The sequence below is a fragment of the Aquarana catesbeiana genome, linkage group LG01 (genome assembly GCF_042186555.1).
Source record: "Aquarana catesbeiana isolate 2022-GZ linkage group LG01, ASM4218655v1, whole genome shotgun sequence".
Taxonomy (NCBI): domain Eukaryota; kingdom Metazoa; phylum Chordata; class Amphibia; order Anura; family Ranidae; genus Aquarana; species Aquarana catesbeiana.
The window spans coordinates 143,810,180-143,882,268 of NC_133324.1; the positions used below are offsets into that span (position 1 = coordinate 143,810,180).

General features: G+C 44.3%; 1 protein-coding gene across 2 annotated transcripts; it reads right to left on the reverse strand.

Annotated features, from left to right (window-relative positions):
• Positions 1-2,201: 2,201 nt before the first annotated feature.
• MARVELD2 (MARVEL domain containing 2) lies at positions 2,202-60,217 on the reverse strand. Of its 2 annotated transcripts, none has more exons than XM_073624425.1 (7): positions 60,066-60,217; positions 47,228-48,419; positions 41,175-41,216; positions 12,392-12,543; positions 9,347-9,518; positions 5,597-5,647; positions 2,202-2,965 (listed from the first exon to the last, which is right to left on the reverse strand). In XM_073624425.1, exons 2-7 carry the CDS (start codon positions 48,404-48,406, stop codon positions 2,846-2,848), a joined length of 1,716 nt encoding a protein of 571 aa, XP_073480526.1. In that variant the 5' UTR covers positions 48,407-48,419; positions 60,066-60,217; the 3' UTR covers positions 2,202-2,845. The 2 variants fall into 2 exon arrangements, with proteins under 2 accessions (XP_073480526.1, XP_073480525.1); XM_073624424.1 differs by having other exon boundaries at positions 59,905-60,147.
• Between the last annotated feature and the right edge of the window lie 11,872 nt (positions 60,218-72,089).

Below are 72,089 nucleotides of genomic sequence, written 5' to 3' on the forward strand. Positions count from 1 at the left end.
AGTCGTGCCAATATGAATGGTAGTCATTGAAAATCATGGAGAATGACTTGTCATGCGATTTTGCAGTACAAAATCGTGGGACAAGTCGTATAAGTGTGAAAGAGGCCTTAAACAGATAATGTTTTATGACTTTAACACCTCTTTAGCTCACAGAATTTACCATTTTGTTGTAATTATATGCCGCATATATTTTTTCCTCCCTGACATTTGTCCTTGGGGCCAGTTCACACCATAGAAACGCAGTCCGGATGCGTTCCAGGTGCTTTTCTGCATGCACATTTTTGATGCAGTCCAGTGCTTCCCCCCCCCTTCTTTTTTTTTAACCTTAAATAAGGACAAGTGTGTTGCAGTGTGTTTTTGGTGCATTTAGGTGCGTTCCGGTGCATTCCAGTGTATTTTTTGATGCGTTTTACATCGTTCCAGTACAGTCCAGTGCAGAAAAAATGCAGCATGTTCTACTTTTTCTTCTGGAACTTGAATGCACTGGAACTGCAAGCACTGGTGTGAACTATGCCATTGAAAACCATATAACCTACTTTCCATGCGTTTTTGATGCAGAAAAAAAACGCACTTGACTGCATGTGGTGTGAACTGGCCCTTAAAGCACCTTATAAAAAAAAATAATAAATTCCAGCGGAGATGCCTGCACATAGCTGCAGCAGTTTCTAATTTTTTTCTCACATTGGCCAAATGCTGCCCCATTCTAATTTTTGCTTAAGTGCTAGTTCACACCAGACACAGTTCTCAGTTCCGTGTGCTTTTTTTATGCACTAAAAATGCATGCACAGTGTTTTCCATGTATTCCAATAGCTCTAGTTCACACCATGCAGTCAGTTTCCGGTGCAGAAACTGACCGGAAACTGACTGCATGGTGTGAACTAGAGCCATTGGAATACATGGAAAACACCGTGCATGCATTTTGCGCAGAAAAAAAGCACACAGAACTGCGTCTGGTGTGAACTAGCACTTAAAGTAGTAATAGAGCTACCCGCTTGCGCGTGTCTACACATTCCTACTAGCCAACATGATAGGAATGTGGGCACTGCTTTGCCTGATGAAAACGGCCTGGAGTCTGGGTACAGCAGAGAGGAAGAACAGCTACTGAGGTTACCTGATAGCTTGCAGTCTTTTTTGCATAATAGAGCTCCAGGTTTCATAGCTCCTAGGGCACAATAACCACTTGCCGACCAGCCGCAGCAGTTTTACTGCGGCAGAATGGCACGGCTGGGCAAAACGACGTTATGTAACGTCGCTTTGCCTCGTGGCCACTAGAGGCTCCCGCGATCGCTCGTGACACACCGAGAAAAAGTAAAAAGTATTGTGTTTTTTTTTAAATTTGGTTTATAGCGCAAAAAATAAAAACCGCAGAGATGATCAAATACCACCAAAAGAAAGCTCTATTTGTGGGGAAAAAAAAAGGACGTCAATTTTGTTTGGGTGCGACCGCACACATGTCAGTTAAAGCGACGCAGTGCCGAATCGCAAAAAAATGGCCTGGTCATTCAGCAGCCAAATCTTTCGGGGTTCAAGCGGGTTAAAAGAGAAAGAACTGTGCAGTGCTAATTTTTACTTTTAAAGGAGTAACTCCACTTTCGTGGGAAACAAATAAATAGCAAATAAAAAGAATAATATAGCATATACAATTGCAACACAAGTCATATTCGAATTGAATGTCATTAAAAATTACCTTTCCTTTTCAATCTGAAACGCTGTAATTTTCTGTGAAATGCAGTGCAATATGGCTACTTGGAGGTGTCCTGTACTCAGAATGTGTACAGAATGCCCCCCAGATGTTATTTCCTGCTTGTGTGATTGGCTCATCGATTTTCCCAAAAGTCTGCACAAGTCAGATTTTAGGCATCCCCTGTAACAAAATGTTATTTTTGGGGAGATACTTCCAATAGGAAATCACATCTAAAAAGGGATGCAGGCCCAGCAGCTTTCCTCTTTGGAACCCTGCAGGTGCAGCAGCTGGTTGATAATTATGAAACCACTTCCATTAGACTCACTTATGCACATGGGCACAGAAACACACAGAGATTTCTTTTACAATAACAAAAGGTAGGAATCTCTAAAAAAAAGTGTGTCAAAATCCTTGCAATGTACATAGATCACCCAGGGAGGGGAATGTTTTTTCTCAACAAAAGTGAAGTTACTCTTTAAATAGGGGACAAGATTAAATAAATTGCAAAAACAAAATGTACTAAGAAACAAATAGATTTATTATTTTTTGGTAATGCAACTCTAAAACAATATATACAATCAGTCTGGTACCAGAAAAATATTATTTTCTAAGAGTATCAGGGCCAATTTATTATAACAGTGAGGTTGATTTACTAAAACTGGAGAGTGCAAAATCTGGTGCAGCACAGAAACCAATCAGCTTCCAGTTTTTTTCTGTCAAAGCTTAATTGAACAAGCTAAAGCTAAAAGATAGTTGGCTACCTTGCAGAGCTGCACCAGATTTTACACTCTTCCAGTTAAATCAACTCCTGTGTATTTCCCATAGCAAGTGCTGGAAGGAAAGTAAAAATTCAGAAATGTTATTGGCTGCTGTGCGCAAGAGATGCAATGCTTTCTTTTATTTTATTTTTTTTTAAATCCGCCCTGTAACGGGCAGCACATCCTAAATGTGACAGCATCTCCTTCAAGTATAACTAGCAAACCATTTAGAATCAACAATCATATTGTTACACACAGGATATCCAGTATTTACCTTAGAAGAGTATAGTATTTACAATGAAAAACACTCAATATAAAAACAGGCTGCAATATTTAAAAGTTATGGAGGGAATCAGGGTTTAAAGCGTATTAAGGCATTCACAAAAAAAGCTATAGGTACAAGTTAATTAAATCCATCATTCCAATTCATAACTTTATCATATTCCTGAATCCTCTGCTTGATGTGTGACAGCTTGTTCTTCAAGTACTCACATCGTTCCTTCTTCTCCAGAAATGTTGGATCCTGTCATAAAAAAACACGATGTCTTTTATACTTGTGAAAACATCGCTCATTCTCCACAACAAAACAAGTCCATTAAGATTTAAAGAGAAGAAAACAGTATTTTCTAATGATGGGTAAAAGCTACAGCTACTTCAGAGAGGACATGGAGCATGTAAAATCCTTTGGAATTGCTGCAGACAAGAACTTCTAATGCAAGAGACAGAGAATGTACTGTTACATCAACCTTCAATCAAAAGCTTTCTACCTCTTTTATTCTGTGCTAGATTTAAATAGTAACTATAATGGAAAACTTTCAGCGGAGGAGATGGTTGCATGTAAATATTTGTGGAACATTTAGGGCTGTATCTCTAAGTGCGAGAAATGAAAAAAGACAAGGTTCTTTGTCCTGCTGTGCCATTCTGAAAAAAAATAGAGTAGGTGAGCACCAAGACATCTATAGGTCAAAATTAACAACAGGCCAAGCAGCCGTATGTGCCCACATACACACCTACGTTGAATGCTTGTAGTGGCAGACGACTGCTGTAAGTAATCACGGGGCCCCAGCCTACCTAACAGGGCCACCAGTTGAGGCTTCGTGGAAGCTGGGTGATGCAGTAGGACACTGGCCCTAAGCATCAAAGTAAATCCTCCATAAAAACAAAAAGCAGCGCCAATCTAAGTGTAGCAATTAAGAAAAAAAGGTTTATTCACAAATAGTTGCACTCACTAGACAGAAGTGGTTTGTAGGCAAATCACTATAAGCAACCAATGGGTTCCAGGAGTCCAGGGCTGCTTCAGTGCAGCGCGGTCTCATCACACTCGGTGGCGCCGGTGGTTTCCGGTGTGGTCTGGATGTGGAACATCCATGCATGATTCTCTAGCCGCCCACAAGTAACCACCTGACACCAGAGACGTCCTGCTGACGACTTCCTCCATCACCCTCCACATCCAGCCCATGACACTGGAAACCACCGGTGCCACCAAGTGTGACGAGATCGCTCTGCACTGAAGCCGCCCTGGACTCCTGGAACCCTTTAGTTGCTTATAGTGATGTGCCTACAAACCACTTATGTCTAAGGAGTGCAACTATGTGTGAATAAACTTTGTTTTCTCAATTGTTACACTTAGATTGGCACTGCTCTTTGTTTTTTTGTTTCTAATCCCAGAGTCACTTCTGCTCTTCAGCATGCTGCCTTCCAAGTGTTAATCTCCTGATCGTCACATATTCCTGAGGTTACCACCTAGGACACATGGACTGTCTTTTGCACTACCTCCATTAATTATATTTCATTTAAATTTTAATTTTACTTAACCAGTAATATCATCCCCCATTTATTTCTCCCATTCCTTACCCATACCCTATACTGGTTTAATGCTAATATTTTCAATAATTTATTGTTGTGTATGGCTATATGTTGCCTTCCCTATAGTATTGTCCCTGCTCATACCTGAGAGTGCCTAGTGCGACAAATATTGTTGTTTTAAAGTAAATTATCCACAGACTGGCTTCAGAAAAAGAAAATGCACCTTCTGGAGTGGCTTGGTCACAGCCCAAACCTAAAAGTGGGAGTAAATTCCCATGTATCGTTTTTTACCTATAGGTACTGTAAACATTTCCTAAACGTGCACCGTTTAGGAGATATTTACTGTAGATGCAGCTGGTAACATCATCAGTACATGCGCTCTGAAGGAATGGCTCCCGTGCACATGTGCGGGAGTGACGTCGTCATGGTTGTGGCCACTCAAACAGCCAGAGTCTGCAAACCCGGAAGGAAGACCAGGTGAAGATGGAAGCGCCTTCATTGGTGACAGAGCATCGCTGGAGGGGCTTCGTTCTAAGGTAAGTTTCAAATAATACGCTAGTATGTGATGCATACTAGCACATTATGACATTGTCTCGCAGGTTGCAATAAAAAAACTAACAAACAGCAGTTTACTACTGCTTTAACCCCACAGAGATGCTTTGAAATGACCTCGAGAGCCACACCAGACATCCTATAAATGTGTCTGAGCTTAAGCAGGTTTGTAAAGAGGAATGGGCAAAAATTCCTCCTGAACATTGTGCAGGTCTAATCCAGAGTTACCAAAAGCACTTGCTTGAAGTCATTGCTGCCACAGGAGGTTTGATCCGCTATTAAATGCCAAGGGTTCACTTACTATTTCCTCCAGCACTGTGAATATTAAATGGGTGTGTTCCATAAAGACATGGGAAATTACAATTGTTTGTGTGGTATAAGTTTAAGCACGTTGTGTTTGTCTACTGTTGTAAGCGAGATGAGGATCAGATCACATTTTATGGCAAAATTATTGCAGTTAACGCCAAGGGGTTCACATAGTTCTTCTTCCTATTCTAGCTACATCCTTACTCAAGGTTTACTTGTTCAACCCATGGTTTGTAATGGATTGTTCCCTTATCGGTGAAATTATTGTATTGTCCTCTCACGGTTTTTATGGATTTGACGTATGCTCTGTACAAATAAAAAGCCATTAAAGAAAGAAAAAAAAAAGAAGGACATAGGTGTGCTTTTAATTGTTCACCTGTGCAGGAAGCAGTTTGTTCCCAATTTGTGTTACTGCAAAACATGTACTATATTTAAACTATACTAAATAAAACCTCTATAATATTTGTGAAATACAAAATAATATACTCACATTCTTTTTCTTTTGATATTCTTGCAAAACCTTTGCAATCCGCTGGTATTCCTGAAAAATACAGCAACATTTTTAAAAGGAGTGTCATATTTTACTTACTAGTAAGCAGCAGATGCAATATAAAGGAGTATTTATTAACACTGCAGTACAGGCTAATCAAGCTTCATGTATCCTGTATTTATATGTATTAAAAACAAAACAAAACAAAACAAAAAAAAAAAAAAACACCTGAACAAAATTCAATCAATGGGTGGCCATGTTGGCACCACTCTGCCCGACATCCTTCTATTGAAAAATCGAAGGAGCCAGACAGAAAATTGATCCAATTAGATGCAGGCACTATTTGGGTATTTTGAAAGCTGGTGGTGCTGGCTGTCAGAATGCAATAGCCACACTGGGAGATTTATCCATCTGTGCTGTTTAGTGTAGATGGAGAAATATATATCAGTGTATGGCCAGTTTAAAGGTCCCCATAGATTACTCAAATTCAAGCCAATTTCTGCTGAATCAGGCAAAATTTGAGCCATAGGTGGTCCTACAAGCACCACTTTAAACCAACTGAGCCAGGTGGAAAATTATTAGGGAATTGTGGAAAATTATTGGGGAATGGCATGACTTTCACTGTCTCTCACCAGCTGAACAGCCAAAATTCTAGCAGTCTATGACCAATTTAAAGGATAAGTTCACCTTTAAAAAATAGGGGGAAGAGCAGGCAGATGCTGAGCTTATTACAACCTAAGGCCCCTTTCAAATGGGCTATCCGGTCAGGTCTGCCTGTCAGTTTTTAGGGGGACCTGATCAGACCTGCATTGTCCTCCATGGAGCGGCGGATGTCAGCAGACCAATGTCCGCTGACACCCGCTGCCATCCGATCTGATCCTGTTCGCCAAAAAAAGACAGATGGTGGTCCCATTTTCCATCCGTCTCGCAGATTGGAAAGAATGGCATTGGATGGAAACGGACAGGCGGTTCGCTTCCATCCAAATGTCCCATAGTGGAGAGCAGGATTGTGTCCTTTTCCACTCTGCATGGCGGAGTGGACACAGACCTTTCATGCACCTGCTCAGCGGGGATCAACGGAGAGATCCCCCGCTGAGCAAGCGGACTCAACATAGCGGAGGTGCCCATGTGAAAGGGGCCTAAATATGGATGGAACATGTTCAGAAAGGTGAAATTATCCTTTAACTGTTACTGTCCTCTGGCAATCTACAGATTACTGATCAGTGGTATAATCACTAGGGTTGATTTACTAAAACTGGATGGAAAGTGCAAAATCTAGTGCAGCTGTGCATGGTAGCCAATCAGCTTCTAACTTCAGCTTGTTCAGTAAGGCTTTGGTAATAAAACCTGGAAACTGATTGGTTTCTATGCAGAGCTGCACCAGGATTTTGCACTCTCCAGTTTTAGTAAATCAACCCCAGTGTGCTTAGGTGGGTGTGCTTCCTATTTTGGTTTCAACATAAAATGTGAGATGAAACTTTAAATGTTAAAATTAAAAACAAAACACATGCACATTTCAAGTCATATACTGTACACTTAAAATATGTTGAAGGCCGAAAAAAGCACAACTTGGCAGCAAAGTTTCTAAGTGGCTAGTATTCTTCCAATGCAGGGTTTGGGAGTTTTGGGTTTCCCACCATATACTACGGTCTATCTACATAGGAGTCTGTATGTTCTACCCATGTTAATTGAAGTTTACTCAAATGGTACTTTCACACGGCGTTCCGTATGTCCGTTTTTCCTCCATTTCTTGGCAGATGAAAAACGGACATACATGTATATCTATGGGCTAGAGGACGTTAGCGGATGATCATCCGCTGACATATGGCTCCATTAAGCTGCGTTTTTTGAAACGGAAGAAAACCCTATTCTTCTTCCATTTAAAAAATGAAAACGGACAAAAAATGGATGTTAGCAGATGACATCAGTTTATATCCGATCCGCTGACATCCGTTTTTAAACCCTTTTTTTCTCCCTCTTTAAACACACTGTCAAGAGCTGGGTTCTAAGGAGGGGGCCGGGAAGCTAGCTGCAGCGTCCTTAACAACTGATGAGTCAAATATAGGAATCACTTTGTGAATGAAGTCTCTTGGGGAAAAAAAAAAGCACTATTTGACCCACTTTACCAACAAGGGGTTCTAATATCTGTTTAGTCCCTTGATGCCACTTATACATCTGCTTGAAATCCTACAGAACCTACTGCACTGTATGTGCCAGTCCATTGAAATACATGGATTATGCTCTATAACAATAACCTATATGGACAGGAAATTGCAGACAACTTCATAAGATTGGCCACTATTAAACACACCAGGAAATATCCAGCCCTCAGATTGCTGCACAGTGGCAGATACTGTGAATTCTCCATACCCCAAGGGGGGGGGGGGGGGGGTAGGTGTACCGATACCCATTCACATTGGGGGGGGGGGGGGGGGGCAGGATCTGGATGCGACCATGTTAAAGGCAAGTTCCAGATTCCGATAAGCCCCCCGCCCGCAGACCCCCAACAACCACCGGTCGGTGAAGAGGCCCTTGTCCCCATCAACATGGGCGCAAGGTGCTTTGGGTAGGGGGGGCAGAGCCTAGTACGATTCGGGGGGGGGGGGGGGGGTGTTGGCACTCGCTCGTCCCCTCCCTTTCCTAACTTGCCGGGTTACATGCTCGGATAAGGGTCTGGTATGGATTTTAGGGGGGACCCTACGCCATTTATAAAAAAAAAAAAAAAAAAAAAAAAAAATGCCGTAGGGGAGTCCCCTTCGAATTCGAAGCCCACACTGGTTTTTGTTTTTTGCGCTTTTTTTTTTTTTTTACATTCAGCTGTCAGCGGGGAACCCCACTGACAGCTGATGACTCATCGGCTGTTAAGGATGCAGCGGCCGATTTCCCGGCCCCCTCCTTAGCAACCAGCTATATACAGTGTTTGAAGTTCAGTTCAGTCACTTTTTTGGGTGAAAAACGGATGTCAGCGGACAGTACTGCCTTATTGCTTATTGACACTTGTGACCCTTGTGCAGGGCTGCCGGCCTTTTTTTTTTTTTCTTCCTCCGGCTGTACTGCAGGGGGATCGGTTCTAGTATATACGCCACCTTCCCCCTGCTGTCTGGGACCCCTGTATGCCCCTCTCCCCCACAGTGCTGCCGTTTTCCCTTCTCTCCTGCCGGCAGCTGCTGAGGGCACACAGGCAGGTTATTTGAGGGATGGTGAGTGGGGGGGGGGGGGGGGGGGGATGATCACTCACTGTCGGGGTGCACATATTGCCTTTGTTCCACTATTCACTTAAATGGGTCTTGTTCAACGGGGGTATGATTTCTACCATGGCTGCAAAGCATAGCATCACGGGCGTTGTATTTTAGCAAAGATGTAATCTGATATTTTCAGAGGCGAGGGGGGCCCTGTCAGGTAAGCTGTATGGGGCCCTGTGATTTCTATCAGCAGCCCTGTCCTTGCTTATACTTTATCATAATATCCGTCTGCATACAAGATGAAATATGAAGTCAGGTTCACAACTGGAAGTGCCTGCAATGGCCGATTAAAGGAGAAGTTCACATGTAGTAACACGTTACATGTTAAGCCCATATTTAGGGTGTAACATGTAATATGTTACTAAATCACCTGCAGCCACCCCCATCCTCCCATTGTGACAGCGGGTAAGGGATCTTCTCCCCGCACCCGCTGTAACATTTCAAATAAAGCTTGGTAGTGAGGGCTCCGTGATAGAAACAGGAGGTATAGAGTCAGTATGATACTCACATGCTCATTCTCTGGGTTCCTAGGCAATTTGCTCATAACAGCATCCAGTTCACTAAATTTCTTTAAGACAGCCTGGACTTCAGCTGACAGTTCTTTGTACTCAGAGTACTGGTCATTAAAAACCGCCTTATAGCGATCTCGCTCATCATCCGAGTTTATTGCCTGGTATTTTCTGTAATGAAAAGATGAAAAGATACTTTTTTCTATAAAGATATGTTGTAGGATATTTTAATTTTTATATATATATATATATATATATATATATATATATATATATATACACACACACACATATACACATATATATATACACATACACACACATACATATATACACATATACACACCAATGCAGGCACAAGGTGTGAAAGGATCCATACTTTACATCAATATCAGAAAACTTATTCTGTTGAATGCCCCAAATCCTGTCCATATCTAATATAATATACAGTGAAACATATCGACATTATAAAGAAACTGAGGCCATGGTAACAGGGTGAAACACAATTTGCGCACTCTGCATCACTACACAGAGAACAAATACTGGAAAAAGGTCCTATAGCACCAAGGCAATGATGCCAAAGTGTGCCTCTTCCCCCCAGAGGTATTGCTATGGGAGACTCCAATAATGCTAACATGTAAATAAAATGCTTAATAAATATGAATTTGACAATTCTGGTACTTAACCCAGAATATGGGGGTGTAAAACAGATATTTTCCATTTAATAATGCAACCCAAAAATAATCAATTTGTAAAATGATGTACTTTTTTAAAAGTCACTTACACTGGAATAAGCAGGCAGCAAGAAAAGTCAGAGTAAAACAAGAACGTATGAAAATATTTGTGACAGGTTAGTGACACAAAGTACTGAAACACTGGATCTGCATCACAGCCAGACAACTAACATTTTCCAGAGAAAAGGTTAAATAATGGCAGCTTCCAATCCCCTCACATGCCAGGAAATAAGATGTGTTCTATTACTGATTGGGAGACAGTAATAGTTCTTGAATAGAGAAGTATGTACATGATTGTGTGAGAAGGTATCATACTGCAGATAAAGGTCATGAATAGGCAAGTCCCAACACAGAACGGAGGTATGCTGCAGGTAAAATCTACAGTATACTATACATTTAACTTTGTAGCATGTGAACAAAACATTGATTAATCAGTACTAAAAAAACATTAAATATAGATTCAAAACTCCTAAATATAAACCCTGATGGGAAGTAGGGACTCACTAAAGCCTGGTACACACTAATGTTTTTTGTGGACCCCCTAAGAAAGCACTCATACAGTATGCACAGCATAAGGGAGGTCTGGGTTTTACAAATAGCATGTTAGTCCACAAGGCTATATTGGGTTTTGCAGATTACCCAGTTGAAGCAGACAAGTAGAGGCTAAGGCAGGCCATAGATTATACAAGTTTCCTTCCTGCAACCAGGAAAAAAAAAAATACAGGAATCCTTCCCACGGAGCTATTGTCTTCTCCCGGTGGGTGAGCGTGGGAAGCCGTCTCTGCCGGGAGCACACAATGATTGGCCACAACTGCATGGTAGAAATCAGACATGCTGGTTGTACCCAAGCCGATCGATGGATCGACTTGGGTACAATCAGCCTGCCCAGAGATGGATCGAATCCTGGCCGGTTCAGCAGATCTTTGGTTGACTTAAATTAGATCTTTTTCAAGCAAGAGAGTCCTTATCTGAAAGAACACATTTTCAACATATTATGTGAAGCTGTTTTTTTTTTTTCAGTTGTTCCACTGGATAAATAACCTTGATATGCCTGTGCTTACAAGAATAGTCTCTTATCTTATCTCACTGATATTCTCTCCTTTTCCCCCCAGCAGCCTGTGAACTTCAGCACTGTAAAAGTTTCTGTCAGCCTTTCTAGCTGAGCCAAGACATACAATCAAGGCTGGAAATGCACATATTTTAATCACAGAAAATGACAGTTTTTGAGACCAAGGAGAGGCGGGGAGTTTCCAATAAGGAAGTGACTGCTTTGGGCTTCAACAAAATGGCAGTCTCCAGCAAGAAGAAACAGGAGCAATTTACAGCACACACTAATTTTGGTAGCATAAATAATAATGTGGAATGTATGCTCTCGTGTTAACCACTTCAATACCGGGCACTTTCACCCCCTTCCTACCCAGGGCAATTTTCGTCTTTCAGTGCTGTCGCATCTTTGAATGACAATTGAAAGTCATGCAACGCTGTACCCATATGAAATTTTTATCATTTTTTTGAGGCAGATAGGTTTTTTTTTTTTGGTGGTATTTAATCACAACTGGGTTTTTCATTTTTTCTAAACAAACTAATATGTTGGGAAAAAAAAGAAAAAGGTTTTCTTCATTTCTGTTTAAAACATTTTGGAAATACGTAATTTTTCTCCATCACTGATGTTCGCTGATGAGGCTGCACTGAGACAAGCACTAATAGTCTGCACTAATGAGGAGGCACTAATATGCAGCACTGACAGGCATCACTGGTGGGCACTGACATGCAGCACTGATTAGAAGTGCAGATCACACCACACCACTGATCACCACGTGTCCCTGGGGCGTGCACGAGTGGCCTGTTTTGAAGGATGTCCAGTCAGAACGTTGAAGATGCTAAAGAACAATTGAACTGGTCCTGCATGGACTTATTTATCTATACAGGTAAACTACCTGGGTTTACTTTAAGGTCACAGGGTACGCTTACACCCCGTCCACATTTGTACATTTTATGTGTGTCCTGCATGCCGTATCTTTGAAACTCTTTCATCAAAATACACATACTATGGAGTCCAATGGCAGTAAACTTAAAAGGGAATGTAAACATGCCCAAAATGCAACGCAAAAAAGCACTGCACAGATATGAACTGGCCCTTAAACACCTAACTGGGGTTCCTGGCGATATTGCTGAGGTGAAATAACATGGTTTTCCCCTCTAAAGGTACACTTACACATTTCACAGTTAGAGGACAGCACATACAAACAAATCAAAGATGTCAGGCACATACAAACTGGTTATGCAAAAATGGCTTTCATCAATACTTACGCCACATAATCTGGCATGACAATGGGCTTTGGTATATGTCCTGCTGGAATATATCCACTAATCAGCTCAGGCCGCATGTCACCAATTTTATTAGCTCGTTGATGCATTGGGCCATCCAGTACCATATGGTCATTACCCGAAGACACATTGTGCTAAAATAAAGGGGAAAAAAAAAAAAAAAAAAAAGAAAACACCATTAGATGCTAAAACACACACTGATGTAGGTGATCAATGGGCCTTTAAATCACAATTGAATTTTGCGATTAGCAAATGGAATTCAAGCTCCTTTCACTTCTTGGAAACTCCAGTAACAAGATCTGATTTAGCTGGCTACAATAGATTCTGTCTATGTAACCACAAAGGCTAGCTACACATGAGAACCTAGTGATATATATAATAATGCAAACATATAAGTGACAGTGCACAATTAAACATACATTAATGACATTGTGTGCAAAGCAAGACTAGTATGCAAAATGGTGAGACAACATATACATCAACATATTGAGAACCTAAATGTCCATTAAACTGCGTCAAGAGACACTTCGATGAGTCCAAAGTGAAACAAAGTAATTTTTCAAACGGCGCAAAATAGGTGGGTATTTAGACTTCCAGTCAAGTGCTACCCCAGATGATGTCTTGGTAGATGAAACGTTGGGACGTACCGCACTGGCTCCACAACACTGCGTTCTTCTCCTTGTGATCACATTATACAAAGGCCTGTTTTTATCTACAGTCCCTGACAAAAGTCTTGTCGCTTCTCTATTTTGTAGAAACTCCCGCTATTAACCTGGCTTTTAATTAATCAATTGGTGTTAGAAATAGCTCATATGAAAAGCTAAAGCCCTCCCAAATTATGTTTAATGCACTGAAATAAATTAGTTTCACTGAAAAAAAGATTTATCATTTAATCAAGACAGACAGGTCAAATTTTGGCAAGACAAAAGTTTTGTCGCCTATACAGAAATTGAACAACTTTACTGAAAATCCAAAAATATGTCAGCAAATTAAGTAGTGGTGCTGTGAGATCCAAATTTAATATCTTGTATGACTTCCATGAGCTTGAAGGACAGCATCCATGCGGTTTGGCAAGGATTCATACAATTTATTGATGAAGTCATCAGGAATAGCAAAGAAAACAGTCTTGCATGCCTCCCAGAGTTCATCAATATTCTTTGGTTTCGTCTTCCATGCTTCATCTTTCATCCTACACCACATATGCTCAATGATGTTCATGTCTAGTGACTGGGCTGGCCAATCCTGGAGCATCTTGATCTTCTTTGCCTTAAGGAACTTTGATGTGGAGATGGAAGTATGCGATGGAGCACCATCCTGCTGCAAAATTTGCCCTTTTTTATGGTTGGGAATATAAGCGGTAGCTAAGATTTCTTGTTATTTTAGACCATTGATGTTGCCTTCCACCCTGCAGATCCCTCGCACACCCCCATACTGGATGTAACCCCAGACCATGATTTTGCCTCCACCAAACTTCACTGTTTTCTGGGTAAATCTCATCTCCATGCGGGTTCCAGTAGGTCTCCTGCAATATTTGCGAGGACTGTGGTGTAATTCAACAGAAGATTCATCTGAAAAATCCACCTTCTGCCACTTTTCCAGTCCATCCTTTTAGCAGGCTGTGGCCCTTGGCAAATGCCACATGGTTTTTCAATTGTCTTTTGTTTAGTGCTGGCTTATGGGCACTGATTTGACCATGGAGGCCATTCTGAGACAGAATCCGACAAACTGTTCTGGTTGACACAGGGACTTCAGGTGACCAGGTCTCGTGGAGCTCTGCTGCAGTGGAAAATGGGCTGGCCTTGGATTTTGGAGCCAACAAACGGTCCTCTCGAGCAGTTGTCTTGCGGAGTCGGCCTGACCTGGCCTTGTCCAAAACGTCTCCAGTCTCTTCAAATCTTTTTTTTATCCTCTGAACTTGACGCTGAGACACATTGAAGGTGTCTGCCACATCAGCAGTGGACCTGGTCTTCAGCCTCTTGATAATCAACACTTTAGTCTCTGGGTGAATGTTAGGCATGTTTGCAGAGGTCTAGTTGCAGTTGAGAAGATCTAGTGTACTGGTGTTCTTTTTATACACACTTGAGACCTAATTGATCCCTTATTAGCCACAGGTGAAGCTCAGAAAACAAGGCAACAACACTTATGTCTTGGCAAAAATTGACTCAATGGGCTTTACCAAGCTGTGAATATTAGAATACTTTTTGTCAGTTTCGTTTTGCACTGAAACATTATTACAAAGGCTGTTGGGATTAAAATGACCCATTTCTTGTAACAAAATCTTGATTAGAAATATATTTTAGCGGCACTTCAGGTCAATTTGTACACAAGCGACAAGACTTTTGTCAGGGATTGTACATTGATGAAAGTGCAATACTTTGTTTAATACATTTTAAGCCAAGGATTTTATGCTATGTGGCGATCTTTTCTTCCTGTACGACTCCTTCCTGTTGACTGGTGGAGCCGATGAGTCTCTATATGCTGAGCTTGGATTGTTTTGCTTTCTTGATGTTGGTCCCTGGAAACTTGGATTGTCGAATATGCATGGCTATACAATCCACATGCTGGTTCCTGTGATGTTAAAGACCCCATCAGTTTTGCTTGTTTGGCTCTCTGCTGCTAGCAGGTAGCCCACACCATTTGGTAAGAGTACCCTATTACCTTCACTGGTGGCGGTTGCACACTTGATGGTGAATATAATTTCCTTGCTGAATTGAGCACACACCTCTGTCGGTCCTCCTTGACTGGAAGTCCAAAAACCCACCTATTTGGTACCATTTGAAAAATTACTTTTTTTCACTTTAGACTCATCTAAGTGTCTCTTGACACAGTTTAATGGACATTTAGGTTCTCAATATGTTTATGTATATGTTGTCTCAGGATTTTGCATACTAGTCTTGCTTTGCAGGCAATGTCATTAATGTATGTAGCTCTATATGCTGATCAGACCCACCGAATCAGAAGTATAGACACTCCTGCAACAGGGATGTCAACCCAGAACAAGGGCAACAGGGTTCACATCAAAAACTTAGCCACATAAGCATTATCTAATATGGCATGGTTTACTCATAATGGAGATGTTAAAAAGGAAGATGGCAGAGACATACCCCATTTTTCCATGTCCATTATAAAAGACTGGTAGAGACTGACAATCCATTACAAAGACTGTTGGAGGATGACTATCAAAGTTCAGCAAAAGACTTTCTTTTTTCCTCCTAGTATGAAGAGCAAGCTGCCAGTCAAACTATAATTCCCACAAACAATGCTGCAGATGCGTGCTGTCAGTTTCCACTGTGCATAGCCAGCCACTAATAGGCAGTCTGGATGTGGATTGAGGGAAGGAGTATCTGAGAGATCATTGTTACCATTTACAAAGAACACTTAAAATGGCTTGATCGGCAGGATCAACAGGTATTTTAATTATATTCCTGGGAGCATTTTTTGCAAAACACTTAAACTGTGATAATACCCTCCATCATATAAACTATAGACATTGGCTAAAATAGTATAAGAGACAATTCCCACATGTTGAAGGACTAACACATCACTGACACGGTACAAAAGAGAACACCAACATTACATGAAAGACCACCAGGGGCCACCAATAGGTTGGACTTGACGAATGGAGACTGCAAAACATACTCCCACAAGGCTTGTGCCAAATTTCTAGAGTAAAATATTAGCACATTGCAGTCTTTCCACAAATCATCTAATAAACTTAGAATTTACTAATATACAGTTTTTGATTGTAGACCATAGAAATACAACTTTATAGCAAACAAAAAAGGTAAAATCTGAGGATTTAATGTAAGATTGACATACATTACTAAAGAACTTCAAAAGTTTGTCCCATAAAATAGAACTATAGAGAGTTCTCCTTATGAGGATTGATTTTGTTTGGTTTCTTCATGAAATTGTACTCATATTTACATACAGCAGCACTGGCGTCTATTCCCCTATCATTAACCACCCTTGGAACCCTTATCTCTGTCTGATGGTCATTATCTGACTCCACCTGACCAGGATATGATAAAGTCTGGATCGCTGAAGGAGACCCGCTGTGCTGAGCCATCCCACCCTTTCCTCTCTGGATTCGATGTGGAGCCAGCCCTACAGGACCTGCTGCGACCAGCAGTCCCACTTCATCTCTTCAGCCCAGCAAACAGACCTGAATGCAACTCTCCTTTCCTCCATGTGAGTGGATATTGTTGTTTAATAAATTGTTTTTATGATACATACTCAGAGGTGCCCCTTTCCTTGTTTTTATTCTAGCCTACTGGAACCTACTTTTGGCTTTCTTGGTGGCCCCCTGACTGACCCATTGTTATATTTATCCCAGTATGCATGTAGGAGTACATACATACATCCTACTTTCCTGTCGCATCATGGCAGCATACACCTATGGGTTGTGGCTCCGCCCCCGCAACCTGATAGGACCGCGTAGCTATTAAAGTCTGAGAATGCCCCTGCCCCAGCATTCTCCTTTTTTTCCTCACCTGTCAAGGACCGAAAACATGCATCCCTTACCTAAAACATTCGCCCCAGCCAGGTTCTAGCCTCTCCTGGGTGGAAGTCCTATCCTGTACAGCCTCTAAATGAGCTCAATGGAAGGAACCCCACTCTGATGGTCTCAGGGGTATGTTACAATACATTACAAACCTTAAACAGGTTTATGGATCGCAGCGGTCTCCAGCTCCTTTCTGTGCACCTGTGGGTAACTTCCCCTCCTGTCTGTCTCCATAGCTCCAGCTTGTCAGGACATCCCACTTTCCAGCTTCCAAAATGGCGTCGGAGGCCTCAGAGCGCATCTGAGCATGCTCGAGCGTGACGTCATCACCCCGGGACGGCGGCAAGTTTAAAAATGCTGTAATGTCAGCATTTTCTTGTCTCTTCTCTCCTGAGCCTGTAAGGAGGAATTTTGACCGGATTTCTTTTGCTAATCTACCCTGTCTCTCTCTTGCTATCTCCACGCCCAGGTAAGATCTATGATGGCTTTTTTCTTTGCTTGTTTACTATCTGCTATCCCATGCATGCTAAGCCACCTATATAATTATAGGTTGATTCATCACCTTTCATGGAGACCGTTGCCCAGGTAGACCATCGCCAGCCTACTAGGTAAGAGGGGATGATGGGTAAGTATGAAGAGAAGGAAAAAGAGAGCCCTCACTAATGCTGTTTAAATTGAACAGCCCCACCAGGTCTTCCAGATCGTCACATTCAAGACGAGGGGAGCCTTCAAGAAGGAGCCGCTCAAGCCACAGGCAGAGTCGCTCAGAGCGCGGCAGAAGTCGCTCAAATCGCAGAAGCCGCTGAAGTCGCAGGAGAAGCCGATCAAGATCAAGGCATAGTCGCTCCCACCACAAAAAATCCCCTGCACGCAGGAAATCTCCTGTCACCCAGCCTTCCCGTCCACCCGGGAACTCCTGCTGGATTTGCGGTGCTACAGCACTTCCAGACAAACTGGCCTGTCGCACATGCTTCATTGAGGCAACTAAAGACAGAGAAACAGAGGCAAGAGAACCAATTGATCCATCACCACAAGTCGCAGAGCCAGAAGCCAGCAGACCTATACAAAGTACCTCATCCACTGCCCCATCATCATCAAAGACGTCAGACCCTCTCTCTGACACTGATGATCTAGAGGCATCCACCGGCTTCGACTTCTCATTGATCGACCCATTCGTGAAGTCAGTAAAAGAGGCGATCGACTGGGTGGAAGAAAAAGAAACTCCTCAAAAAGTGAGGAAATACTTTCCAAATCTTAAAAAAGACCCAGAGAACTTCCCGTTCATTGAGGAACTTGAGGATCTAATTAAGGATGAGTGGCAAAAGCCAGAGAAAAAAACTGGCCTCAGCAACAGATTATCAAAACTCTATCCACTTAAAGAGCCTAACGTCAACCCACTAATATCTCCTCCAGTGGTCGACTCCTCCCTAATGCGCCTCGCCAGGCACGTAACACTTCCAATAGAGGATGCAGTCACATTCAAAGACGTCCTGGATAGAAAGATCGATCTGGATCTTAAGAGAACCTACCTCTCGGCAGGTGGCGCTTGCAGGCCAGCAATAGCATTGGCTGCCGTCGGTAAGGCTATCTCAAGCTGGTCCACGATGGCCGAGAAGCTGGTATCGGAAGGAATAGAGCAGGAGAAAGTTATCTCAGCACTCCAAGAACTTAGTCTTGCAGGCGACTTTGTCGCAGAAGCCTCTGTGGATATAATTAAAACCACTTCAAGAGCAATGTTAAGCTCAGTAATGGCCAGAAGGGCGCTCTGGTTAAAACCCTGGTCGGCAGATCCCTCCTCAAAATCCAAATTGGTGCAAAATACCCTTTGATGGCGTAAACCTTTTTGGAGAAAAACTGGACGTGGCTATTTCTAAAGTCACGGGGGGAAAATCGGGACTCATCCCTTCAGATAGGAGGCCCAGGCAGCAGAGACCACCGGTTTCTAGAAGAAATCTGCCAGATAAATACAGAGAGGCAAGATCCTACAGGCCCGGAAAAGAGTATAGGAGGAACTGGAAGAATCCCCAGTCATCATTCCTCAAGCTCCAAAAGTCTAAGACCCCTGCGTCAGGGGAACAAAAGTCTTTTTGAAGGTGCGTCCGCCCAACCAGCTTTAGTGGGGGCCAGACTCATGAGTTTCAAGCAGGTCTGGGCGGATACAATAAAGGACCCATGGACGATAGACACTGTCCAGTTCGGCCACAAATGGAAATTCAAGACACGGGCTCCAAGAGACCAATTCTCTGTAACCAGATTACCTGCATCTCGGGAAAAAAGGATGCTACTGACAAAGTACGTCCAAGACCTGTTACAAAAGGAAGCCATAGTGGAAGTTCCAATATCCCAAAGGTCAACGGGATTCTACTCCCCGTTGTTTCTGGTGAAGAAGAAATCGGGGGATCTACGCCCTGTCTTAGATCTAAAGAATCTCAATCGCTCAATCTTAGTCGAGACATTCAAAATGGAGAGCCTCCAGTCAATTCTTCGGGCCATGAATATCGGGGATTGGATGCTTTCCGTCGATTTACAAGACGCCTATCTGCACGTCCCCATTCACATCTCATTCCAAAAATTTCTCCGCTTTGCGGTAGGTCTACATCATTTTCAATTCCGAAGCCTCCCGTTCGGGATCTCCACCGCTCCAAGGACATTCACAAAAATCTTACTGCCAGTAATAGCCTTACTAAGAGAACAAGGATTGAGGGTCCATCATTACCTGGACGACATCCTTTTGCTAGCAGACAATCAGGATTCCCTTCTACTGCATCGATCCATTCTGATTACCACCCTACAAAACTTCGGCTGGATCATAAACTGGGGGAAAAGCAATCTGCAGCCCACTCAGAGAATGATATTCCTGGGGGCGGAACTAGACACCCGTCTCAATACGGTGGAACTTCCGCAGGAAAAAATTCCCAGCCTCATTCAGAAGGCAAGAAAGTTATTAGCCTCTACCACACTACCAGCCCGGGAGTACCTCAGCATACTGGGGTCATTCTCAGCAACCATCCCAATGGTACAATGGGCCCAATGGAACACCAGACCTCTGCAAGCATCATTGTTAAAACAATGGAACGGGGTATCATTGTCTCAGCCGATCGCAGTCCAGAAAGAAATAAAACAATCACTCTGGTGGTGGACCAGATTGAACAATCTGAAGAGATGCAGGCATATAGTCCCTCTTCCTCAGGAAATAATCACTTCAGACGCCAGCCTGAAGGGCTGGGGGGCACACTACCGCCATCACGCAGTCCAGGGCCTTTGGACATTCAGAACACAGAACGTGGTTTCAAATATATTGGAGATGAAAGCAGCTTTCCAAGCTCTGTTAGCCTTCAGCCCCCTCCTCAGGGGGAAAGAGGTCCTGCTAAAATTGGACAACAGAGTGGCAGTTGCCTATATCAACAGGCAGGGGGGCACCAGGAGTCGCTCCATGATGCGGGAAGTCCGTCCAGTCTTCGAGTGGGCACAGCTGAACCTGTCGGGATTAACGGCAGCGTATGTCCCAGGAGTCCAAAATCAACTAGCCGACTCCCTAAGTCGGACCTTTGTATCAAACAACGAGTGGGCCTTAAGTCACCAAGCCTTTACCCTCATAACCCAGACCTGGGGGATACCGGATATAGACCTGGCGGCAACACCGGTCAACACGAAATGCCAGAGATATCTAGCCAGAATTCCTTTCCCATCGGCAGAAGGCACGGATTGCCTACAACACGACTGGAACTTCCGTTTGGGGTACATATTTCCGCCAACACCACTCATTCCGAGATTCTTACTCAGACTCAAGAGGTCGAAAGCCACAGTGCTAGCAGTCCTCCCATTTTGGCCGAGACGACCATGGTTTACGACGCTCCTCCAATTGAGCACAGCAGAACCACTGACACTCCCAATGACAGCGGATATACTGTCGCAGGGGAAACTCCTTCACCCATTTCCAGAGAGGCTGCATCTAACAGCATGGAGATTGAAAGGACTAGGTTCTTAGTCCAAGGTTGCTCCCAGAAAGTGATAGACACTCTCCTCCAGGCCAGAAAATCCACGACCAATAAAACCTATAAAAGGGTCTGGGAGAGTTTTCTCTTAGTCGCACAACAGCAATCCTGGAACCCGGCATCTCCATCAGTTCCTCAGATCCTCGAGTTTCTCCAGTTAGGTCTAGATAAAGGTCTTAGGTCTAGTACCCTGAAGGTACATGTATCAGCCCTATCCGCTATGACAGGAGTGAAATGGGCTCAAGAACCTCTCATCATCCAATTTCAGAAGGCTTGCCTAAAGCTGAGACCACCTAGGAAACCTTCCTTCCCGACATGGGATCTTTCAGTAGTGTTGGAAGCCTTATCCCATGAGCCATTTTTTCCGTTAGAGAATGTTTCCCTGTGGGACCTAACTCTCAAAGTCACTTTCCTAATAGCAATTACATCAGCTAAAAGGGTATCGGAAATTCAGGCCTTACAGGCTAAGGAACCATACTTGATGTTCTATCCAGACAAAGTAGTCTTAAAACCATCGGATCGCTTCATCCCGAAAGTGTCATCATCTTTCCACTTTAACCAAGAACTATGTCTCCCCACCCTATCCACAGAACAGGGTGATCCACATCCGCTTGACATAAAGTCGAATATCCAGGCCTACCTCCTGGCAACCAGCAATTTAAGGAAGACAGAGGACCTACTGGTCATTCCTCATGGGTTTAGAAGAGGACAAGCAGCAACCTCTCGCACCATCGCAGCATGGTTGGTGAAGATCATTAAGAGAGCTTACGCATCTAACAATGCACGAGTACCTGAGGGCTTAAGGGCACACTCCACAAGGGCAATGGCGACCTCCTGGGCGGCCTACTGCAGGGTATCAGCCGAAACCATCTGCAAAGCAGCCACTTGGTCTTCGAAAACCACTTTTATCTCTCATTATAAAGTGGACTCCGCTAGATTGTCCACGGTAGAATTTGGGAGAGCAATTATTCAGGCTAACTCCTCAATACCTTCTAAATAAAAAACTTATCTTTTGCTCATACCCACCCAGTTTGCGAGTTATTCCTCATAGGTGTATGCTGCCATGATGCGACAGGAAAACGGAAAATTGTATACTCACCTTTCCGTAATTTTCCTTTCCTGTCGCATCTCATGGCAGCATACAAATGCCCACCCATCTGAGGTGAGGTATATATACACGGAGAATGCTGGGGCAGGGGCTCTCTCAGACTTTAATAGCTACGCGGTCCTATCAGGTTGCGGGGGCGGAGCCACAACCCATAGGTGTATGCTGCCATGAGATGCGACAGGAAAGGAAAATTACGGAAAGGTGAGTGTACAATTTTCCGTTTTTTTCTGCCTTTGGACTATTGGGTTCTACATTCTGAGGTATCTGTGCATTGCACCTTTTTACATGTTCATTTCACATATGCTCATGGTATGTCTATGCAATATATCATTTGACAACTTGATGTAAATTGATTCAATTGCCCAATTACTTTTTGTCCCTTGAAAAAGTGGGGATGGCTATTAAGAGCTGTAATTCCTAAACCCTTCCTCCCATTTGGATGTACATACCCACAAACTAAACCTGAGAGCGTGCACTTTCAGCCCATATCCATTATATAACTAAAGCTTGAATAGGTTTTGGTTAATACCTGAAAATATAAAAAAAATGTGCCTGTGTCCAAATATATATGGACCTAACTGCACATTGTATTTCAGTGGGGAGCTAAAAGTATACAGTGTGTCCACCAAAAACATACCCACACCCTGATAGCATGGGGTAGGGCTGGAACCCCTGTCTTGCCAATGTTTTAACAAAGAAAGTGAAGATGATCCTCCAACACAACACAGACAGAAAACCCGAACGTGGCTCATCTATAGTCGTTTCCTGAACCAGTCGTAAAACACATTATCTGCTCATGGCTTCCATCCCATACACTTGCACCAACATTTCATGCGTCTCCGGCGCCATGTTCCCCAATTTGTAGCAGAACTTGTTGATGTTGCACTGTGACCCTACCTCACGCGCTGACTACATTCAACTGTCCGCAGCAGGTTTACCCTGACGGTCACTTGTACTCCACACTAGGTGGCGCTTCTTAAAGTCACTCTGGATAGCCATGTGCATGTGCGTGCACAAGGCTGTTGTTAGAAATCAGGAGGCCTTGTACAACCTACTGGACAGACCCCCTCCCCCCCAAAAAAATCAAATAGTTTTTTTGTTAAAATGCCATGGCCGTGATGCTATGCTTTGCAGCCACGACAGAAATTTTACCCTCATTAAACAAAACGCATTCAAGTGAATAGAGCTGCTCTGCAAGTGCCCTGCAGTGCATTAGAGTGGGGTTAGAGCAGGCAATATGCCTCCTCGCCGCCTGTCAAATGTTCTCTGAAGAGCAATCTAAATGCTGAATGCTCTTTAGTGAGAAAAGCACATGTGAACAAGCACGTGGAAGGGGCAAATATTAGAACCAATCCCCCTGCAGCGCTGCAGAGGGATCCACAAGAGTCACAAGGCAGTACAGGCGGCTAGGCAGGTGCCCAGGCCGCCCTTTTGAAGTGATGGGACCCGAGCCCAGTACAGGAGGGCAGATTGTACTGCCTTATCAGCGGCCCTGCATGCGCACTGGGCAAATGTTGCTGTTGAGATATCGGCCCATTCACCAAAATTTTTAAACACACCTCGTATGCTACATACAGGAAGCAACGTCTCTTCAGGCAGGTGCTCCAGTGACTTCCGCTTGAGGCTAAATAAAGAGCATCGCTTTCTCCGGCACCCCAGCCACTCAGGAGAATAATTAATTTTTTTTTCAATGAACACAAGGCTCCCTCTAATTGGCAAAACTGGAGAGGTGGGTAAACATCACAATCTCCACCTCGGCCAATTAGTGACTTTTTTTTTTTTTTTTTTAAGTACATAGAGGGCAAGTCGCTGGAGCACCCACCAGAAGAGGATGCCACTTCCTGCATGTAGCATAGGCTACAAAAGTAAAAATTATAGATTCACCATTGGCCACAAGAAAGGAAGCATCTGCATAATTCATTTTAGCCAAGCTGGCCTAAAGTAATGGTATAAAGTAATCTCATTCCTGGAGTCCTTCTTTAAATCTCTCTAAAGATGCCCATAAAAAGGAGTAATTTTTATTATCCATTCAACGAAAAGACTGATTGAAAAAGGACCCAATTCCCCCATTCACACACTTGAGGTGGATAGGGGAATCCTTCCCACTGAGCCTTTGTATTTTGACAGTGGGGGGACTTCCCTGCGTCAGTATACAGTGACTTCTCTACAGTAGATCGACTTCTCTACAACCTCCCTACCCATACATGGATGGAAATTCAGCCGATCCCTGCTGAACCAGCTGAATTTTGACCTATGTATGGCTGGCTGAACAGGGATAGCAATAAAAACCCAACAGTACTTCTTACTTTTCCCCATTCTATCCAAAATTAAATAAAAAGTTCTAAGCTTGACGAGCATTTTAATTTTATCTTGTCATTTCAATATCATTTGGCCTTTTCAATTTTTTATCTTCCCAGACTGAAGCAAAAAAAAAAAAAATCAGATCTCTCTACATAAATCACAACCATTGAAAGACTTGCCTATCTTTTGTCTGCCAGGAACAACTGTAATTTCCCTGTGTCCTTACACATACACAATTGGTGCAGGTTGAGATGACGGAACCCTGCGCTTTTCCACAACCAATATGAAGCAAATGCTTAGGAACCCTAGAAGTACTTGTGCACTAGCGAAAAAAGTCATTATCACCTAGTTAGTTCATATATGCTAAATTGTCACAAGCAAGTCATCATATACATCATCTGTATATATACTGGCTTCAGCAGACACCTAACATAAAGACCCAACTAATCAGCAGGTGACTGCAGAATGAGCACTCTACAAGAAGGAACAAGTCTAGCACTGACTAGGTTACATTCCTACAAGCCTATCTCCCCCTGCGGATGTGCCGCACATTCCTGGGAGTAATTACCATTCTCACGTTCCAGGTATATACAGTCCAAACTAAAAGCTGCAAGATTGTTCACTGGTCATTATGTCTTTGTATAAAATCCCCCATGATACAGCTCAGTGCATATTCAGGTTCTGACACACTGTAAAAATCACCTACATGTGACACCAGCCAGCCACTTACATGACACATATAAAGGCTTGGAGATTTTATTTGAACATTAGATTTGCACATTAAAACGAAAAAAAGTAGCAGGATTATACTGTATATATGCATAACATTTATAAAATGTTATGATGAAATCAGTATCATTCAAGGACATCTATTTCAAATTGTTTTAGCACAGTACTGAACGTGAGTGGTTTGTTTGTTTATTAATAGGGTAATGCAAAAAGGGCAGAAAAAAACCCCCCCACAGATCTATAGAGTTTTTTTTTTCATGTTTTGTTTTTAAACAGAGCTGAACGCAGCACCATTGTAGCCAATAGGGGAGATTTACTGAATAGTAGTCAATCAACTTGGCTATGAAAATAAAACCTGGAAGCGGTTTGGTTTCTGTGCAGGACTGCACCAGATTTTGCACTCTCCAGTTTTAGTAAATCGACCCCTAGGTGTCCATACACATAGCAGTGTCTACTTTAGAGCAGTGTTCAGAGGTGTTAAAAAAAAAATGCCCAAAACCATTGGTCGAGATGAGGATGTTGGCATATTGAACTCCTGAGTGTATTGTAGTGAATGAAGAATTATACTGTATGTTTCTAGACACTGTATGGAGGTATACACATTTAAACGTGCCATTACATGGCCAGCTTCTGGCAGCAAGATCTAGCGTTAATATAGCTATTTTAACTACGCCCATGTGCAGGAGCCCCAAACAGAGCTCATTTCAGACATATGATGGTGACTGCGAAAGGGTTTGCTCGCCTATGCAATGACAGGCTATGCCCAAATGCCATCAGGCTGGTAGGTTTATTGTTATTACCTGCGCACATAAGGTCAAGAAATTAAGCTCATTATATTGTCAACTTGATACAGTTCAAGTCACCTATATACCCATTTTATCAGTGGTATAGATCACAGCCTGATGAATAACTTGTTTTGTGCTCTAAACTAAAGGGAAAGACTGTATGTTTGCCAGTATAAAACATTGCTGGTTAAAATATTGCAAAGGCGACGTATAAAAACAAAAAAAATAATAAAACACAAGTAAAAAGGCAGATAAAATATCTCTTGCTATTGATGGAAGAATAGATTTATATATGTACAATATGTTAATTGTTGCTTGCCATTGCTTTACAATACCTTTGGTTTGCCTGTTACACTCTCTAAGAATTCTTCAGATGGTTTTCGCACCCACCATGCACACCCACAGTCCACTGCACATACAGCGAACAGTCCATCATCTGGACCACTTAACTTTGGCTAATTAGTCTTTAGAACACACTGTGTGCACAATTTATTAGGCAAGTTGAATTTTTGAGGATTAGGTTAATTATTGAACAACTACTCTCGGTCAATCCAAAATTGTAATAGGCTTCAAACCTGAATATTTAAAAAAGCAAAAGTGAGGTTTTGGCTTTCTTAGGAGACTAATGCCGCGTACACACAGTCAGAATTTCCCACAACAAATGTTCGATGTGAGCTTCTTGTCAGAAATTCCGACTGTGTATAGGCTCCATCGGACATTTGTTGTTGCAGTTTCCGACAACAAAAATTTGAGAGCTGGTTCTCAAATTTTCCGACAACAAAATCCGTTGTTGTAAATTCCGAGCGCGTATAGACAATTCCGACGCACAAAATTCCATGCATGCTCAGAATCAAGTACAAGTGGCCCACTGGCTATTGAACTTCCCTTTTATAGTCCGGTCGTATGTCTTGTACGTCCCTGCGTTCTTAACGTTCGGAATTTCTGACAACATTTGTGTGACTATGTGTATGCAAGACAAGTTTGAGCCAACATCCATCGGAAATAAATCCAGGATTTTGTTGTCGGAATGTCCGATCGTGTGTACGCGGCATATCTGTGTGCACAATTATTTGGCAACTATTAGTCTCGGTTCACACTGAGGTGGGTTCAAAGTCGCCCCACACAGAGCGACTTCAGTGTGGCTTGCAAACGACTTCTTTAATAGAAGTCAATGCAAGCCACTCCGAAGTCATCCCCAAGTAGTACAGGAACCTTTTTCGAAGTCTACTTTTTCACTGGCGCAGTGGGGTCGGTAGCGGTAACGTTTTACAGTGGTTTTAGCTGTGCTTTTCGGCCGATAACGGGGCGCTTTTAACCCCCGCTAGCGGCAAAAAAGGGTTAAAAGCGACACTGCCGAAGCGCTGGCTACTGATTTTAATGGCAGGGGCGGTTTAGGAGTGGTGTATTCACTCACCACCGCACTGCCCCAAAGATGCTGCTTGCAGGACTTTTTCCTGTCCTGCAAGCACACCGTTTCAGTGTGAAAGCACTCAGGCTTCAACTCGGGCTTTCACACTGGGGCTGCAGAAGAGGCAGTTTACAGGTGTTTTTCAGGTGCTCTTTTTAGTGCAAAAATGCCTCAGTGTGAAAGTGGCCTACGTCGGAGCGACTTGAGTCGCTCCGATTAGAACGGTTTCATTGCACTGAATGGAGCGCGACTTGTCAGGCGGCTAAGTCACCTGACAGGTCGCCCCAGTGTGAACCGAGCTTTAGGGCTCTTTCACACAGGGCGGATCAGTGATGATCCGCCGGGTGAACACCCGCTTGCTCAGCGGGGATCGCTCCGCACTGTGCAGCGACGGACCTGTCAGAGCGCCGCTCTCCCCTATGGGGGATCGGATGATGATGACGGACCATAGAGTCCGTCGTCACCCGATCTGATAACGGAAAAGTAGGGTTTTCCTCCGTTACACTTTTCGGATCGGAGCGGGTCGGATGTCAGCGGACGTTCATCCGCTGACATCCCCTATTCCATAGGGATACATTATTATTATTATTATTATTCAGGATTTATATAGCGCCAACAGTTTACGCAGCGCTTTACAATATAAAAGGGAGACAATACAGTTATAATATAATACAATACAATACAATAGGATTAAGAGGGCCCTGCTCAGAAGAGCTTACAATCTAATAGGGTGGGGCAGGTGGTACAAAAGGTTGTAACTGTGGGGAATGAGCTGGTGGAAGTGGTAGGAGATTAGTTGGAGACGTGATAGGCTTTCCTGAAGAGATGAGTTTTCAGGGATTGCCTGAAGGTAGCAAGAGTAGGGGCTAGCCGGATAGATGGAGGTAGCGAGTTCCAGAGGATGGGAGAGGCTCTGGAGAAATCCTGGAGACGAGCATGGGAGGAGGAGATGAGAGAGCTTGAAAGCAGGAGGTCTTGAGAAGAGCGGAGAGGACGATTTGGGTGATATTTGGAGACAAGATTAGTGATGTAGCTTGGGGCAGAGTTGTGAATGGCTTTGTATGTTGTGGTTAGAATTTTGAATTTAATTCGCTGGGCGATTGGGAGCCAGTGTAGGGATTGAAGTAGAGGGTTGGCAGACACTGAGCGGTTGGTAAGGTGGATAAGTCTGGCAGCAGCATTCATGATAGACTGAAGAGGGGATAGCCTATGGAGCGGTAGGCCAATGAGAAGGGAGTTGCAATAGTCAAGGCGAGAGATAACAAGGGAGTGAATGAGGAGCTTGGTGGTTTCATTTGTTAAAAAAGGGCGAATTTTAGAGATGTTACGGAGGTGAATTCTACAAACTTTTGACAATGATTGGATTTGAGGCTGAAATGACAAGTCGGAGTCTAGGATTACACCTAGTACCCTGGCGTGAGGGGAGGGACTGATGGTTGCATTGTTGATTTTGATGGAAAAGTCATGGAGGGGGGCACGGGCGGGGGGGAATATTAATAGCTCAGTTTTAGAGAGATTTAGTTTAAGGAAGTGGTGCGACATCCATGCTGATATGTCAGTTAGTAAGTTAGTAATGCGAGAGGAGACTGAAGGAGTGAGGTGAGGAGTAGACAGATAGATTTGGGTGTCATCAGCGTATAAGTGGTATTGGAAGCCGTGGGCAGTTATTAGGTGACCAAGGGAGGTGGTGTAGATAGAGAAGAGAAGGGGTCCAAGAACCGAGCCTTGGGGGACCCCCACAGAAAGGGGCAATGGAGAGGAGGAGACAGAGTTGTAGGTGACACTGAAGGAGCGCTGTGATAAATAGCCAGAGAACCAGGATAGAGCAGAATCTCGGAGGCCAAGGGAATGTAGTTTATTGAGAAGGAGCGGGTGGTCAACAGTATCAAAGGCCGCAGAGAGGTCAAGTAGTAGGAGTATGGAGTACTGGCTGTTGGTTTTAGCAGTTAGTAAATCGTTAGTGAGTTTTAGTAAGGTAGTTTCCATGGAGTGCTGCGAGCGAAAGCCAGACTGTAAGGGGTCAAGAAGGTTATTTTCATTGAGGTAGGAGCTAAGACGGTTGTAGACTAAGCGTTCTAGAAGTTTAGAGGTGAATGGGAGTAATGAGATGGGTCTTAAGTTGTTCAGGTCGGTAGGGTCCAGTGAGGGCTTTTTAAGAATGGGAGTGATCTGTGCATGTTTTAGAGGGGAGGGGAAAATGCCACTAGAAAGGGAGAGATTGAAGATGTGGGTGAGGGAGCATAGGATGGAAGAAGAGGGTGACCGTAGTAGTTGTGAGGGAACAGGATCCAAGGGACAATTGGTTAGGTGGGCATTCGAGAAAATTTTTGTAACCTCTTCCGTAGTAGCCAATTCAAAAGAGGAGAGGGTTGAATGTGCTGCTGGGCAAGGTATGATGGGTGGGGAAGATGTACGCACAGTGGAGATGTCCTCACGAATTGCATTGATACATGTATGTCCGTTTTTCATCCGAAAACGGAAGGATGAAAAACGGACATACGGATCCTCTGTGTGAAAGAGCCCTTAGTGTGCAGAATTATTATGCGACTAAATAAAAAACAATATTCCCATCTCACTTGTTTATTTTCATCTGTGAAAGTGAGAATAATAAACAACTGAAAAATTTACAAAATAAACATTTCTGACGTTTCAATAAAAAAAAACGAAAAAAAAAAAAAAAACACAATTATCAGGGACCAATATAGCCACCCTTCTTTTCAATAAGTCATAAGCTTCCATACATGGAGCCTGTCAGTTTCTTGATCTGTTGACGGTAAACGTTTTGTGCAGCAGCAAACACAGCCTCCCAGACACTGTTCAGAGATGTGTATTGTTTTCCTTCACTGTAAATCTCCTGTTTAAGGAGGGCCCACAAGTTTTCAACAGTGTTTAGGTCAGGTGAGGAAGGGGGCCGTGTCATTATTCTTTCATCTTTAACCACTTAAGGAGCAAGCCTATTTCTGACACTTGTTAAAGTTAAAATCATTTTTTTTTCCTAGAAAATTGCTTAGAACCCACCCATAAACATTATATATATTTCTTTAGCAGAAACCCTAGAGAATAAAATGGAGATCGTTGCAATACTTTACGTCACACCGTATTTGCGCATCGGTCTTACAAACGCAATTTTGTTTGGAAAAATTACAATTTAATTAAGAAAAACTGTTACGTTAGCCCAATTTTTTTCTATAATGTGATAGATAATGTTACGCCGAGTAAATTAATATCTAACATGTCACGCTTTAAAATTGCACATGCTCCTGGAATGGCGGCAAACTTTGGTACTTAAAAATCTCCATAGGCGACGCGTTAAAAATTGCTACAGGTTACCAGTTTAGAGTTACAGAGGAGGTCTGGGGTAAATTTTGTAAATAAGTAATTTTTCGTGCTGATGAGGTGGCACCGATGGGCACTGATAGGCTGCACTAATATTCTGCAATTATGGGCACTGATAAGTGGCACTGATATGGGCTCCTGTCCTCCAAGGGCATAGAATCGAGTGGGGGCCATGTTGCCCATCAGGCAATCAGATTGGATCGTTTCCACCGCTATCGACGGCTCCGGTAAGTGGTGGGATGACCAGGAAGTGGCGGGAGGCGGGCACCTCTCTCACCGCCCATAAAAGTGATCCCGCTGCTGGGACAACTTGTGTTAAAGCAGAGCGCCCGCCATTTAAAAATTTACCGGAGTTATGGCAGCTATCTACTGCTATAACACCGGTGTTTGATGTCAAAGTAGTGGCGTATATCCACGGTGGGCGGTCCGGAAGTGGTTAAGGCCTTTACTGGCTAGCCATGCAGTGGAGTACTTCAATGCATGCGATGGAGCATTGTTCTGCATAAATATTATTCTCTTCTTGAAAGATGCAGACTTTTTCCTGTACCACTGCTTAAAGAAAGTGTCTTCTAACAACTGGCAGTTGGTTTGGGAGTCGATTTTGAGTCCATCCTCAACCCGAAAAGGTCCACTTAGCTCATGTTTAACCACTTCAATACAGGGCACTTAGACACCTTCCTGCCCAGACCAATTTTCAGCTTTCAATGCTGTCGCAGTTTGAATGACAATTGCGCGGTCATACTACACTGTACCCAAATTAAATTTTTATCATTTTGTTCCCACAAATTTAGCTTTCTTTTGGTGGTATTTGATCACCTCTGCGGTTTTTATTTTTTGCTAAACAAATAAAAAAAGACCGAAAATTTTGAAAAAAATACAAGTTTTGCTTTTGTTTCTGTTAAAAAAAAAAATTGTAAATAAGTATGTTTTCTCTTTCACTGATTGACACTGATAAGGCGGCACTGACAGGCACTGATACAGCGGAACAGATGAGGTGGCACCAATGAGCGGGCACTGACGATGGGCACTGATATGCGGCACTGGTAGGCGGCACTGATGGGTGGCACTGATATGCAGCACTGATGGGCATTGATAGGCGGCACTGATGGGTGGCACTGGTTGGCACTGATGGGTGACACTGATGGGCAATGAAAGGCGGCACTGCTGGGCACCGATAGGGTGGCGCTGATAGGCGGCACTGCTGGGCACTGATAGGCCACACTGATGGGCACTGATACGTGGCACTGATGCGCACTGATACGTGGCACTGATGCGCAGCACTGATATGAGGCACGGATAGGCATCCCTGGTGGCACTGGCAGTGGTAGGCATTAAAGTGGGCACTGACTGGCAGCTGCCTGGGCACAGATTGGCAGCTGCCTGGGCACAGATTGGCATTTCCCTGGTGGTCTAGGGGCATACCTGGTGGTCCAGTGTGGATCGCTTCCCTGGTGGTCCCAGGTAGGATCCGAGGGGGGCTGTGCTGATAAACAATCAGCACAGACCCCCCCGTCAGGAGAGCAGCCGATCGGCTCTCCTCTACTCGCGTCTGTCAGACGCGAGTGAGGAAAAGCCGATCACCGGCTCTTCCCATTTACATCGTGATCAGCCGTGATTGGACACGGCTGATCACGTGGTAAAGAGTCTCCGTCGGAGACTCTTTACCTAGATCGGTGTTGCAGGGTGTCAGACTGACACCCCGCAACAACGATCGCCGCAATGCGCGCCCCTGGGGGCGCGCAGCGGCTCGATATTCCTGATCACGTCATATGACGTCAGATCAGGAATATCAAACCACTTTGCCGCCGTCATTCTGTAATAGGGCGGGCTGCAAGTGGTTAATAATACCAGCCCATACCAAATACCCCACCTCCACCTTGCTGGAATCTGAGTCCAAGTGGAGTTCTGTGCTGGTTACTGATCTGGCCACAGGCCCATCAAGAGTCACTCTCAGCTCATAAGTGCATAAAATCTGTCTTCAGATATTTCTTGATCCAGTCTTGCCATTTCAACGTATGTGTCTTGTTCAGTGGTGGTTGGGTTTTTTTTTTTTTTAATAGAAGAGGGGTTTTAGCCTTACTTACCTTGGCCATGTCTCTGAGCACTGAACACCTTATACTTCTGGGCACTCCAGGTGGGTTGCAGTTCTGGAATAGGACAGCACTGGAGGATAATGGGTTCCTGGTAGTTAAACAATTGCTTCTTCTCAAATCTTTGGCAGTTAATTTGTATCTTTATTTCACAACATGTTTGTGACCCTGTTGACTATTTGCTGCAAAAAATTTGCTGGTTCTGCGATCACACCCCAATATCTTATCAATTTCAAGAGTGCTGAATCCCTGTGAAAGACTTTAAAAATGTGAACTTTTCAGAGTCAGTTATTTTTTTTTTTTAGCCCATTTTGCCTGAGGAAAAAAAGCTGCCTAATAATTTTGCACACCTTGATATAGGGTGTTGATCTCCTTAGGCCATACCCTCCCTCATTACACAAATGCACATCACCTGATATGCTTAAATCCATAAAGCATGGATTTATGTTTACACAGCTTAGAGTTGGACAATATGCATAAAAATGATGATTTGGTCAAAATACTAATTTGCCTAATAATTGTGCACACAGTGTAATTTGTACCATCATCACAGAACAACAAAGTTCTGAAACTTGAAATACATGATTTACCAATACTTTCAGTCTATGTACCAGCTATTTTACCCTAGATCTGTGGTTCCTAACCTCAATAACCCCAACAGGCCATGTTTTGAGAATTTCCCTTAGATACAATACCTGTCAAACACCAAGCCATTTAAAGCACTTGTGTAATGTGAAAGAAAATCCTGAAAACTATCACCTGTGGGAGTTTTTGGTGTTGGTAAAACACTGTCCTGGAGTAACCTATGAACTAATTTTCAGGTTTTGTGAACCTCTCTTAAAATGAATCGAAAGTCAGTGGTAAAAAATGCCGCCCCCCCTACAGAGGTGGCCAGAATGCCACACTTAGGCTGGCCATACATTATATAATTTTCCTTTAGATTTACCAAAATATGAGGTCACACCTAAACACTTACAGTTTGTATTCAAAGAGGCCCTTGTACTACATAGTTAAAGGTAAACCTAAAAAGGAAATTGAACAAGAAAATTGAACAATGCATGGCCAACTTAACAGATAGCTAAAATGATCCTTGTTGTCTCTTGCGGTGGCCCCTGAACTCTGCAGGAATCATCAAATGGGAGGTCAATCAGCCACATCTCATGGATCCCTTAGCAATGTCTGGAGAAACCCTTTCCTTGGTACCCTGTTTGGGAATGGCTGCTATACACTGTCAGCTTCTTGTGTATTTGCACAGGAATCTGCGACATTCAAAATTTGGATTGCAACGATACCAATACTAAGCATTTCCATGAGTACTTGTACTCGTGCAAATGCTCAGATACCTGAAACTGTTACCTTTGCGATGCGATTTAAGCTCATCCAAAATTAATGGGCTCAAAATCGCGCTGCGAAGAATCACGTGATTTGAACAGGAATGCGGTGCGATTCCTGTCCAAATCGCTTGCAATAGTGGCTTCAGCCTGGGTTCACACAGGAGCAGTGTGGCAAACCATATGCGATTCAGACAGGAATTGTACCGCATTTCTGTTCAAATCGCATGCATCTTGAGCCCATTTATTTTGTATGGGCTCAAATCACACCGCAAAAGGTATTGGTAATATTCAAAATCACAAATTTGGCCTTATTTTACCTGTGAGCATACTGCTGGGTTTTCATGTTATACCAGCACTGGCATAAGTACTGGTTGCATATTTTCAACATGACGTGCCAACTAACTGCCAGTCCTCTACATAGCACTGAGATACAGATCATTTAAAATGACCATACATTGACTCTAAACTATACCAGGCAGCTGCTAAACAAAACAAACCTAAAAAAAAAAAAAATAGGATGGAAAACATGTTTGTCAAGTTTGCTAAAAATATTATAATGAATAATTTATGAGTAGCTCAGGACACACACTGCATGTCTGGACCCATCTCGTAAGAAAAAAAATGCAGCAAATGGAAGATACAAAGGCATAACTCTGGGCAAGTACAAATGTGCTCCTGAATAATAACATTGTAGAACAGGAAGAACATATTGGACACCAAGGACAGTACTTTGCACTGTATCCAGCATTACATACTTTCCACACACACACACCTTTTTTTTTTTTTTTTTTTTTTTTATTACGGCACTGCGTTACATTAACTGACAATTGCGCGGTTGTGTGACGCTGTACCCAAATAAAATTTAAGTCCCTTTTTTTCCCACAAATAGTGCTTTCTTTTGGTGGTATTTGATCACCTCTGCCGTTTTAATTTTTTGCGCTATATACAAAAAAGACCAACAATTTTGAAAAAAAAAAACAATATTTTTTACTTTGAGTTTCTGCTATAAAACATACCCAGTAAATAAAACACGTAAAAAAAAAAAAAAAAAAAAAAAAAAATCCAATTTCTTCATTAATTTAGGCCAATATATATTCTGCTACATTCTTTTGGTAAAAAAACAAAACAAAAAAATCTGAATACGTGTATATCGATTGGTTTGCGCAAAAGTTATAGCGTCTACAAACTATGGGATGGATGGATAGATAGATATATATATATATATATATATATATATATATATATATATATCTTTTTTTTACTAGTAATAGCGGATATCAGCGACTTATAGCGGGACTGCGATATAGCAGCTGACAAATCGAACACCTGACACTTTTTGGGGAACAGTGGCACTAATACAGTGATCAGTGCTAAAAAATATGCACTGTCACTAAACTAATGACACTGGCTGGGAAGGGGTTAACATCAGGGGCGATCAAAGGGTTAAATGTGTTCCCTGGGAGTGTTTACTAACTGTGGGGGATGTGCTTTAATGGAGGGGAATGTAAAGATTCGTGTTCCTGCCTAGCAGGAACGCAGGATAAGTACATTCCCCTCTCACAGAACGGCAGTCTGTCTTGTTTACATAGGCAGACCGCCTTTTTCTGGAACGATCGTGGGTCCCAGTGGACACCGGACCTGCTGATTGGCACCCGCTGTGTCCAATCACAGCGGGTCGCTGGTGGCGCGCGTGTGCGCCCCCAGACCCGGGAGTGTCAGATCACTTACTAGGTATGTGATCTGGGGGGCGTGTCAAAGATGTCGGCTTGAGCAGACGTGCTTCCCGGAGCTCTGCTAGAGACTGATCCTGAGACCTCATCCTGCCTGGTTTGTCTGCCGCTGCACTGAACACTGGAACCCCCTTATGCCGTCCCGATCATCTGCCAGACAGAGGAGCGGTAAGCAGCTCCGATTTCCCCCGCATTCAACTGAGCTTGCCGAAGCCGCAGTGTCCGGAGTGAAAAGCCCGCGCAGCCATTCCAATATGGCCACTCAGACGGCGCCTGATGAGACTCCCTCTCTGTCCCTCCCTGGTATACCCGAGGTTATGGCAGCTATATCAGCTTGTCAAGCCACCCTGTCAGGGAAAATGGAGGCAGTGCAGACTGATATTGGGCTGATTAGACAGGACTTGGAGAAGTTCCGTGGCCGGCTGGGGGTGGCGGAGCAGAGAGTAGGGCAAGTGGAGGATATTACAGAGGAGCACTCAGTGGCGATCCGGACCCTACAAAATAAAGTAAAGGTCCTTGAATATCGCGCCGAAGACCCCGAGAATAGAAGCAGGCGCAACAATCTGGAGGATAGTGGGACTTGCAGAAGGAACGGAGGGGCAGAATCCAACTGTGTTTGTGGAAGACCTCCTGAGATCCCTGTTTCCTGGTGCCCAGCTTTCCCCTTATTTTACCGTGGAGAGGGCGCACAGAGTCCCGCCGCAGCGGGGACCGGCTGGTTCCCCACCCCGCACACTGATTCTCCGCCTGTTAAATTTCAGAGACAGAGATGAACTGTTGAGAGCTGCAAGAGTGACAAAAGAAATCACATATCAAAATAATAAGTTGCTATTGTTCCCTGATTACACCATTGAAACCCAGAAGCAACGCAGATCTTTTGATGCGGTTAAAGCTGCCATGAGGGCGAAGGGGATTAAGTACAGTATCCTTTTCCCAGCGAAGCTGAGAGTGGTAGATGGTGATCTTTTTTCACCAATCCCAGGGAAGCTTCCTCGTGGTTGGAGTCACTGCCTTCCCTGAAGTGAACGCATCATTACATTCAAGTACCTGAAACATCATTACACTCAGTTGTTTTGAGATGGTGAGGAACACTCATACTTGTTTTGATCCTGAAGTTATCATGCTCCCAATGCCCTCCTGGTTTGAGGGGCGGCCTTTATCAAAAAAGCAGACACTTCAAGACGCCAGCCTATATAGATCAGATGGCTATGGAGTCCCTACATTTGTTGCGGAGGGTGGTAACAGCCCTGATGTCAGTTTGACGGCAGAACATCGTAGGATTGACATCCTTAATAATTCCAGGACGTAATTGATCTAAACATCTTAAGTTTTGTGCCCCTGGTTATTCCAGGAGAACTATATACACCTTTATACGTTTGGACAAAGTTGGTTCTCTAGCATCTCCTATTGGGAGGTAGGGTGGCCTCCTGGCTAACTTGGATTGCGGTCCCCCCTCTGTGCAATTGAGGTGGGGGGGTGGCTGACTTTCTGGTAGCTGGATCAGGACACGCCTCCTTGAGTGAGATACTCTAGTGGATTTGGGGGTTTGGGGAAATATGCATGATCCCAGTTTTAAGGGTCTGCGGGGTGGGTGGTGGGGTGGGCGGCAGTTGCTGACCCTTGTTGGTTTTGGTTTTGATTTAGTTTTTTTGTTTTTCACGGTGCATTTTTCACGCACTACCTTTGTAGAATTAACCCATATCTCTGGTTGTGGTACAGAGTTATCTGACAAGATAGATATGCAGCTCATGTGGCTGTGGACAGGGGTATCATGTCTTTCGTCTGGGTGGTTTGCCCTCCCCCCGAATCTGGGGCAGGATGGTGGTCCATGCTCCTGCATTCCTCCTCTTTACACACAATATGGCTAGTTTTTCAATCCTTTCCTGGAATGTCCGAGGTCTGAATTCGGCTGTTAAGCGTTCACTGGTTTTCAATTATCTTAAAAAGTATACCCCACACATCTGTATATTACAGGAAACCCACCTGGTGGGTTCCCGAGTCCTTGGCCTCAAACGGGCCTGGGTGGGCTCACATTATCACGCTACGTACTCAAATTATTCTCGGGGAGTAAGTATTTTGGTACACCGTTCCCTTTCATATCAACTTCAGGACGTTAGGACTGACCCAGGCGGAAGATATGTCATTATGCATGTGGTAATTGATAATACATCATATGTGATTGTGGGACTTTATCTCCCGCCCCCTGCAGATATGTCCCTCCTATATGATATTATGCGTATAGTCATAAAATATGATACTCCATATGTTATGCTGCTGGGGGACTATAATTTGGTTCCGTCTCCGGATGCTGACAGGCTCCACCAGTCGAATCGTAGAACTCCTGATCTTATGCAGTGGGCCGATACATTTGAACTTATTGATGCATGGCGGCACTATAACCCTTCTGCTAGAGTGTTTACATGCCATTCGTCTACATTTCGGACCCTCTCCCGCATTGACCTTGGGTTTGTTACGCGGGCGGTGCTGCAGAGGGTCTCGAGGGTGCAAATCTTACCTAGAGGAATTTCCGATCATGCCCCTATTCTATTGACGGTGAGATCGGGGTCCACTGCTGGGCGGAGACTGTGGAGGCTGTCGGGACACTGGATTGCAGACCCTAAGGTGCAGGAGGAAATATCAGAGGCATTGTGCCATTACTGGCTTGAAAATGTTAATTCAGTGGGGGCCTTGATGAGCTGGAGTGCATTTAAGGGATGGCTGAGGGGCGAATATATTTCCCGCATTGCCCATAGTCAGAAGCAGTCTGTGCGGTCGCTGAAAGAATTGGAGGAGGAGCTTCGAGAAAAAGAGGCGTGCTATGTTGCCACCCCTACCCCTCTTAATTATGGAGAATGGCAGTTGGCTCTACGATCGGTTGAGCTCTTTAGAATAGACATGACAAAAAAATCAATGCTTAGCACTGCCCAGAGGATCTTCGAATACGGAGACAAGAATGGCAAATTACTGTCATGGTTGTCCCGGGGCCAGAACCCTAGTACCCATATTGGATGCGTCAGAGATGAGGGGGGTGCTCCTCTCACGAACACGGCTGAAATTCTTGCTAGGTTCGTGAGATATTACGGTTCCCTTTACTCTACTAGGGTGGATTATGACTCAGCGGAACTTGGGGCCTACTTGGATAGGGTGGAATTTCCGTCCCTGTCCCGGGAGGCCAGTGAGAACTTAGAAAAGAACATTACATTGGAGGAAGTCCAGATCGCTATGACCCAGATGCAACCTGGGAAAACTCCTGGTGCAGATGGCATTCCGATCGAATTTTATACCACTTATCAAGAGTTTCTGGCTCCTAAGCTCACAGGGTTGTTTGCGCAGTTTGCTGAACTAGGGTCACTACAGGAGTCTATGTCTGAAGCGGTAATTGTGCTGGTGCCCAAGCCGGGTAAGGATCCCGAGGACTGCGTGTCGTATCGACCTATTTCCTTAATCAACGTCGATGCTAAACTGTTGGCCAAAATACTGGCGAATCGCCTGGCGCGGGTACTGGATGACCTGATACATGTGGACCAGACGGGATTCATGCCCGGTAAGGGTACTGACATAAACTTGAGGTATGTGATCTGGCACAGAGTGTCCTCCCTGCCGGAGTATATGTGCGTGGGGCAGCTGCTAAGCGGATAACATTACAAGGATAAGGAGATTTCCATACTGCATTATACTATATGTATTTAGCAATCATGAGAAATAAATAATGTGAACAGCTAATCTCTTTCAAATGAAAACTGGCCATACGCTGATCAAAATTAGTCTAATTCAGCAGGAACCGGCTGAATTTCCATCAATGTGTGTCTGCCCCTGCTCAATAAAAGTCAATTGTTTGATTGACTTCTGTCAAAGGGACATGTTGGAAAAATGTTTCTAGATCAGCAGCTACAGCCCCTGATCAGTGTATTCTGACAGAGGTGGGGCCTGCTGTCAGAATACAATGTCCAAGAGGGGAAAGATTCCTCCATGTTTATGTGGATGGAGGAATCTGTTAGTTTGCGTTTGCTCAGCTCCCTAATTGAAAAAAAAAAATATGAACCATCTATGGCCAGCTTTAAGTGTCACTATACAATATGCTTATTCTCCCCAAAAAATCCACACACATCTACTACATAATGGACTTAATCTTTTTTTTTTTTTTTTTTTTTTTTTTTTTTTATGAAATTGTAACTTACTGCGTTTTTCTGCACCTGTAATTTTCAAACCTCTCATTTACCCTCTCACCTTCATTTGCATTGAAGTTGTGATCCCATGCACTGCTCAAAGCACAATACAAATCTATAGTCCATAGTTCCTACTCCATCTCAGGAGCAAGTAAGAGGATGGCTATGTTTCTTCTACATGCAGTGGGACCATGGAGAATTAATGTAGCCACTTTCTAACAGGAAGTTGGATCAAAGCAAAAATTTGGAGGAGTCCGAGTGTTTAATGTCACTTTATGGACTGCTTTTCCTGACTTTTTGCACTTTGAATTGTCCTTTAATCTTTTATAATCTTATAAAATTACCTGTCAGCAATCACTTACCAATATGTATGAAGGTTGACACATTTATGAGTCAATTACGGCCAATAAGATAGGTTTCACGAATTAATGTTCACTCATTTTTTCATTTACAGTTCTCCTCCCTTTTAAATCCTGTTGCAGTACATTGCGTGATCTTACACACTGTAATCCCCTTATTTATCAAGTGATTACCACAATTCCTCCATTGCATATCCTGTTCTCAAGGTTGGACTAACCAAGAACTTATGAAAATGGTGCGTGTTGTATATAGCCCTTTTAGTTTAATACATTATTTGAGAAACAACGGGTCCCTCATTTGTGCAAGCAAACCGGTTATTTAAAATACCATAGCAGTGCAAACCAACCTAAATGCAGTATGTGCCTGTCCTATTTTGGCAAGCACGTTGTTTTTGCTTTGCATTATTCTGAACAGTGGAATCAACAGCCTTGGTAGTTGCTATTCAAGATATTGTCTAAAATTGAGAAATGAGCCATCTAACACCGCAGATTGCTTGGTTCTTACAGCTCCCTGAGCAGAGAGCTGGTGACTGTCAGTTACCGGCTCTCTGCTCTGCCTCCCAACGCTCAATGGAGCACTGGACTGTGGAGGGGGCAGGAACGACAGGCTCAGACTCTCAGCGACTCGTTGAAAGGCTGAGCTGGGTGCTGGTCCAGGCGTGTGGGTGGATCCCAATTCCATTGTCGCAATTTTACCCAAGTCTGGACCAGCTCTGTGACATCAGCAGACAACGGATTTCAGCCCACTGTCTGCTAAAAATGGGTCACAGGAGTGCAGAACAAACTGCACCCCTGTGAGCCACAGGAGAAGTATAGCCAAACAACCTTTAAATGTACTTCTCCTTTAAATTATAGAAAATATAGGTGCTATAAAAATAATTTAACTAACACTGGAGCTGCTGAGCATAAAGATTACTCACCATGACTTTTGGTGGACTCATGTGCGAGCCTTGTGACTTCATCTATGAAATAGAAAAGGTTGTCAGATTAGTCTGAAACATTCCTTGGTTGACAAAACAACTGTATTGTATACTTGAAGATAGTTTCATGACAAAGTAAACAGCTGGAAAATAAAGAACATCTGAAAAGGACTGTACTATAATAAGTATAAACAATACTACTTATCAGCTCTAATAATCCTATCTTTGAGGCGCTTGTAAAGTAAATTTAAAAAAATAAAAATAAAAAAATAAAAAAACACCCCACACACACGCCACACAAACATTTTATGTTATACTTACCTGCTCTGTGCAAAGGTTTTCCACAGAGCAGCCCCGGTCCTCCTCTTCTCAGGTCCCCAGCTGCCACGCTGGACCCCTTCCCCCTTGCAGAGTTCCCCCATAGCAAGCTGCCTGCTATGGGGGCACTCATGTGTGCTTGCTCCCGAGCCGACTCGCTCATGTCCAGCCCTGCCCCCAGCCTCGCTGGCAGTGATTGACAGCAGCGAGAGCTAATGGCTTCTGGTGCTGCATCTCAGCCAATGAGCAGAGAGAGACCCGGGAGAGCCTTGGCTCTTGTGCACATTGCTGGATGGAAATTGGGCTTAGGTAAGCATTAAGGGGGAGGAGGGGTGGCTGCACACTGAAGGTTTATTACCTTTATGTATTCATGCAAAAACCTTCAGCCTGTACAACCACTTTAAGGCCTATTTATACCATTGTGCCTACGGGGACTGAAGTTATCCGATCCAGGGGTTCCAGAACTTTTCAAAGCGATGTTGGTTATGAAGGATTACTAGCCAATTTTTCATTGATCACGATCCAAGAGATTTTGTTTTTCACTAATGCTAGGTTTATCACAGGAGTTTTCCATGCTCTCGCTATGGTAATTTTAGCTTCCAGAAAGATAAAGAAGGTGAGAGTTCTAAGATTTTTAGGTAACTCACTCGATAGATCAGAAAATAGTACCGTCTTAACATTTTTAGGAATATTCAATCCAGTCACTGAATATACCAGGTTGAATATTCTCATCCAGTACCGTTTTACTTTTGGGCATGTCCACCAAATGTGGAGCATGCTTCCTTTCTGGCCGCAGCCCCTGAAACAGAGAGGTGATGCATCCAGGTAGATTTTTGCCAACCAAGTACAAGGTACCATCGTGACAATACCTTGTAGTTTGCCTCATCTATAGTCTCCCCCAGATCTGACTCCCAAGCTAGTTGGTAAGAGAGTTTAGAACCCTGATCCGCAAACAGAGTGTACAACTAGAGGTTGACCGATATGGGTTTTTCTCTAGCCGATGCCGATATTTAAAAATCTCGGTGGCTAATGGCCGATATATGATGCCGATTTTTTTTGGGCCGATATATTAGGCCGATTTTTTTTTTCTTTTTTCCCTTAATCTCATAAAATCTAATAGTTAGACCCCCTTCACACTGGGGCGTTTTTCAGGCACTTTTGGGCTAAAAATAGCGCCTGTAAAGTGCCTGCAAAACGGCTCCCCTGCAGTCTCAGTGTGAAATCTGAGTGCTTTCACACTGAGGCGATGCGCTGGCAAGATGTTAAAAAAAAGTCCTGCAAGCAGCATCTTTGGAGCAGTGCATACGGCTGCTCCACCACTCCTGCCCATTGAAATTAATGCGCACCGCTGTCGAAGCGCCTGCAAAGCGTTTCGGCAGCGGCGCTTCGGGGGCGCATTTAACCCCTTCCTCGGACGCTAGCTGGGTTATAAGCGCCCCGCTAGCAGCCGAATAGCGCCGCTAAAATGACGGTAAAGCGCCGCTAAAACTAGCAGTGTTTTACCGTCAACGCATGCCCGCTCCAGTGTGCAAGCAACCTTAAGTGATACAGAAAATTTCTTACATTTAAACATTTATTAAACAAAACAAACCTCCAATCAGTTCACTTGTATGTATAATTTAGAGTAAAAAAAACAACTATATCTTAAATATTAAATACACAAAAACAGGTAATCAAAACTTTTGGACGAAAAAAAATGGGCTAACTTTACTGCTTAGTTTTTTTTTTTTTTTTAATTCATTAGTGTATTTTTAAAAAAAAAAAAATTGCGCTTTAAAGACCGCTGCGCAAATACCATGTGACATAAAATATTTCAACTACCGCTATTTTTTTCCCTAGGGTCTCTGCTAAAAAAAATATATATATAATGTTTGGGGGTTCTAAGTGATTTTCTAGCAGAAAATACAGGATTTTTACTTGTAAGCAACAAGTGTCAGAAAAGATTTAGTCTTTAAATGGTTAAACTGAGAACTCCTACAGGTGGAGTTCAGCTCATTGATAAAAGAACCTGAAGAGATACAATGTATCTTCTTATCAGACTTGGCAGGCTGCCCAGGGAGGAGAGAAGTCTCTTCACAGAAAACTTCAGGCAACTTGCATTGACTACTATTACAGAAGTTATTTGCAAGTTCATGCTGAAGTTATAATCGGCCTTTTTTATCATCAGCACAATCGGACGATGCCGATTAATTAAAAAACGCCAAATATCTGCCGACCTCTATGTACAACTCTGATATACTATCACAAGTCCCCGGGCCATTCAAACATTCATTTTCATAAAAGGTCCATGTAGCAATATCAGCCTGATCTTGACAAAATGTCTGTAAACAATGATTAATTTGGAGGAGTCAAAATGTCCCAGACAGAGGCATTTGTAAGGTCTCCAGAAAAAAAAAAAAAAAAAAAAAAAAAAAAGGGGGAGGGTATTCTAATGGCTCCTTCACACGGGACAGATCCGAGATGATCCGCCCTGTGAACATCCGCTTGCTCAGCAGGGATCGCTCCGTGGATCCCCAGTAAACAGGCAGATGACAGGTCTGTCGCTGCACACTGTGCAGCGACGGACCTGCCACAGTGCCGCTCTCCCCTATGGGGGATCGGATGACGACGGACCGTAGAGTCCGTCGTCACCCGATCCGATCACGGATGGAAAAGTAGGTTTTTCCTCCGTTACACTTTTTCGGATCGGAGCGGGTCGGATGTCAGCGGACATGTCACCGATGACATCCGACGCTCCATAGATGTCTATGGAGGGTCTGTTCAGGTCCGCCTAAAAAAACTGACAGGCAGACCTGAACGGATCGTTCGTCTGAAAGAGGCCTAATGCCTTTATGGTCTATAAAATAAGCTATCCTGTAAAGGCCCTTGTTAATCCACCATATGAACTGTTGCGGATGTTGCCCAGAGGAAAATTGCGGATTTCTAAAAATGGGGCCACTGGGATATGGGGCGATTTCAGAGGATATATTTTATACACCATGTCCCAGAGATTCAAGGAATGTGAGAAGGAGGGACTGAGAATGGCTCTACGCTCTTTAGAGGGGATGCAGAGCAGGAGGTCAATAGGGAACAAAGTACTAGCTTGGGCCTCTTAATTTCAGTGGCACCCATTCTAAATGTCACCCCAATATACTTTATGAGCGCACCTGTGTTGCAACAGAGCACAACATATCATGTTTTGCTGTGAGCTGCCAAAAATACCACCTGCACAATTCTTGGTCCATTGTGGTGGTTTAAGTAGCCCATTCAAATGAATTAGCTGCCTTATAGCACATCACATTAATGTGCATGCGTTTAATGCACAACAATAGTGTAAGTGGGCACGAACATGGTTTTGAACTCTCTTTGCTCTGGAAACATAAAGATGAATAAAAATGCTGCGCCAAAGTCTACGGCAGCACCACAGACATACACTGTATAAGCAAAGGAAACCTGGTCATCACACCTAAACTATGTGGACAACCCTACAAATTTTGGAGTTCAGATGTCATCAGTGAAGAGCACTATTAACACCACTTCAGCCCCGGAAGAATTTACCCCCTTCCTGACCAGAGCGATTTTTGCGATTCGGCACTGCATCGCTTTAACTGACAATTGCGCGGTCGTGCGACGTGGCTCCCAAACAAAATTGAAGTCTTTTTTTACCACAAATAGAGCCTTCTTTTGGTGGTATTTGATCACCTCTGCGCTTTTTATTTTTTGCGCTATAAACAAAAAAAGAGCGACAATTTTGAAAAAAAACACATTATTTTACTTTTTGCTATAATAGATATCCCCCAAAAATATATAAAAAAACATTTTTTTCCTCAGTTTAGGCCGATACGTATTCTTCTACATATTTTTGTTAAAAAAAAAAATCACAATAAGTGATTATTGATCGGTTTGCGCAAAACTTATAGCGTTTACAAAATAGGGGATAGTTTTATGGCATTTTTATTAATAATTTTTTTTTTTTTTTTTTTTTTTTTTTTTAAAGGTGGCGATCAGCGATTTTTATTGTGACTGGGACATTATGGCGGACACATCGGACATTTTTGAGACCATTGTCATTTATACAGCAATCAGTGCTTTACAAATGCACTGATTCCTGTGTAAATGACACTGGCAGTGAAGGGGTTAACCACTAGGTGGCAGTGTAGGGGTTAAGTGTGTCCTAGGAGCATGTTTCTAACTGTGGGGGGGAATGGGCTATGTGTGACAAGTCATTGATCTCTGCTCCGATGACAGGGAACAGAGAACGGTGACACTGTCGCTAGGCAGAACGGGGAGATGCTTGTTTATATTAGCATCTCCCTGTTCTTCCTCCTCGTGAGGTGATCGCGGGTATACCCGCGGTGATCGAGTCCGCGGACCCTTCTGCCGCAGTATATCTGCGTGAGGCGGTCGGCAAGCAGTTAAGGCTACAACATAAAAAGCCATTTGAGACAATGGTGCACTTCCAACTTTGTGGCAATCGTTTTGGGAAGACTCTTTCTGTTATAGTATGACTGTGCACAGCTCTATTAAGAAATGGTTTGGCAATCTTAATGGACACACTTGAGTGTCCTGCAACGTGTCACCGTGATGAAACACTATTGACACCTCTGAGATGAATTGTAACACCAACTGCAAGCCAGGATTTCTTACCCAACATACCTGTAGGTACCTGACCTCACACATGCTCCATGGCTGAATGGGCACAAATTTCCCTAGACAGACACACTCCAACATGTTTTGGGAATCTTTCCTAATGGAGTAAATGCTGTAATAACCGCAAAAGGGGGTGGGGCTCGCAGAGTACAAATCTGACAGCCTCTGCTGGTCACGCACAGGCAGTATTTACAACCACCAGCAAAAATCTCCAGAGCTTTGGGTCTTTGTTTTGAAATAAACTATTTGAGAGTTTGGGATTTGATTGGAGATGGGGTTGGATACAGGTATATACTAGATTACCAAAAGTATTGGAACGCCTAATTTTACACGCACAAGAACTTTAATGACATCCAAGTCTTAGTCCATAGGGTTCAATATTGAGTTGGCCCAGCCTTTGCAGCTGTAACCACTTCAATTCTACTGGGAAGGCTGTCCACAAGGTTTAGGAGTGCCTCTATGGGAATGTTTGACCATTCTTCCAGAAGAACATTTGTGAGGTCAGGCACTGATGTGGACGAGAAGGCCTGGCTCAAAGTTTCCGATCTAATTCATCCCAACAGGTGTTCTATCAGGTTGAGGTCAGCTGCTCACCAAAGCCCCCCTTATATCAGAGACCTCTTACAATACTGTAGTCACTGGGAGGTGCGAGAGAGAAGGGAGGGAGGCGGGGGGGGTGGGACTTCACTCACAGTGGGTGGACAGGTGAATGGATCGGCAGGCTGCACCTTTCCTCTTCTAGCTGCTGGGTTTCAAACCTCCCGCCCACACATTCCCTTCTCTGAGGTACAACACTGTTGGTGAGTGTGGGCGGAGCAGGCACAGGAGGAGGAGCAGAAACAGCTCATCCGTGCAGGGGGGCTGGATTGCCAGGGTCAGTGATGGCTCTGGCCTGTGAGCACCGGTGTTCTGACAGCTCTCTGCTTGCTAGGAGACATGCAAGTGAGCCACGACTGGGAGCAGGGGCTTCGGGGGGGGGGGGGGGGCATCAGATTAGCAGTTAAATGCCCCCCTGTAGCGACGCCACTGATCAGAAAACAACGTGCACCACAAAAACCCTTAACCATATACGATCACCCGACAATAGTACAAAACATAATCCTTACCTCCCGTTCAAGATACTCCCGTCTCTTCCTAGCACTTTCGTGCCGCCAGAGCTTTAATGAAACAATGGCACCAATTAGGTAGACAAGCATGGTGACAAACAAAAAAATGATGGCTGCTGTCTGCCCTCCTTCCACTCGGCAGAACGTGGAGTTTATCGAATTGTTAAACAATGGATAGTAGCACAGTCCTCCTCGGTTTGTGTCATTCACGTACACAATCGCTGCTGCCATGTATAATATAAAAAGACAGATGTTGATCCCAAATTCTGTTAGAGGCCACCAGTGAGCATCTAGAAGGATGGTCCTATAGTACATGGACATACCTAGGACTAGAATAATTATAGTCACTAACCATGCCAAACCAGCCACTACAAGTACAAAAGGAGTCTTGGGTCCTGAATAATAGTATCCCCCTTGTAAACTTGCAGTGTAAGAATATGGCTGCGAGTAGCCAAACATGTTATACCATTCATTGTCTTTGTGGATGTAAGCCGTCACGCAGGCAAAAACACCAGCTCCAAGCAAAAGTTCAACCACACCCAGGATCCTGAGCAACCCAGCCCAAGACTTCATATAAGAGTACCGCAAATTGTAGTCTTCAACCATCTCAGTGTATGTCTTTACAGTTTGTGTATGCCGATCCAAAGAGCCATATGGGTCATCAGGAATCATAGCTTCCACCTCTTTCCTTGAGTTGTAGGTACCACCAGAACCTCCATATGGATCTTTGTAAGAGCTCCCAGCAGCCTTGGAATTTGCTCCTGAATTTTTTCCATGTGCTGAAGAAGTAGGTAGAGATGGTGATCGTGGAGGAGAGCACCGTGCCCCTCCTGAAATGTAGTTAAGTTCTGAAATTGGTTCTTCCCATGCCGTCTCTTTTTTTCCTTTAAAGAATTTTTTCCAGGAATCTGGAATAAACCTTCTTACAGGTCTAAGCTCATGTGGAGTTACTGGATCCTCACTATCGCTTGGGTAGAACTCCGGCCCAAATGGAGGATGAAGTGGTAGCGGAGGTGGAGGTAAAGGATCGGCGCTCAGAGCCAATTCACAATCCTCCAAGGTTTGGATATTAACGCCAGCTGCATTGGGCTCTGCTGGTACTTGATCATACTGGGCGGCGCGCTTGTTTGTCGCCCTGCCTTTGGATCTTATTTCTGATGACAATGCTCCTCCAGACATTTGTGTAAGTTTGCTGAAAAAACATAACATAAAATATTGTTATTTTAAAATACAAAACAACACGAATAAGATGTTAAAAGAACATTACACAAAAATTAGGCAGCATTCACACTTGAGCTGAGCATCTTTGATTCTTTTTTTCAGGCTCTTCTTTTCATTGCTTGTACAGGAGTTTGAGCATTTTTGCTTGAGTGTTTTTTCATTATTATTATTTTTAATGCAAAGCTTGTTAGAATCTTTGAGCTACAAAACGCTCAGGTGAGAACTGGGTCAGGTGACTCATGTCCAATCACTTAAACCTATTCTCCTATTCTACCAATTAAAAGAAGAACTCCACCCGAATACAAATGTTTCAATCCTAAAACTTGTCCCTATATAAAAGTAAGAAATATATACTAACTAGTCCATGGAGTGCAGCGTTGTCATGTTTATAGGGGAACTCTCCTTACCCCACTACTCTACAGCACTGCCATCCTGAATTGGAATCCAGCATCTACGAGACCTTGCAGATCCCCACGGCATGTTGGGATCCCCTGCACCTGGGCCCTGTCAGTAGGCTGGTAGTGACCCCCCTGCCGTTTCTGCGCATGCTTGAGATCCCACAAACTGGCAAATGGGATATGTAATGTAGAAATCCTGGAAATCAATTTATGGGAATGTGCAGAAACACTACAAGGGATCCCAGAGTAACTGGCAGCGTTCCTGCACATGCGGGGGGTTCAGGCACAGCGGCCAGTTGTAATACACTGTCAGATTAGTTTTCAAACAACCAGTATCAAAAAGCGAACCTGATCTGAAGGAAAACATTTTTACAGTAACCACAGTGCTAAAACGTGCGCAACCTTCTAAGTAGTTTGGGATTATAGGGAGTGTTCCTTTATACACAAGGCCAAACATTTGAGGACACATGACCAGAACACCTTCACCACTTGCCTACAGGGCACTTATAGCCCCTTCCTGCCCAGGCCGATTTTCAACTTTCAGCGCTGTCACACTATGAATGACAATTGCGCGGTCATGCAACGCTGTACCCATATAAAAGAAAAATCCACACAAATAGCGATTTCTTTTAATGATATTTAATCACCACTGGGTTTTTTATTTTTTGATAAACAAACGAAAAAAAGACCGAAAAAATAAATAAAAATAAAAACACATAAAAAATAAATAAATAAAAATGTTATAGTTTGTTTTAAAATTTTGCAAACAGGTAATTTTTTTACTTCACTGATGGGCACTGATGGGAACGGATAGGAACGGATGAGGCAGCACTGATGGGACTACACTGATAATCAGTGCCCTGATTATTAATTTAGATGTCCCTTTATAGCTGGATACACATTATACAACTTTTGTTGTTCAATTTCCTTTAGATTTACCTTCAACTATGTAGTGCAGGGACCTGCCTAATTGCATACAAAGTGTTTAGGTTTGACCTCATATTATATGGTTTTGGTAAATCTAAAAAGGAAAGTTGTACAAGAAAATTGTATAAAAGTTGTACAGTGTGTAGCCAGCTTTACACAAGCTGGTTATCGGCTCTCTTCACCCCTCCTGTGTTACGTTTGTTACAATATGATTTTTTTATATTAATCAGACATAAGATACATGGGACATAACATTACACAATAGTGGTTGGTCATAGAGATACTGTCAGGTTCTGGCTTGAGTAGACAATGGGTACGTTGTATTGTTGTATTCAATTGACAGTTTTCAGTAAGAGATTTACTTGTTTGAGGTTCTTTCAGCTCTCAAACTGAAAGAATGACTGTTAGATTACTGTCAGTTTTTTGGCTTGAGTAGATTTCTCAAACAAATGCTGCGGCATACAATCGGTAGGAAGATATCATTGTTGTTTCCAATTGACAGTTTCAACAGTTACAGTAAACAGGTATGTTTTCTGTTGCTTGGTAACTATGGTAAACAGCCTGGCACATAAAAGGGGGATTCAGGCATAAGCTAGGGACACACATACACATATCATCATGCTGTAAGATCAGAAGCCACCCATGATAGAAGAAACGTGCCTGATCCTCCAGAAGAATCATTGCCAATGGAGATCACGAACATACAGTAACAGAAGATAAGTAACCTTTAAGTGTATTTGTACTGATTTAGACCATAGGCTGTTCATTTGATAGGTATTTTGCTTGTTATAGATATCTGTTAGTCTTGTATTGTATTCCTAAGATTGTAATAGTTTAGTATGTACAGCATCTTTGTATAGTAAAAGCACATTTACACACTGCAGAAATCTCAGCTTCCTTGCTTATACCACAGAGTAACCTTGCTAGATAGACGCAAGCAAATCACCTCCTCATGCTGTCAGTGTGAGGAAAGGAAAGCCGATAGCCGGCTTGTGTTTACATGCGTGATCATCTGCCATTGGACACAGCTGATCACAGCTGGGCCGCTGTGATTGGCTCTTTACCCCGATCTGTGATCAGCCGATTCTGAAGAACTTGGCGATTACAGGGGGCGCGCAGGTTGCGCGATCACTAGAGGATGTTCATGGATGCCCTCCAAGCAAAGTAAGCCCATGTTGTAGCCGTCTTTCGGCTATAGCGTGGGCAGGAAGGGGGATTAATTACCTCGTTTGACATCCCATTCCAAAAACCATGGATATTAGTAGGGAGTTGACCTCCCTCTCCCTTTGCTACTATAACAGCATCCACACTTCTGGGTCTGTGGTCATTTGTGCCCATTCAGCCGAAAGAAATTTGTGAAGTCAGGTACTCATGTACAAATGACCTGGCTCACAATTGGAGTTCCAATCAATTCTAAAAAGGTGTTTAGTAGGGTTGAGGTCAGACCTTATAAGTTCCTCCATATCAATCCACATCTTTATTGACCTGAACCCAATACATTGTCCACAAACCATACATAATAATGGCGCGTACACACGATCGGACATTCCGACAACGAAATCCTGGATTTATTTCCGACGGATGTTGGCTCAAACTTGTCTTGCATACACACGGTCGCACAAATGTTGAAGGAAATTCTGATTGTCAAGAACGTGCTGATGTACAACACGCACTATGGCACTATAAAGAGGAAGTTCAGTAGCCAGTGCGCCACCCTTTGGGCTCCTTCACAAATTCTCTTTCGGCTGAATGGGCACAAATGACCACAGACCCAGAAGTGTGGAGGCTGTTATAGTAGCAAAGAGAGAAGGAGGTCAACTCCCTACTAATATCCATGGTTTTTGGAATGGGATGTCAAACGAGGTCATTAATCCCCCTTCCCGCCCTGTAGCCGAAAGATGGCCACAGCGCCGGCTTACTTTGCTTGGAGGGCATCCATAGACATCCTCTTGTGATCGCAAGATCTGCTGCTGTCTTCATGCACTTGTTCTTTCTCCGCCATGTGCTCTCCCACTGCTCCAAAAGAGAAGGGGCGGGGAATAGACTAGAAAGAAGGTCAGGGGTCGGCGGAGTTAAACGCATGCGCAGTGTATAAAAAGCAGAACACGCGTGCTTCATACATACGATCTGTGAGCGGAGGAAGGAGTAGCGGAAGGGCCGATCGTTCTAACGAAGGTACAATTTTAACTTGGGGCATCAGTGGCCTATACTGATTATAGATTGAGGCCAATATTGGGACAATATTATGCGAGTTTAGCCTGACATTAAGGTTTGCCTTGTGTTGTGTCTTGCAGATAAAATGGAAAGATTCAACAATCATGATTTCCTACCCCAATTCATTGATTTGTACAGAGAGCTGCCCTGTCTGTGGCAGACAAAACACCCCTTTTATACAAATCAAATAGAGGAAGGCAGCACTGGATAAATTGCTGGAATTTGTGAAGTTGCAGATCCCCATGGCAAAAATCAACTATTTGAAGTGCAAAATTGGTGGCCTGAGGAGCACTTATAATAGGGAGCGCAAGAAAGTCCAGGATTCCCAGAGGTCAGGAGCTGCGCAGATTACATTTATGTACCCAGGCTGTGGTACTATGACAGACTGCGATTTCTGTCAGACCAGACTGAAATCAGGCGATCACTCTCAAACCTTCCTTCCACCCCAGCTGAGGCTTCCGACGTCCAACCTGGGCCTTCCACCCAGGAAGAAGATGTGGAGGAGCCCAGCTTGAGTCAGGTATAGCATTGTTCAACATATTTCTCAAAATTGTGTGTGATTGATGAACAAGAAACTAAAACTCTGTCCCTTTCTCATACACAGGAAAGCCGCAGCCAGGAGGTGGAGTGGGGGAAAAGTGGCAGCCAGGAGGTGGAGTGGGGGAAAAGTGGCAGCCAGGAGGTGGAGTGGGGGAAAAGTGGCAGCCAGGAGGTGGAGTGGGGGAAAAGTGGCAGCCAGGAGGTGGAGTGGGGGAAAAGTGGCAGCCAGGAGATGGAGGGGGGGAAAAGTGGCAGCCAGGAGGTGGAGGGGGGGAAAAGTGGCAGCCAGGAGGTGGAGGGGGGGAAAAGTGGCAGCCAGGAGGTGGAGGGGGGGAAAAGTGGCAGCCAGGAGGTGGAGGGGGGGAAAAGTGGCAGCCAGGAGGTGGAGGGGGGGAAAAGTGGCAGCCAGGAGGTGGAGGGGGGGAAAAGTGGCAGCCAGGAGGTGGAGGGGGGGAAAAGTGGCAGTCAGGAGGTGGAGGGGGGAAAAGTGGCAGCCAGGAGGTGGCCGGGCCCAGTAGCCTGACCGAATCCCAGGTCCCTCCCCTCCGCCTTCAACAAAAAAGGCCCAGGAAGGGGAGGAATGTGGAGGAGTCCGCATTTGGGTTAATTCTACAGGATTCTGTGGCCCTCAGACCCCCCCCCCCCCCAGTCTTCTTGAGGCCTATGCCTGCATGGCTGTCAACAAAATGCAGGAAATTGAGGTGGGCCAACGCCTCATTTGTGAGGAAGAAATATATATAGCCCTAAGTAAGGGGTTGAGGGGCGAACTCACAAGCAAAACCCACCTGTGTGAGTTGTACCATCCTCCTCCTCCTGCCACAACTCCAACACCAGAGCCACAGCCTGGAAGCAAGTGTGGAAGGAAGCGTGGATGGAAGACAAGAGAGTGATGGCTTGGGTTCGGTCTGGTCTGGAAAAAGACGCAGGCTGTTGTATGACCACAGCCCGGGGACATATGTGTCATCTGCTGCTGTTCCTGATCTCTGAGTCCTGGACCGGATTGTGCTCACTATTAAATGGACTCCTCAGGCTACCAATTTTGCACGTCAAATAGTTCATGTGTGCCCTGGGGTACAAAGGCTTTGCTAATTTCACCAGTTTATCCAGCATTGCCTTCATCTTTATTTTGTTAAGACCCCTTAATAAATGTCAATTTTTTATCATTGGCTATGTGTTTTAATTAAAAAAGGACAGTTTGTTTGCGAGTAGGCAAGTGCATTTCAAAAATACTATGTCAAATTAACAAGGGACACCAACACCAAACAACCTCCTTGAGGTTAAAAAAATACAAGATCATAATGGTGTTGTGGTAACTTGACACACAAAACGACTAAAAATATAGCGATCACTAGAAAACAAACCCAGGAGATCTTGATTTAAAAAAAAAAAAATCACTATAAACAGAAAATTATAAACATTATTCTGGAGATCTGGCGAAAAACTAAAAATTATTATTCATGAGATCACAAGAAATAATAAAGAAATCAGTTTGTGAGAACTCTGTGTGAATATGAGCAGCAAAACAACTTCATTATTCTAGCATTATAAAGAAGAAGAGAATGCGCTGCATTAAAAGATTTAAGAATTTGCAGCGTGACGAATGCGCTATCTCCATTACGAACGTTCGTTTTACCAGACCGAGCGCTTCCGTCTCGTACTTGATCCAGAGCATGCGTGGAATTTTGTGCGTCGGAATTGTGTACACACGCTTAGGAATTTCCGACAACGGATTTTTTTGTCGGAAAATGTGTGAACAAGCTCTCAAAATTTTTGTTGTCGGAAATTCCGACAAAAAATGTCCGATGGAGCCTACACATGGTTGGAATTTCCGACAACAAGCTCCCATCGAGCATTTGTTGTCAGAAATTCTGATTATGTGTACGCGGCATTAGAGTCAAATACAATATACGTACTCCAGTGCTAGGGACAATTCTCCTCAGTTCCTGTGCAGTCATCAGAATATCTCCAAAAGGGGTCCAACTACAAAAGCACGGTCTTATTTTTATCAGAGAGGGATTTTTTTTATATTATAATATATATATATATTTTTTTTTATTCTCTTTTATTGGTTGAACTAGATGGACTTGTGCCTTTTTTTCAACCAGACTAACAATGTTACTATGAATGGGTTAGAACTAGGGTTGCATCGATACTAGTTTTGGTGTCGATACCAAGCATTTGCACGAGTACTTGTACTCGTGCAAATGCTCCGATACTTGACCCGATACCTGTGTCCTCAGCGTAGCAGGGGGGCGGGCTGCCTCACAGATGATTGGTACGGGCAGTTACAAGCACCAATCTCCCTGTATACCTTTTAATAAAGAAGCTGACATTCGCTTCTCCTCCTCTTCCTCCAGCAGCTTTCAGCTGCTTTATTAAAAGATATACAGGGAGATTGGTGCTTGTAATTGCCCGCATCAATCACCCCGACTGTCCCGTGTCCTCCTGCAGCTCCCTGGGTCCTCCGCCGACTCCAAGAGTCTGCTCTGGTCCCCCTCTGTGCTCCTCCGGTCTCCCCCTGTGTCCTCCTATGGCTCCCTGGGTCCTCCATCGCCTCCCCTGGTGTCCTCCTGCGGCTTCCCAGGTTCTCCTCCAGGTCCTCTGCTGACTCCAAGAGTCTACTCTGGTCCCCCTCTGTGCTATTCCCCACCGTCCTGGATCTGTCAGGATGGAGAGCGGAGGAAGGAGTCGGTAAATCTGTCATTTGCCTCCCTGGGTCAACTGATAGCCTCCCATGACTTCCAATACCACCTTTACGCTGATGACACCCAAATCTATTTCTCTACCCCTCAGCTCACTCCCTCTGTCTCCTCACGTATCAGTAATTTACTCTCAGATATATCAGTCTGGATGTCTCACCCACTTCCTTAAACTCAATCTAGCCAAAACCGAACTTCTAATCCCCCCCCCCCCCCCATGCCTCTTCCCCTGATCTCTCTGTCAAAATCGATGGCACAACTATAAGCCCATCCCCACATGCCAAAGTCCTAGGTGTAGTCCTAGACTCTGAACTCTCCTTCAAGCAACACATCCAATCACTGTCCAAATCCTGCCGCCTCAACCTCCGCAACATCTCCAAAATACGCCCCTTTCTAACCAATGACACAACAAAGCTCTTAATTCACTCGCTGGTCATCTCTCGCCTTGACTACTGCAACTCCCTTCTCATTGGCTTACCTCTACATAGTCTATCACCTCTTCAATCCATTATGAATGCTGCTGCCAGACTCATCCACCTTACCAGTCGCTCTGTGTCTGCCACTCCTCTCTGTCAATCCCTCCACTGGCTTCCGCTCGGCCAAAGAATTAAATTCAAAATTCTAACAACTACCTACAAAGCCATCCACAATATCGCCCCCAGCTACATCACTTGCTTAGTCTCTAAATACCAACCTACTCGCTCTCTTCGTTCCTCTCAAGACCTCCTGCTCTCTAGCTCCCTTGTCACCTCCTCCCATGCTCGCCTCCAGGCCTTTTCCAAAGCCTCTCCAATCCTATGGAACTCCATACCCCAATCCGTCCGCTTATCTCCTACTTTATTAGCTTTCAGAAGATCCCTGAAAACCCTTCTCTTCAGAGAAGCCTATCCTACCCACACCTAACAACTGTACTTTATTTTTATTTATTTTTTTTTTCCCATCAGCTCATCCCCCACAGTTATTACCTTTTGTCTCCACTTGACCCTCCCTTCTAGATTGTAAGCTCTAACGAGCAGGGCCCCCTGATCCCTCCTGTATTGATTTGTATTGTAAGTGTACTGTCTGCCCCATGTTGTAAAGCGCTGTGCAAACTGTTGGCGCTATATAAATCCTGTATAATAATAATAATTTACCGGCTACTTCCTTTTCTGAATGCAGAGAGTCACTGACCCTGTCCATTCATAACTGAGCATTGTAAACTGTGTTTACTATGCTTCAGTTTATGAATGGGGAGGAGCCTCTGTCTGTTGTCCATTCATTTACAATGCAGCTGAGGCTACATTAGTGCCACATTAAAAAAAAAAAAATTGGTATCGGCAAGTACTTGAGAAAAAAGTATCGGCATTTGTACTCGGTCTTAAAAAAAATGTGTTATCAATGCAACCCTAGTTAGAACCTCTGCTAGCAACAGGAAAAAGGTTCTAACCCTTCTTCACAGCAAAATAAGGAAAACCTGAATTTAGTGTGAAGTTCCATTTGAAAGAACATTCAGAAAGTTATAAATTAAAAAAAAACAAAAAAACCCACATTCTAAATATTTGAACCATAGAATATACCATTACATAGCTAATCCGGTTTTGTATATATCTTCTAAGATTATGGTAAACTGAGCCTGGATCATACCAGTACACATACTGTACATATCCAGCAGGGATCAAATCACTCAAAAACAGAGACACAGTGAGGGAGATTTACTAAAACTGGTGCAGCTGTGCATAGTAAACAATCAGCTTCTAACTTGACAATAAAACCTAGAATCTGATTGGTTACTGTGCACAGCTGCAACAGATTCTGTATGCTCCGGTTTTAGTAAATCTCCTCCAAAGTCCTCCTGTAAATTGGTCACAGGTGGACAGATCTTCATATCTACAAGATCAGTGAGCCTTTAAAATGTATGAAAGCTACTCCTCAATGACTGTCCCTCTTTCTCACCAGTTTGGGCTCCTTATGCTTACCGCCCCTGAAAAGTTCCTGCAGTGGGTTGCATTTTAGGAGAGTATAGCAGCGACTGACAGGCGTTCAGAAGGCCCTATTGCCTCAGCTTGATGCCTGTTTTTTGGGTGTTTTTTGCAGGACAGCACCGCAACTGCTGCAAGCCTGTCAAACTTTGCAGCCTAAGATATAAATGCTGCAGCAGCATGTGTACAGCCCTATCAGGCTGCAATGTTAGAATTCAGGTGGGTGGCCAGGGGGTGGTAAAACCATGGCAGACACTGGTTTTTACCGTGCCCCCTCCCCCATGTGAAAGAGCTATTACAGAGCTTTTACTTCTAGATTGATTGTACACAGGTCATTTACAATACTTTGGCTACCTATACACAGAGCAATTAAAGGCAACCAATCTGAACATGGCCTAAAATATTCAAGCCATGCCCAGGTACAGCAATATGTTCATCAGTGGCAATTGTTATCAAATGCATCTCAAAAAATGCCCATGCTGGCACAACCACCAGTCAGCCCCAAAGAAATGATTGGGTGCTCTATGGATATGTTGCTCTATTACTTGGCACATTTGGCTTGTTGCCATCTAATTGTTTTGCATTATCAAATAAAAAGATCTTCTAGCCTGTTGGAAATTTCCATATCTACACAAAATGGGAACATATAAAGCTAAACTCCAGGCAAACAGTTAAACACACAGATAAGCGCTTTATCTCAGAAAGAATTTGTATTTCTTTTCATCCAGTCCTAAGATTTACACAGCTCCGCCACACAGCACAGCCCTGTGTGGCAGAGGTGGAGACCTGATATTTCTCTGCTGCAGTTCAGCAGCACTCACAGGTCTTGTACCACCCTTAGTCTGTGACTGGACAGTCAAAGAATAAGCAACACACTCTCCTCCTATCAACATGCTTCTTGACTAAAACACAGCTGGTTAGCTCCTTGTGCTGCTTCACCCTGACCTCTGCAAGCTCTGCTGTAAAAGGACTGCAAGAGGCTGATATCATGTCAAATTCAAGTACTTACACTGCTTGCATTTACAAAAATACATTTAATTATACATTAACCCTTTAGAGCCCATAGGAAGTGGCTTGCTATGGGGGCAGACACAGAAAAGGGAGGAGCCAAAGTCACTGGCTGGGGACCCCACAGAGCAGGGGAGTATAACATATTTGTTATTTTAATATATAAAAAAAATGCCTTTACAAAACTATGTATACACTGTGTTCACCAATCAGCTGAATTCTGGAGCCCAGGGTCAGACCCCACCATCAAGTTCCAGTGTCTGATCCCATTGATGGATGCTAGTGTCAGATCCAGAGTTAAACCTAATTTATGGACCTCAGTGTCAGTCATAGCGCCAAACCCCTGGATCAGATCCAGGGTAAAACCTCTGTGTCAGATCTCAGTTTCGGATCCCAGGGCTGAACCCAAAAACTGTACCCCAGAGTCAGATCTCAGTTTTGGATCCCAGGGTTAAACCCCAAAGCTGGATCCCGGAATTGCATCCGGGAGTCAAATCCAGGGTCCAACCTCAGTTTTGGATCCCAGGGTTGAACCCCAAAGCTGGATCCCGGAGTCAGGTTCAGGATCCAACCTGTGTCGGATCTTAGTTTCAGATCCCAGGGCTGAACCCAAAAACTGGACTCCAGGGTTGGATCCCAGAGTCAGATCTCAGTTTCGGATCCCAGGGTTAAACCACAAAGCTGGATCCCAGAATTGGATGCGGGAGTCAGACCCAGGGTCCAACCTCAGTTCCGGATCCCAGGGTTGAACCCCAAAGCTGGATCCCGAGATCAGATGTCAATGCTGGATTCTAGGGTCAGATCCCATTATTGGATCTTGGAGTCAGATCCAGGGTCCAACCTCAGTTTCAAATCCCAGGGTCTTAGACAGGTATCTGCACCCCCCTCCCCCCTGAAAGGTGCCAAATGTGACACCGGAGAGGGGGGAGGGTTCCGAAAAGCGGAGGTTCAATTTTTGTGTGAACCTTCGCTTTAAGGTGGTAATTAAACTCACTTGGTGCCTTATCTGCATTTAATTAGCCTCAGAACCTGTGTAATTCAAAGGTGTTTGGGTTTAAAGGGATGAGGTGGCAACTCTATCCTGGAGTCAGATCCGGGGTCCAACCTCAGTGTCAGATCCCGGGATTGAACCCCAAAGCTGGAACCCAGGGTTGGATCCCCGAGTCAGATCCAGGGTCCAACTTCACTGTCAGATCTCAGTTTCAAATGCCAGGATTGAACCCCAAAGCTGGATCCCATGATTGGATCCCGGAGTGAGATCCAGGGTCCAACCTCAGTGTCAGATCCCAGGATTGAACCCCAAAGCTGGATCCCAGAGTGAGATCCAGGGTCCAACCTCAGTGTCAGATCCCAGGATTGAACCCCAAAGCTGGAACCCAGGGTTGGATCCCCGAGTCAGATCCAGGGTCCAACTTCACTGTCAGATCTCAGTTTCAAATGCCAGGATTGAACCCCAAAGCTGGATCCCATGATTGGATCCCGGAGTGAGATCCAGGGTCCAACCTCAGTGTCAGATCCCAGGATTGAACCCCAAAGCTGGATTCTGGGGTCAGTGTTGGATCCCAGGATCAGATCTCAGTGTCAAGAGAGTTGTCCAAAGTCAGGCAGGTGTCTGTCAGATTTTGGGATGCCTATTCTATGGCTTCAGACCTGAACACTCGTCCTGCACATTGTGTTTAGTAAACAAAGTAGAAGCAGAGTGAGGATGTCACCTGCTGTGCGATGTTCAGAAGTCTCCGGGCATGTCTCCCGCCCTCCCTTTGTCGTCCTTGTTCTTCTGTCTGTATGGAGTGGAGTGTCTCCTGTGTCGGGGTTACCTCCTCTCCATAGAGTTGTATGGAGGACTGTTCTCCTTTAACGTGGGCACTCTCACCTGAAACCTGCACTCTCCCCGGGACAGGCTTCCTCTCTCCCGGTCACATGACCGTCCTCTCTCTCTGGGTGACGACATCGGCCCCGCCCTCCTCACAGGTAGTCAGGCAGGATCTGGCTCACCTCTGTGTAGTCCATTGTGTCACACTTCCTGTGTGTGTGACTGAGCCCATAGAACACCACAGGTGTGTCATGACCGGCTCTTCTCAGTAGAAAATAACCATATAATCCAGACAGAGTCCCTGAACTTTGGCCAATGAGAAAGCCTGCCTCATACCAGCAGGTGACATGACACTGACAGGGGGATCAAAGCACAACTACAGGCAACACTTTTTCACTTTGGATATAGAAATGGAGGGTTATAACCCCTGTCAGTTTTTAAACAAACTTTATATGAAGTGTACAAAGTGACACTTCATTCAAATGCACATAGCGTGACTGGGCCCCAAAATAAAAAGTTTTGTCTTCAGTTGTACACTGAATCAATCCCTAATCTATTTTATTTCTTTCTTTCCAGGTTTTTCCTCTGGAGAGGAGAGAAGGATACAATTTGCATTTGCACAAATGTGAAGAGAAAGTTATATGGGTGAGGGTTCTAAAACTAGTGAACACTGTGATTGGCTATCACAGTGATCACATGATCAGGAGCTTGTTGGGCCCTAGTCACACTATGACACGTGTTGCACATTTGTGTATTTACATGTGTTTTTGGCACGTTTCCTTGCTGCACACAGGAGAATCCATTCATTTTATTAAGTTGTCCTACACGCTACAAAAGCAGCTCGTGCAGCTTTTTGAAGTGTTGAGCATTGTGCATTTTTTACCTGCACAGTTTAACGCATTTGGTGTTTTTCCACGCGGAAAAAAACCCCCACACAGCTGCTTGCCCCATTTGGGGTACCATTAACAATGAAAACCACTGCAAGCGCAATGCACACTATCACATGTTTAGTAAAGGTGCGCAAATTAAGGTGCGTATGCAGCTTAACCACTTCAGCCCCAGAAGGATTTAACCCCTTAATGACCAGGCCATTTTTCACGATAGGGCACTGCGTTATTTTAACTGACAATTGAGCAACGCTGTACCCAAATAAAATTGGTGTCCTTTTTGTCCCACAAATAGAGCTTTCTTTTGGTGGTATTTGATCACCTCTGCAGTTTTTATTTTTTGCGCTATAAACAAAAAATACCAACAATTTCAATATGTATTGTTCTACAAATTTTTGGCAAAGAAAATTGCAATAAGCGTATATTGATTGGTTTGCGCAAAAGTTATAGTGTCTACAAAATAGGGGATAGATTTATGGCATTTTATTTTTATTTTTTGTTTTACTAGTAATGTCGGTGATCAGCGATTTTTAGCAGGACTGTGACATTGTGCCAAACAGATCGAAAACTTTTGACACTTTTTTGGACCAGTGACATTATTACACTGATCAGAGCTAAAAATATGCACTGATCAATGTATAAATGACACTGGCAGGGAAGAGGTTAACAAGGGTTAAGTGTGTCCTAGGGAGGTGTTTCTAACTGTGGGGGAGTGGACTGACTGGGAGTACAGAGAGATCACTGGCAGTAGTCGCAATCTACACAATTTTTTTTTTTTTTAAATTTCTTTTTATTGCAATTTTTAAACAAACAGTACATATACACTTGGTTGCATACAGGTCATCTGTACCACGACAGCATTATAAATGTGGCTATCAGTGAGATTACCCAGACATATCACATGTTGACATTCATTAATCAGTCCTCCTCCGGGAGTGTCGTACATTCGAATCCAATAACTGTTAGGGGCCTATAATAGTCATTGTGAAGACTACATTGGGAGCATCTTATTTATTCAGCAAAACCTGGGTCCCGTTCGAGCAATGTATCACTGTGCAATTTGCATTGTTTTCAACCATTTACTCCAGACCTTGTCAAATTTCAAGGGGCACCCTCTATTTGCGTATGTGTCTTTGTACAGTGGAAGGCTACTGTTGACCAGGTCCCTCCACTGTTTACCGGAAGGAGGGTTAGGTTTTTTCCACTGCATTGCAATATTTTTTCTAGCATAAAATAACAGAAGCCCAATCATAGTGCGTTTGGCTATTTGTGGAACAACATTTTCTATTAATCCTAATATACATATTTCCATTGACATTGGTAAGTTGGTGGAAGCGACCTTATTCGTTACACTAAGCACCTCCTTCCAGTACTGCTGAGCCCCCGGACAGTGCCAGAAGATGTGTGAAAAGTCTCCTGGTGAGATTCCACATCTCCAACAATCAGAGGTAATGTTAGGGTTCATCATATGTAGCCTGTGCGGGGTAAAGTACGCCCGATGTACAATTTTGAATTGTACTAATTTGTCTCGCATGGAAACCAGTGATCTGAAAGGGAAATCCCAGACGTCATCCCAGTCATCATTGTCTAGCACCGGAATGTCACGCTGCCAACGGGACCAGAGCTTGTCCAGGGGTGGTAAAGATACAAAGATCAGATGCGCGTAAATGCGTGAGGTAGGTTTCTCAGCGCAGCCCGACCTAAGCATCTTCTCCAGCTCGGATTGGATCAGGATACAAGAAGAGTGTGTGAATTGGGCCGAGAATGCATGTGCTAGTTGGAAATAACGGAACTGATAGTGTTTCGGTAAATTATATAGTGAGGAGAGCTGGGGGAATGTGAGCAGAGAAGACTGTGATACAATTTGTGAGACCAATTTAATTCCATATTTGGTCCATGCCCGTGGGTCTGTGAGTTTGTTAAAATGTGACAGATATGGGTTTAGCCATAAAGGGGCATTAGGAGAAATTTCTGATTGTTTGTGTTTACCTATAATTAGACCCATGCGCCAAGCTCGCAAGGTAGTAAGCATGGAGGGGGTTAGAGGGTGTGTGGCGCGTGGGCCTCTGTATATCAGAAATTGGAGGGTTTCCCAAGAGCCTACTACCGTAGCTTCCAATGCTGATGCTGCGTTAGTTTTATCAGGGTTTAACCACCATACCACTGTTACTAGCTGAGTGGCGAGAAAATATTTGTGGCAGTCTGGGAATGCCATGCCACCCTGAGACGTTGGCCTCATTAAGGTTGACAGTTTGTATCTAGGCGGGGCGGGGCCCCACAAAAAATCTGAGAATTTTTGGTTCAGTTTGGTGAAAAATGATTTGGGAATCCACTGCGGAGAGTGGCGGAAAAGGTAAGTGAATTTGGGAATGATTTTCATCTTGAGGAGATTAACTCTACCCCAAACTGATAGGGGCAGATTACTCCATGCTTTAAGTTTAACTTTCATGTCTACCACCACTGGGTCAAGATTTTGTTTGAGGAAGTCCTGGGCCTGGGCAGAGACCTGTACTCCCAGGTATTTGAACGTATCAACCCATTGTAACGGGGTGTCAGGGGGGGAAGTGGTTTTAGCTGCCTGATCTATTGGGAATAATGTCGATTTGGACCAGTTGACCCGGAGGCCTGTAACCTCCGAGAACGTGTTTAGGACTGACAAAGCACCCTGTAATGAAGGGCCGGCATCACCTAGAAAAAGGACCATATCATCTGTGTACAGGGCTACCCTCTCCTCCAGCAGGCCAATACGGAGCCCCTTAATATGGGGCGAAGTGCGTAGGGCCTCTGCGACTGGCTCAATAGCGATAGCGAATAGGGCCGGGGAGAGAGGGCAGCCCTGCCTAGTTCCTCTGGACAGCTTAAAGGGAGATGACAACCTAGAGCCCAAGCGTATTGATGAAGTGGGACATTTGTATATGATTTGTAACCATGAAATAAATTTTAGTGGGAAGCCCATTCTACGCAGTGTCTCCCATAAGAAGGGCCATTCAACTGTGTCAAAAGCCTTTTCTATATCCAGTAAGGCTATGGCCCTTGTCCCGGAATTAAGATGTTGGGCGTGAATATTAGTGAAGAGTCTTCTAAGGTTAACATCCGTGGACCTCTTGGGCATGAAACCTGTCTGATCGGGGTCTATCACTGAGGGTAGTAGGGGGTATAGGCGGGAAGCTAGTAATTTGGTTAGAATTTTAAGATCGTTGTTTAATAAGGCAATTGGTCTATATGATGCGCATTGTTCTGGGTCCTTGGGGGCTTTATGTATTAAGGTCAGGTAGGCCTGGTGCATAGATGGAGGCAGGTCGCCCCTGGACAAGCAAACAGTATATAGTTGGGCTAATATGGGTGCCAAAAATTCACTGTGAGTGCGGTAAAAATCTATTGGTAGTCCATCCGGTCCCGGAGCCTTGCCGGTGGGAAAGGATCGGATGACATTTAGAACCTCCAATGCCGTGAATGGTTGGACTAGCGATTCCCTCTCCCTGTCCGATAGCCAACCCAGTGCCAGGGGATCCAACAGACCCTGCAAAGTTTCAGGCTGAAAATCGGAGGGGAGAGTGGATGTGTATAGCTTGTCATAAAAGGCCTTGAACATATCTAGTATTCCAGATTGGGATGTCACTGTGTCGCCATCTGTGGAGCGCAGACTAGAAACCACTGTGAGGGGGTGTTCATGTTGTGCCAGCATGGCCAGGAAGCGCCCATTTTTGTCCCCTTGCTCAAAAAAACGTTGTCTCCCTTTGTATATGTCAAGCCTAGTGACCTCTGACAGATGTAAATTTAAAGAGTGTTGAGCAGCATTAAGCGAGTCAAATTGGGTCGGTGTGGGGTCTGCGCTGTATATCGCGGCCTGGTCTACCACTGACTGCTGTAGTGCCTGAGTTTGTTGGCCCTGCTGTTTCTTGATACTAGCTATTATGGATATGTATTGCCCTCTCGTATAAGCCTTAAAGGCGTCCCACACCACTTGCGGGGATGAAGATTTCTCATTGTGTTCCCAAAATTCTGACAGTTTGGGTGGAATGATGTCTGCTACCTCAGGGTGGGAAATCCACTGGGCTCCCAGTCTCCATAGAGCCGCATCACGGTATGTAGGAGAACGAAGCTCTATAACCAACGGGCAATGGTCTGATAACCCACTAGGTAAGTATGTAGCCTCCACTACATCTGCCAACAATGAGGGGTTGGAGAAGGCAAGATCAATTCTTGAGGCAGTTTTATAGGAAGCTGAAAAACATGAATAGGCCCTAACAGCGGGGTGTCTCCATCTCCATATCTCCTCTAGTCCCATGGCTTGGGCCCAGGTAGATAAATCAGTATTGTGATTCTTAGGAGGGGCAGGCCTGTCCAGATCTGGGGAGATGATGGCATTAAAGTCTCCAGTTATTAATAGTTTCCCAGGGCAAAAGGGAGCAGCTTTCTCTAGGGTCTTATATAATATATCTGATGAAAAGGGTGGGGGCACATATATATTAATGATAATATACCTTTGAGACCAGTGTGTAAGCACCACAATAACAAATTTTCCCTGGGGGTCCGTGCAAACCTCCTCAATTATACATGGAAATTTCTTAGATATTAAAATTGAAACCCCCCTTGCATATGAGGAGTAAGTGGCGTGTATGGACCTCTGTATCCAGGGTTTTTTCAGGGTCAGAATTTTGCTGCCTGTGAGGTGAGTTTCTTGGAGAAGAATAAGATGAGGGGAGTGTAGTTTCAGGTAACTGGTCAACAGTGCTCGTTTAAATTTGGAATTCAGACCCCTGACATTCCAGGAGAGGACAGTAAACGTCTCAGTTAGGGAGGTAGCCATGTGAATTTAGAAAACTGTATCAAAGTGGATGAGTATATATGGCATGTTAAGGGGCAACTCACAGACAGCAGAATCACTGAGCCATACCATCGTGTAACAGTAGCGATTAACCATTGCAGCAACCTAGTACAACCTAGAATCAAAAATAACAAATTTGAACACAATAAACCCAAGCACTGAGTGCTTATCCTACTAGTTCCCATCTCCTCGCCGAAAAGGAAAAAACAAAAAACAAAAAGGAAAACTCGGGGAGGAGAGATGGGAATAGTTTTACCCAAAAACCAAACTAGCAACTGAAGATAAGCCCCTATATGGGGATATCACGTTGTTAACCCACTCCACCCCTTACTGGGGACCAGTCTGTGTCCTTTGCTATATGAAGCAGGGTCCCTATGAGTGATTGTTGATACCTGAATCACCTGCTTATGAGAAAGGGGATCGCCCCCAAGTGGGGAGCAAAGTGGGGGGGATAGCAGGGGTGGTGAAGCTGTTGTATCTTGGGGCTCCTGCAGACTTTAACAGTGTCGTGCTCTCAACCAGGGGTGAGCCGTCCTGCTCTCTATATAGTGCTCATAATCTCAAGCAGGGTGCTCCTTAAAGCCTTGAAACTGTATGAAAGAAGGCAAATGGGGCAGAAGAATATAAAATATAAAAATATAAAAAATATAAAGAATAGAAACAAAATTGAGGGGACTGCTGGCAGTACTTTTATACTCCGATCCTGTGTCAGCATACGTTAATTGGAAAGGATAAGTTCGCCATGCAGCAAATAGTGTGACACAGACAAAAAAGAAAAATATGTGGATGGGAGTATGACAAGTAGAAGAAAAGGGGGAAGAAACAAAAATAAAAAGCTTGAGCCTGTAGAGGTGAAAAAAACCTCCCCAAAGTCTTAGTACCTGTATATACAAAGCTGCAAATTAGCCACGACCGTCCAGCCAGGAAAGTGCTGCCTCAGGATCCAGGAAAAAATGTGCCCGTTCCCCGTCTGTTACACGAAGCTTGCTAGGGTACAATAGACTGAATTTCAAACCCTTTTCTCTTAGGCGACGTCTTGCTTCTGTAAACGATCTTCGTCTTTGCTGTATCTCCGGGGAATAGTCGGGAAAAAGCATTATTTTGGCGTTGTTGAAGCGTAATTCTTGTTGTTCTCTGGCAGCTGCAAGTAGCTTGTCACGGTCTCTGTAGTTCAGAAGTCTGAGGAGAAAGGGTCTCGGAGGAGCTCCAGGAACCGGGGGAGTGGGGGGGACCCTGTGTGCCCTCTCCACAATATATGTAGGAGGCATGGCTGGAATGTTCAACAGGGACAGAAGGAAGGATTCTGCAAACTCTGCTGGCTTGGAGCCCTCTGCACGCTCAGGGAGGCCTATGACCCGGATATTATTCCTCCTCAGTCTATTTTCTGTATCAATGGATTTCTCTTGCAGGGCTTTTACCTGTAACTGCAATGCCCGAAGGTCCCGGGAGTCAGCTCTGGTGTCATCCTCAAGCTGAGAGATGCGGCCTTCCGCCTCCGCAAACCGGGACCTAAATTTGTCCATATCATGTCTTATCAGGCTGACGTCGGTCACTAGGTGATCTATTTTGACCATGACCGAATCGTTTCCTGATTTTATGGCCGCCAGTAGTTCCGCATGAGATGCTGCTTGGGCTGCTGATAACTCAGACAGGGTTTGAGTCTGAGGCTGTGTCTGTGTGCCGGCCGACATGTTAGGAGTATGGGGCCTCGTGGGCAAGATGGCGGCTGAAGAGGAGCGTGTACAGGCCGCAGAAGACGAACGGGTCTTACCCGGTGACGGCGGAGCGGTCCGCTTGGTGCCGTGAGTCTTCTTGGACCCCAGGATGCCGGATTGGAGCGCAAAAGTGGGTTCTTAGAGCTAGGATTAGCTGACAGGATCAGTGTGAGAGCGGAGCTCAGCCTCAGCACGTCTTCTCCTCTTCACATCCGGCCACGCCCTGCAATCTACACAATTTAGTGTCCATTCCTCTTCTTTCCAACGCCAGCCTCCCTCTCTCCTGTGCCCTCTGGAACGCCCGCTCTGTCTGCAACAAACTCACTGCTGTTCATGACCTCTTTGTCACTAATTCCTTTAATCTACTTGCTCTCACCGAAACCTGGCTCCACGAATATGACACCCCTTCTCCTGCTTCCCTCTCCCAGGGTGGCCTTCACTGGACTCACTCCCCTAGGCCTAATGGACGCAAGGGAGGTGGAGTGGGATTCCTCCTATCCCCCCAGAGCACCTTCCAGGTTATTCACCCTCCTCCCTCTTTTTCCCTCTCATCATTCGAAGCCCACTGTATACGTCTATTCTCTCCTGCTTCCTTAAGAATTGCTGTGATCTACCGGCCCCCTGGACCATTATCGACTTTCCTTGATGAGTTTTCTGCCTGGCTACCCTACTTTCTCTCTTCGGATATTCCCACAATCCTTCTCGGTGATTTCAACATCCCTGATAATACAAACACTCCTGCTACTTCTAAACTTCTTAGTCTAACCTCTTCATTTGACCTGAAGCAATGGGTACAGGCTTCTACTCACTCTGATGGCAACACCGTTGACCTTGTATTCTCCTACCTATGCACTCCGTGCAACTTCTCAAACAATCCTTTTCCTCTCTCCGACCACCACCTTATTAGTTTCTCTCTCCCCCTGTCTTCCACCACCTTTCCCTCCAATCACCTAACCATCACCCGTAGAAGCTTTCGCAACTTCAACTCCTGTCTCCTCTATTCTGCTACTGACCACCTCTATGACAAAATCTCTCCCCTGTCCTGCCCCAACCAAGCCATGCCCATCTACAATAAATCTCTGTCCTCCACCCTGGACAAGCTCGCTCCCCTCACTACACGCAGAATCAGGCCTCGACCCCTACAACCCTGGCAAACAGATGACACTAAAATTCTCAAAAAACGTAGTCGCACTCTTGAGCGTCTGTGGCACAAGACTAAGTCTCTCAAAGACTTCAACCAATACAAATCTGCCCTCCAAATATACTATTCTTTCCTCCACACTGCCAAGCAAACCTATTTTACAACTCTTATTAACACTTTCTCATCCAATCCCTGTAAACTCTTCTTTACCTTCAACTCTCTACTTTGTCCTCCACCGCCTCCACCCACTGACTTACTCACTGCCCAGGAAATCGCTAATCACTTCAAAAACAAGATTGATACAATCCGTGATGAAATCTCCATTCTACAGGTATCTCCCCCAGCTAAGACCCCATGTCAACAGGCACAACTGACACTCCCCCTATTCAAATCTACTACTACAGATGAAGTTGCTAAACTCCTTTCTATCGCCCACCTAACCACCTGTCCCCTGGACCCTATTCCCTCTCAAATGCTACGGTCACCCTCTGACCCCATCCTACACTCTCTAACCCACATCTTCAATCTCTCCCTCACCTCTGGCATCTTCCCCGATGCTCTAAAACATGCACTGGTCACCCCCATACTCAAAAAGCTGTCCTTGAACCCCACCATTCTTAACAACCTACGCCCAATCTCCTTGCTCCCCTTTTCCTCTAAACTCCTTGAACGCCTGGTTTACAACCAACTGAGTGACCACCTCATTAAAAACAACCTTCTTGATCCCCTTCAATCTGGATTTCGCCCTCAACACTCCACAGAAACTGCTCTTTTAAAACTCACAAATGACCTACTAACTGCAAAAACCAATGGACACTATTCTGTACTCCTACTTCTGGATCTTTCAGCTGCCTTTGACACGGTTGACCACCCCCTCCTCCTCAAAAAACTTTACTCCCTCAGTCTCCGTGACTGTGCGCTTCAGTGGCTCTCATCCTACCTATCCCAACGCACCTTCAGTGTCACTTACAATTCTACTTCCTCCACTCCTCTTCCCTTCTCTGTCGGGGTCCCCCAAGGTTCTGTTCTTGGACCTCTTTTATTTTCAATCTACACCTCTTCCCTGGGTCAGCTGATAGCCTCTCACGGCTTTCAATATCATTTCTATGCTGATGACACACAAATCTATCTCTCCACCCCTCAACTCACTGCATCAGTCTCCTCACGCATCACTAACTTACTAACCGACATATCTGTATGGATGTCACACCACTTCCTCAAACTCAACTTGTCCAAAACCGAGCTTATAATATTTCCTCCCCCACGTTCCTCTTCCCCCGACTTCTCTGTCAAGAGCAATGGCAAAACCATCCACCCGTCCCCACATGTCAGGGTACTAGGTGTTATCCTGGATTCTGAACTCTCCTTTCAGCCCCACATCCAATCACTTTCCAAAGCGTGCCGCCTCAACCTCTGCAACATCTCTAAACTACGTCCCTTCCTAACCAATGAAACCACAAAGCTCCTGATTCACTCCCTGGTTATCTCTTGCCTTGACTACTGCAACTCACTCCTCATTGGCTTACCTTTAAATAGACTATCCCCCCTTCAGTCCATCATGAATGCTGCTGCCAGACTCATCCACCTTATAAACTGCTCAGTGTCTGCTACCCCTCTCTGCCAATCCCTCCATTGGCTACCACTCGCCCAATGAATTAAATTCAAAATACTAACAATAAGTTACAAAGCCATCCACAACTCTGCCCCCAGCTACATCACTAACCTAGTCTCAAAATACCAACCTAATCGCCCTCTCCGTTCCTCCCAAGATCTCCTGCTCTCTAGCTCCCTCATCACCTCCTCCCATATCCGCCTCCAGGACTTCGCCCGAGCCTCGCCCATCCTCTGGAATTCCCTACCCCAATCTGTCAGACTGTCTCCAACTTTATCCACTTTTAGGCGATCCCTGAAAACTTTCCTCTTCAGAGAAGCCTATCCTGCCTCCATCTAACAACTGCACTATTTTCTCCATTAGCTCATCCCCCACAGCTATTACCCTTTGTATAACTTGACCCTCCCTCCTAGATTGTAAGCTCTAACGAGCAGGGCCCTCTGATTCCTCCTGTATTGAATTGAATTGTATTGTACTTGTACTGTCTGCCCTAATGTTGTAAAGCGCTGCGTAAACTGTCGGCGCTATATAAATCCTGTATAATAATAATAATAATAATAATCACTGTTCCTGATCACTAGGAACAGACGATCTCTCTGTACTCCCCTGTCAGAATGAGGATCTGCTTTGTTTACATAGGCAGATCCAAGTTCTGCCTCTAGGAGGAGCGATCACAGGTGGCCGATGGACATTGCGGCTGCCGGACCCAAGCATCGGCTCCCCCGCTGTGCAGTGAGTGAGCGCGGGTGCACGTGCTTGCGCCCGCAGTGTCTCGTGCACGAAACGACGCATGGGTACATCGTTTCGCGCAATAGGGCTGCCCTGCCGCAGTATATATGTGGTGGGTGGTCCTTAAGTGGTTGAAGGGTAAATCCACTTTCGTAGGGGAAAAAAATAGCAAATAAAGAAAAAATTATATAGTATATAAAATTGCGACACAAGTCATATCGTAATTGAATGTTATTAAAAATTACCTTTCCTATTCAATCTGCAGCGCTGTAATTTTCTGACAAAGCAATGGAATAGGGCTACCTGGAGGCGTTCTGTACACAGAATGTGTACAGAACGCCCCCCAGAAACATAATTTCCTGCTTGTGTGATTGGCTCACCAATTTTCCCAGAAGTCTGCACTAAGATACAAGTCAGATTTCAGGCATCCCCTGCAACAAAAATGTCATTTTTGGTGAGATACTTTCAATAGGAAATCACATCTAGGAATGCAGGCCCTGTATTTTCCTCATTAGAGTCCTGCAGGTGCACAGCTGATTGATAATTATGAAACCACTCCCATTAGGCTCACTTTCCCACATGGACACAGACAAACACACATGGATTTCTTCAGAATAACAAAAGGTAGGAATCTGTAAAAAAGTTTGTTAACTACTTGCTGACTGGGCCATAGCCGAATGACGGCTACAGCATGGTCGGATAACTCTGGGAGGGTGTCCTATGACATCCTCCCAGAATCGCGCACACCTGGGAATATCCGTGACCTGCATCACAGATCATGGTAAAGCGCTGATGACAGCAGCCCTTTATCACGTGATCGCTCCTTCAAATGATAGAATAATCAATTGCAAACAAGCCGGCGCATGCCCGGCTTAGCTCTTCCCCTCTCCGTACTGATTGGTACAGTGTGAGAGGAGAGGGGAGAGATCGGGTGCAGCAGCGCTGTGGGCTGGATCTGTAGTGCCCAGAGAGCTGATCTGTGACAATTATTGCACTCATCCCCATCCATGCTCAGCCATCCCATCCATACTCAGCCATCCTATTCATACTCAGCCATCCCTTCCATGCTCAGCCATCCCCATCCATGCTCAGCCATCTCCATCCATGCTCAGCCATCCCCATCCATTCTCAACTATCCCCATTCATGCTCAACCATTCCCATCCATGCTCAA

Coding starts and splice junctions, on each gene's coding strand:
- MARVELD2 (XM_073624425.1), bottom strand. CDS start 48,406: ATGTCTGGAGGAGCATTGTCATCAGAAATAAGATCCAAAGGCAGGGCG. Junction 41,217..47,227: donor GGGAGTATCTTGAACGGGAG/GTAAGGATTATG, acceptor TCTATTTCATAG/ATGAAGTCACAAGGCTCGCA. Junction 9,519..12,391: donor GTCATGCCAGATTATGTGGC/GTAAGTATTGAT, acceptor TTTTCATTACAG/AAAATACCAGGCAATAAACT.